This window comes from Telopea speciosissima, chromosome 11, assembly GCF_018873765.1.
Source record: "Telopea speciosissima isolate NSW1024214 ecotype Mountain lineage chromosome 11, Tspe_v1, whole genome shotgun sequence".
NCBI classification, from domain to species: domain Eukaryota; kingdom Viridiplantae; phylum Streptophyta; class Magnoliopsida; order Proteales; family Proteaceae; genus Telopea; species Telopea speciosissima.
Window position 1 is genome coordinate 3,887,661 of NC_057926.1, and position 72,089 is coordinate 3,959,749.

General features: G+C 39.3%; 1 protein-coding gene and 1 long non-coding RNA gene across 2 annotated transcripts; one reads left to right on the forward strand and one right to left on the reverse strand.

Moving 5' to 3' along the window:
• The first annotated feature begins 8,358 nt into the window (after nucleotides 1-8,358).
• On the forward strand, nucleotides 8,359-25,858 carry LOC122646304. The gene is made up of 5 exons (XR_006330589.1): nucleotides 8,359-8,542; nucleotides 12,728-12,733; nucleotides 13,671-13,678; nucleotides 14,675-14,681; nucleotides 25,846-25,858. It is a non-coding gene; the product is annotated as an uncharacterized LOC122646304 (long non-coding RNA).
• Nucleotides 25,859-29,256: 3,398 nt separating this feature from the next.
• Nucleotides 29,257-52,657, reverse strand: LOC122646302 (tetraspanin-8-like). Its single transcript, XM_043839833.1, has 4 exons — nucleotides 52,650-52,657; nucleotides 48,710-48,721; nucleotides 30,415-30,928; nucleotides 29,257-29,682 (listed from the first exon to the last, which is right to left on the reverse strand). The coding sequence occupies exons 3-4, from the start codon at nucleotides 30,919-30,921 to the stop codon at nucleotides 29,368-29,370; spliced, it is 822 nt and encodes a 273-aa protein (XP_043695768.1). The 5' UTR covers nucleotides 30,922-30,928; nucleotides 48,710-48,721; nucleotides 52,650-52,657; the 3' UTR covers nucleotides 29,257-29,367.
• Nucleotides 52,658-72,089: the final 19,432 nt, after the last annotated feature.

The window sequence follows — 72,089 nt, forward strand, 5'->3', positions numbered from 1 at the left end:
AGTCACATTTGGAAGGAGAGGAATATTAGGAAATGGACCTCCAAATCGCGTACCTTTCAGCAGATATGGGATTCCATTTCCTTTGAAATCTCCTCAAAGCTGCTGTCTGCCCCTCCCTCTTTCTGTAAGGACACCCCAAGGAACAGGTTTATTGTTGTCTCCTGGGGTCTCTCTAATGTTTCTCTTCTAGCTCCTGTTAGCTAATGCTCTCCTAGCCTTGGGCTCTTGTATTCCCCCTTTGGGGGCCTTTCCTTTTTCTTTAGTAATTATATTCTTTATTCACCCAAAAAAAAAAACATGTGATCAGTAGCTTTGACCATCCCCAAACAGAATTTTGGTGAAGCAAGAACATCAGGAATATAGTCTTCAAGGCATGGAGCTTTCTCTTCAAAGAACCATGGTGGCATAACAAACTCTATATGCTCTACCTCTGAATTAGCACCAACTATGAATGCCCTATCCATAGAGTCTTCAGTGTTAGCAACCTTCTCATCTAATACTTGAGATACAAGCTTCACCTCTTCAAGAATAGCATCTTGAATATCATTGATCTCTTGTGGAATATTCTCAGCCATGATCTCAACTACTGGTGCAGCTTGGTCTACTTGAATTTCTTTAGCTATAGGTTCTTGAATCTCTTCAACACAAACTGCGTTAGTAAAATCTTTTGTTGGTACATCCGCCATTGGTGAAGCTTCATACACAATTGATGTCACTTGCGTTTGAGTGGACATGTTCGGCAGTCCTTGTGGTTGTACAGTCGATGTGGTCACCTTTGGTTGTAACCCTTTTAGAGTAAACAAATGGTATAGACGCTGTCGATCAGGTAGGATACACGAGTTGTTTTCAGGTTCAATCCAACCTTGTCGCTCGTCCAACCAATTGCAACCTATTACAATAAAGCTCCTTGGAGATGGTACCAGCTTACACCAAGCACCATCATGGTATGAAGAACACCCAAATTCAACACAGACTTTACCTGTAGGCTCGATGCAAATCTCTCCTGATTGGGATAACATATCCACCACGAATTGTGAAATAATATTATTACGTCTCCTCTCATCAATAACTAAGATGGTTGTGCTCCCATTGGGTAGACGAACTTGGGTCTTGAAAACGAAGGGAGGTGGGTCTTTCGAGGCTTGGTTGGAGCTTCCTTCTACCATAGCTCTGATACCACTTAATGAAGTCCTAGATAGGTAGGAGGCCTACTAGGAGCCAAACAACAAGATCAAACAACAAAAGGGGCTACTGGTTCGAATGGACAGCACTAGGATTTAGGTCAATTCCTAGGGTTTGGGTTGGATATTGGGAAAGGGGTTTATAGGGTATTAATGGGCAGGTCTAGGGGGTCAATATGGTATTAAAATAATATGATTTGGGAAGGTTTTAAAATTCTGCAATTCTGGACAAAATTGAGTTGCAGATTTTAGGTTTAATGGAGTGGGGGAATGAAGGGGTTGTAGTGGAGACTAAGGGTTGTGTTTAAGGTCGAGTGTAGGGAGAGGTGTGGAGACTATAGGCTGGAAGTACGGTTCCAAATTGATGGCCAGATCTGTAGTTATGAGGGAGTCCTAGTTGAGGTAGGAGTTGCAGGTTTAATGGAAATTAGGGTTTGATGGATGGAGGGGGGTGTGGATTAGGTTAGAGGATGAAGAGGGGAAGGATATATGTAAAAAACTAAGATTACTTACTAGTTTGATCTCCTTCAAAGGCAGCAGCAGCAGCTTGAAGAAGCTCGATTGAATAAGAAGAAAGACCTCCCGATCTACAAGATGCAAGGAGTCGATCGGAGTCCACCAATCCCTTCAACCTTGATATTACTCACAAGGCACACTCACGATGGAACAAAGGCAACAACAAAGGCAGCAAGCATAAAGCTAATTTTTATTAATCAAATTCGTATGTAATGCTGGCCTCCCTTACAAACTTATATAGAAGACTCAAAAACAGACATAGACACTAAAAAAGAATGGCCTAACCTTATCCCTAACCTATTAGCTAACTTAAACTGACTAGGAAACTGAAATAGACTCAAAATAGAGTCCTAATGACTTAAAAACAACTTAAACTACTTAAAATAAAAGAAGATTCCCTACTAGCCAATAGGATATAAGAACCTCTTAGCCAATAGGATCACTTCACTTAAATTAGACCAATTGAACCAATTGGATGCAACCAATTTAAACCGGTTCAATTAAAAACACAAAAATAAGACTAAGTATTGGGCTAATCCCATATGCAACCTATATACCCCTAGTTTAGGCTCATTAAAGTGGCCTATTACATAGAAAACCCTTGGGATCAAAGGCCCAACATGTATGTAACCCAACCCTAGACTTATTCCCAATGAAACAAGCCCTATTTGATGATGAATCTGCATCAAGCAGTCTTTTGCATCTTGTGATATTTGAAGTTTGCTCTAGGAAAAGGGATACTTTTATCTCCCAGTGGTCATCTTAAAGTTTAAGCTTATACTAATGCCGACTGGGCTGGCTTTACTGACAGAAAATCCATTTCTGGATATTGTTCCTTTGTGGGTGGCAATCTTGTCACGTGGCATAGCAAGAAGCAGAATGTTGTGGCAAGGTCCAGTGTTGAAGCAGAGTTCCATGCCATGGCACAAGGAATTTGTGAACTCTTGTGGCTTAGAGGATTTTTGCAAGATATTGGTGTTGTTGTCCATCTTCCCATGATGCTATACTAGGATAATAAAGCAGCCCTTAGCATCGCTCATAATCCTGTCCAGCATGATCGTACTAAGCATGTGAGGTTGATCGACATTTCATCAAGGAGAAGCTCGAAGCTGGACTCATCTATGTTCCATTTGTGAAGTCTGCTGACCAGTTAGCCGATGTGTTCACTAAGGCTCTGTATGGTAACGTTCTTTTTAAGCGTTTTTAGTGTTATTTTGCTTTTTTGGAATAGAAACACGCTAAAATTTGTATGGTATGTCCGGTTTGATTTTTTATTTTTTTGAAACGAACCGAACACTTGGCACACTTTTAGCACACATTTGAGAAACACCAAATGTGACAAATGCTTCTATCAAAATGTCGAAGAAACATAGCGTTAACTTAAGTGAGTGAGGGCATTTTTTGTCATTTGGCAGTCAAACATAAAAAAACGTCTATCTTGAACTATCGATTCTCTATTATCCAGAGAACGAAGGTGAGAAGACAGAAGAGTCGTTGTCCTCTGCAATCTATACGAAGAGTAGGAGGATGACTGTTGCAAATCTCGATAGCCGCTGCAACTCTCAACGGTGATTGCAACTCTCGACGGCAATTGCAACTCTCGAATTCGCTCAATTTATGCCCTAATTTGGTTCTAACCTGTCATCTGCTTCGATCATCGGAGACTTGAGCAACTTTGGCTTCGAGAGGTCTCGATCTAGTTCGCGTTGAAACCAAAGAAAAGGAGGGTTTTGTTTTTTTTATTTTTTATCGTTCCATCAGACAAAAAATCGTTGGAAACCTGCTCAAATTTTTGGATGTCTGGCGCCCAAGCTCCAATTGGCTCCGCGCAGTCGTCGAGGTAGAAACAACAGCAACACCAACCTTTGAAGCGCCACCTTCCCTTCTCGTCCATGAAGCCGCCATTCGTACCTCCAAATGATTACCATCGGTTCTCTAAGAGGGTTCCTGACGAGGAAGCTGAAGCTATAATTGTTAAATCTACAGTGAGTTTTATTTGGATAAGTGTTTCTGTTTGGGTTCTTTCATTGTGGTTTTTTTCATTGCTATTTGAGGGGAGTTTTACGATGCCGGCTTCTTTCAATGCTTCTGGTTGTTCTCTATTATTTGGCTTTTCTAGAACTGGGGGGCTTTGTTTTTCTAATCTTTTTTTTTCCTGCCTGGGTTCAATGTTCCATTTTTGGGAATTTAATAATTCATTTGTTCATTGCTTTGTGCTTGAATGGAATGGGGTAGCTTGGTAGAGAAATCCTTTAGTATTGAGTGGCTTAAGGGTTTAGTTTACACAGGGTTCATGATTTTTCCAGAGCGTTTCCGGGAGAGCCTTCAATTTCTTGTGGTATTACTTTCGTCTTTGCCCCTCAATGAAGGCACACCTTGATTGCAAAAACCTTTTTTGGTACATGTAGCTGAAAACAAATGAAGAGCGTATAGAAATGGGCTCTGTTCTGTTAAATCTTGAATGCGATTTAAGAATCATATGGACTCTGTTCTGGACTTTTGTTAAATCTTTTGTCTTCTCACTATCATTAGTAAATTAATAATTACTTTTGTCATGATACAGGTTTGAGGATCAAGTTCTATTCCAAGGTCTAACCAATCACCATTTCTCATCCTTGCCAACCTCCTGTCTCTATCTCTCTGCGAGTAATTTCAACAAACACCTTTGTGGGTTATAGTATAAATAGAGCAGAGAGCAGTCACAAGAAGAAAAAAAAAGATGCTCACAACAAACCCACCGACAATCTCCTCTTTTCCTTGCATCTCCAAAACCCTCAAAATGCCAAACCCTAAAACTCTTCCCTTCCAATCAGCTTTCCTCACCCCAACAAAAATTGTACATAAGTATAAAAGCCAGGGTGTAGGTGGCAATCACGTAATTTTTGGTAAACAACAGAAACAATTCTGTTAAGTGCGACCCATACAGATTTTTGTTTCTTCTAAACTTCAGAAACGTTTTTTTTTTAAGGTTACCATATAGCATTTCAGGACCCAGAAATGCTCAAAAAACACAGAAACACATAAAAGTGTGCCGGATCCAAAAACACTAAAAAAAACAGTAAGTGTTACCATACAGAGCCTAAGGGACTGAGTAGCAAAGTGTTTCATCCTATTTTAGTCAAGTTGGGCATGTATGACATATATGCATCAACTTGAAGGGGAGTGTTGGATTGTATGGGCCAGAATACCGTGGGGAGTATCCTGGACTTTTTATTATGTTTTATTTATGTACAGCCATGTCGACTCTATTAGGGGCATTTGTCCATGTAATTTTGATCTCTTTATTATAAATAAAGGCTTGGGGTCTGTCTAAGATCATTCAAGCATTATTCCCCAAACTGTTTTGTTAACAAGAGGTTAGGATGAAACTGAGGAACATGAAGAACAGAGTCAAGGGAGATAGAAAAAGTGACATGAACACTACCTTTACCAGAAATAGAGGAAAGGGATCCATCAACAACTCTAACCTTGTCCTTACCAGAACAGATAGAGTAGGAGTCATAACACTGAGAAGTGCCGGTCATATGGTCAGTGGCTCCAGAGTCAATAATCCATGTAGATCCCATAGGTGCAACTACAGTCATCACGGAGCATGCTTTGGCGCCCCCTCTTCTACTGCCGTGCATACCAGGTGGACAGCCATAAAGTATCCAACATCTCTCTCTCATGTGTCCAGACTTCCCACAATGGTCACAGCGGAACCTATCTCTGTCATTTCCTTGGGGTGGACCCTGGCCTCTTCCTCCAAGAGTTGACATAATGTAGGAATACTCAGAAAAAGGAAATGATACTCAAATCCAATGGGGAGTACACACTCTACCCAAACAGAGACAGTTCTTCAAACAACCGTTGTCGATTCACTTCTCCAAAGAACACACTTACAAGATGGGAGTAATACCCAAATGGCCAAATTCAAATGGTAAGTATATTCTCAACCCAAAAAGAACACAATTCAGCAGCCAAACAAGGTGAACAGCTCAAAGAAATTCAACACCACAATTGGTAGACATGGTACCAAAAGTACCCAACAAATCAGAATGGTGTCTTGCACAAATGGGGAGTAAACTCTACCCCAAGCACAAGCAAGATACCCCACAAACAAAGAGCGATACACTGCCCCAAGTAGTCACAGCAGTAAAAAGGAGGATAAATCCGTAAGAAACATTAAATCGAACACCATGCAGCCTAACTGCAGTCACAGCAGCCATACACCACATAACAGTCCAAAAAACTTCAAAGAACCTCAGTTCATAACCATCCAACACCCAATGAGTGCAACTACAGGCAGACCTTCCAATCTCAGCAACCAATAACCATCCAATGCATTGGTTTCCAAAAAAAACAAAATCAAATATGGAGCAGAAACAGGGCTGGCGGTACCTTTGGAGCAGCAAAGAGTTGAAGTATGCGCCTCAAACTGCTTCTCTCATCAATTGAGTGTTGGGGGTTCGAAAGGAGACCCCTGGGCGATTCTAATGGTGCTGGTCCCACTCCAAATGGTGATGGGATGAGGGAGAGACAAGCTGGACAAAGCAGGGCTGGCGGTAAAAGTAACAGAATTCTGTGCAGCAGTAAAAAACAGCACCACTCTCTAACCTTCTCCCTTCAAGAACCAAGCCCTTAGGGCTGTAAAAACACTACTCTAGGCGACTCAAATGTGCCTAGCTTCAAGACAAAACAGCCTGCCAAGAGGCAGAATCGAAACTAAGACAAGAATGGCTGGCGGAAATTCTGGGTTCTTCTCCAAGTGTTCAATGCAGTTTTCCAGCCAAGCGACCTCCTCCATTCATCATTGCTTTGAAGATCTAACCACAATAGATCATTCTATGTGAAGTTCTTTACATAGTATGGTCTCAATGGAACCCTTTTACATTTCTAGGGTTCCAAAGAGAGTTGAGAGTCAAGGAGAGGTAAGTCAACTCTCAAAACCTGTTCTGATACCAAGTTAGAAATGAGTCAGGATTGATTCAAGACAAGAAATGATGCAGAAGCCGAAACCATGATTAATTTGGCTGTTCTTTGATTTTTCATTGGAGCCTTTTTATTTGTTTGTTCTTTTAGCCTAGGGTTAAAACAGTCTTTTTCATGGTTTATCTTCTTAGTTCCCCTCCACCATTTTAGAGGGATTAGTATTTTATTTTATTTGTTTTAGTTGTTTACACTTATACTCCTATTTAGAGTATAAGTCTATTCTATGTTTTATAATTAGGCTTCAGATTAGGAATCCCAACTCCTAATCTGATTAGGATTGCTTTAGATTGATTATTTGTACGGCCTTTTGGCCCCCCTTTATTATTATAAATAGTAGAATCGTGGGAGGCTCCCCCACCTATTATGTTTGAAATTTTGTTTCTTCTTGCTGCTGCCGCCATGACTGCTGCTGCTTCTCTGTCTTGTGTGTCATATCAAGACCCCTTATGAGTTATATCAAGGGCTAGGGTTGGAGAAATCCAGCGACTCCTTGCATCTCGCAGATCGGGAGGTTCTTCTTCTTCTTCAATCAAGCTCTTCGAGTTGCTGCCATTGAAGTTCTTCTATTACAAGTAAGCTGTTACAGAATTCTGCAATTAATTAGTTCCTTCTTATTCCCTAACCCAGCCCTACATCCTCTATCAATTTCCATAACCCTAATATTCTGAATTTCTATTTCTTATTTAAACCTAGTTAGATCCTATACTAATAGACTCCTAAAAACCTACAGACCATTATCCAATAAACCCTAACTCAATCTCCCATTCCTAACCCTAACTTCTGCCCTAGTAACCCTAATCTGTCCATTCGGCCAGCCCTCAGACAGAACCTGGTCCTAAGTGAGATTTATTTCACCTAGGCTACATTAAGAAGTAAGAAGGTAAAGGCTGAGAAGAGGAGGAGAAGAGGAGAAGAAGAGAGAAGGGAAGGAGAAGAGAAATGAACACAACCGTATGGGAGAGAGAATCGATTTCTCTCCCCTATATTCTTCATTAATCAACTGTTGGAATTACAAACAGCTCCCTAAGGAGGTAAAAGGAAAAAAGAAGAAACAAGACAAAATACAACTTAAGGCACAATACAATAACCAGTTACAGAAATACCCCTAAAACATAAACTCTAACAAAAACTTCATGTTCTGTTTCCCATACAATTGTTCTTGGCCCATATTGTTAGCTTTGTCTAAGGCCCTTTAAGTGCCTTCTAATGTTTTGCTTTTTTGGGCTGTTATTCGCCTTTAGGCATTGTATTATATTTTTCTTTATTAATTTATTTTTTAATCATCCAAAAACATACAAAAGGATAACTCCTCTAGTCATTGGCTGACTTGGAGTATCCTAATCTATCTTAACAACTTAATCGATAAAGCAAAAAAACTAACCCAACTTATAGTGACCTAATCAAGCACCACTATTACAATAAAAATAACCGTTGTTATAAACTACCCCACGACCTAAAGTGATAAGACTCCAGAAATCCTAAAATTCTAGAAACCATAGTTGTCAAGGTTTGGTCGCCACAACCTAGGTGGGCGCTTTATAAACTACCCCACAACCTACGCGGGCACCTTGGTCGCCTTGTTGGTTTAGCCTTTCGTCTAGGCCCTCTCCAACGCCTTGGGTCCGCCTAGACGCTATGAAAACTATGCTAGAAACTGCAAACCCTTTTAGAAGTCTTCAAATTGGTTCCCACAACTTGGATAAACCTAATCTAAGTAAACTACTAACAAATAAAATAATACCTCCTCTATATGTCTAACCATTGGGCCCACAAAAAAATTCAAACCTAATCTATTTCTAATTTAAAAATTATCCTACAGTTTGGGTCCATGGTATTATAATGCTCCTAATTAACAAATACAGATCCAAAACCCTGTATTCTTCTACCCTTGTTAAAAATAACTTGCCCTAAAGTTCTGTAGAATAGGAAGATATTGAACGCACAATTAATAACCTTCTTCCTTGACTCAATGAATCAACAATTAGACCATAATCCAACAGTAAAAATCAACAACAAGAGGTAGGTTGCTAAAGTTGCACTTGGGAGCATAAATTCAACTGGTTCAATAAAAAAATCAACTAGTTTATGCTCCTTCATAGCTAACTTTTCAACCATAACTGGTTCCACTTCATTCGCCATTATCGGTGGCTTGCCTTTCTGCCCTTCCACCCACTCTTCAATAACTTTTTTTTAGATGATTAAAAAATAACACAATTCCAAAAGGTGGATAATAGCCGAAAAAAGCAAAACATCAGAAGGTACCTCAAGGGCCTTAGACAAAGCTAACAATATAGGCCAAGAACGATCTTGTGGGATACAAAACATCAAGTTTTCCATTCTGCTGAACGAAACAGTATGGGGAGAACCCAATGCAATGACTGTCTCGTTGTAAAAACATTATTTCCCTCTAAGACACGACCTCATTAGAAACAGTCGCACCAACCTTGGTGAGGAAGGCTGCCACTCAGTATTATGGAAAAAGGAAAATTCCTTACCTGGATCCACAATAGCTTCATGAGGCAAAGTTTCCAAGAGCTCATCCAAAGAGGCAATAGAGGACCTGTCAACCTTGAAGGATGCATTGCATGAAGGTGCTGAAGGAAGGCTTCTTCTTTTTCTTTTTTTCTTAGCTTCAATCTCCTCATTTAAAGGAAGATCATCCAGTATATCTCCTTGATATGATGGAAAATTCAAATCAGCAACATACCACCTTGTAATGACCTCCCATTCACAACCAATTCCTCCAAAATATAATGTAATTCTAGATTGATAGGAGACCAAGTAGAACCAATAACCAGGGTCTACTATGGATTGGTGAAAATCGATTAGTTCAAATTATGTGAAATTGTGAAATTAGGGTTAGGGTTTGATCGGACCTAGGATTCAATGGTAGGGTTAGGTTAGGTTGGTGTGGGGAAATCTTCCAGTGAAAGTCCTGAGATGTTTTGTTGAGGTTGAGTGTGTAAACTAGAATGAACAGTAAATCGGGTTAGGGTTTCTGGGTTTTAGGAAAGTGGAAGAAGAGGAAATCTAGGGTTGAGGATTGGAGTTTAGGGCAGGGGCTCGGATCAAGTTTCCCTAAGGGTGTAAGGGGTATTCGGTCCAAGTTTGGGTGGATTCTGATGGATGGTTTGATCTGGGCAGAATTTAGGGTATCGGGAATGATATTCAGAAATGGGGGAAAGCTAGGGTTTGGTTTAGAGGATTAGAAGAAGAAGGGTTTGGGGTTAGGGTGTTGCACTTGTTGACTGAGTTCTCTTGAACTGTGCAGCAGAATTCCAGCAATTGACTGCGAGTCTTCGAGAGTTCGGCCTGGACAGAATTGAAGCTGGAGTGATGCTTGAATGGAGATCGATGGAGAGGGAAAGAGAAGGCTATCTCAGCCTAAGTATCTCACCCTCACAGCCTATCTCAGGACAATGTTATCTTTATTCATAAAATCGTGGGGGTTCAATTGGAGCTCTTATATATTTATAGCCTTGTGGCTGAAAAGAAAAAACAGACTCCAGCTATGACTCAAAAGTCAAAACAGAACTAGGACTACTAACTATGACTACTAAGTACTAACTAGGATTTAAACTTGGACTAGGAATCCTAATTAGAATTACAACTCAATAAAAGACTAATTAAAAAAAACAAATAAAAATCTAATTAAACCCTAACTTCAGCCCTTGATTAATGCTGGTGTAGGGAATCCCTACACCTACCCGAGGACTACTCTAATGCTGGTGTAGGGAAGAATCCCTACATCTGCGGCTGGTTTTAGACAGCCAATTTACATCAAAATAGGCTCCCTTCCATCGACCTCCACTAAATAGGTTTTCTCATCATTGTTATTGACTCCTTCCAAAAAAATCGCACCCAAGTAAAGACTCAACCCAACTTCAACGACCTTAACATTTGAGAAGTTGCCAAAATATGCCATCACCACATCATCAACCTTATCTTCAGTAATCTTCTCATACAATCGAATGCTAGCTTGATCAATGCAATCACTAATTATCTCTCCTTCCTCAATCAAATCTTCCTCAATTGTTCATAATCTAGATCATCAATTTTTATGGATGCATAAATAATTCATTACCAAAAGCCCCAAAGCGGGGGGGGGGGGGGGGGGGGGGGGGGGGAGAGGCTGAATCAAAGACTCAGGTAAACCCAAAGAGACAACAATGAGCATGTTCTTTGGGGTATCAAGAACATTACAATGAGGTAAAACAGAAAGCTTGGAGCTAACGTCGAAGTAGATGACTTTCCAAATCTTGTCAAAGGAACGAGAATTGGAGGTCCATCTGCGAATTGCTCTCCATCCATATGTGAGAAATAGCATCACTAAAAGCAAGCTTTCCTGCAATGTCACAAATCGAAGGTCATGTCGACCCAAAGCCATTCCCTAGAAAAGGGTAAGATTCTTCTGCGATGGGTCAGCACTTGCCTAAAACCTTTTGCCAAATGGAGGTCGAGAAGGGGCAGGAAAAAAATAGGTGGTCTATGTCTTCAAGGCCGCTCCAGCAGAGGACACAAGAGGAGGGCACGGGAATATTTCTATGGATGAGGAAGGCTTGGGTTGGGAGGCAAAGGGAGAGGGTTCTCCAAACCGTAAAGCTATGGAGGGGGATGTGGCCTTTGAACCAAATAAGCTTGCACTAAGGGACGGTTGGGGCTCTAGGTCTCAGGAAGTTCCAAGTGGAGTAGGCATTAAAGAGGCCGTTTGGAGAGGGGAGCCAGGTAACCGAGTCAAAGGGGAAGGGGGACCCGACCAAGAAGGGGGAGGGCAGACCAGATAGGAGAAAGGGTGGGGGGCAGGCAGGGGAGGGGGGGAACAGGCACCTTAGGAAATGATAGAGGACATAGTGGAGCATTTTGGGATGCCAGGGGAGTAGATAGTTCTGGCACCCAAAACAGAAAGATGAACACCCATCGGATGCCAGTTATCAAGCCAAAGGGAGGTGGAAGCCCCATAATGTAGTCCTAGAATAGGAGATAATCCTACTAGGAACCAGATAAAAGCAAGGTCTGGACAAGTCTGCTGTTTGGGGCTAATTAGGGGCTGTTTTAGGGCAAAATTAGGGTTTAGGATGGGAATTTGGAAATGGGGTTTATAGGGTATTAATGGGCAAGTCTAGGGGGTCAATATGGTATAAAAAGGTTAGGGTTTGGATGAGTTTTGAAATTCTGCAATTCTGGACAGAATTGAGTTGCAGGTTTTGGGCTTTAATGGAGTTAGGGTTTATGGGATTCAAACCAAAAATAAAGGGGATCAATTGGGGGAAAGGATTAGAGGGTTAGAAGAAGAAATTGGGTGTCAAACTTACTGGAGATTCCACTGGCAGCAGCTTGAACAGATGTGAAAGATAGAACCACCTTCGAATTGAAGAAGATCCTCCCAGCCGTCACGGCGTAAGGAGTCAACCGGATTCCACCAGTCCCTTTCCACCTTGATAGAACCACAAGGATGCACACTCAACAGAGCAACACTCAACAGAGCAGGGCAGCAGCTATGGCAGCAAACAAAAAGCTTTTTCATTAATCAAATTCGTGTTTAAGGCTTTGCCCCCTTACAACCTTATATAAAAGACTCAAAAATAGACTTCTACTCTAAAAAGGAAAGGCCTAACCTATTAGATAACTTAAACTGACTAGGAAACTAAAATAGACTCAAAATAGAGTCCTAATGACTTAAAAACAACTTAAACTACTTAAAATAAAGAAGATTCCCTACTAGCCAATAGGATATAAGAACCTCTTAGCCAATAGGATCACTTCACTTAAATTAGACCAATTGAACCAATTGGATGTAACCAATTTAAACCGGTTCAATTAAAAACATAAAAATAGACTAAATATTGGGCTAATCCCGTATGCAACCTATGTACCCTTCTTTTAGGCCCAGAAAAGTGGACTATTACATAGAAAACCCATGGGGTCAAAGGCCCAACATACATATAACCCAACCCTAGACTTATTTCTAAAGAAATAAGCCCATTTCGGTGACGAATCTACATCACCCCATCTCAAATTTTGGAGAAGATTGCCCTTAGGGCACTGGGTCTGAGAGAGAGGATTTTGTGCCACCCCCAAGAAGCATCAGAGGCTAGGGAGACGGATCAAAGGGAGTCATGCTTAAGGGGACCCGAGTAGATCCAATTAACCCAAATATTGTCTTGCTTAGGCACAATTTTCCAGATAAGCTTAAGAATGCCCACAAAATTTGAATCTTTCATTCGCCTCAAATCAAGGCCTCCCTCCGTAGGAAGACAAATGGAAGCCCAACTAAGGGGGTAGAGGAATCTAGAGGTGTCTGATCCTTTCCAGAGAAAAACACACATGAGAGATTTTAAGGCCTTGATGGTATAGTTGGGAAGACCAAAGACATCACACCAGTAAATATAAGATGATTAGAGGACTGATTTGATCAATTCGAGACGGCTAGCATAGGAGAGGAGCTTACCCATCCAAAGATGGAATCTTTTGCAAATCGAGTCGAGCATAAGGGTAAAATGGTGACTCGACAATCTGGCAGGGATCAAAGGAGCCCCAAATATCTAACAGAAAATTGGCAAAGGGAGAAGCCAAGTTAGCTTCATGAGGGAAGCTTTAACTGAGTGTGAGACTCCCGCAAGGAAAAGATGGGACTTGAGGAGGCCAGAGAGGCTTTCAAAGAGCTGTAAGGAAGATATGATGGACGAGATGGAGAAGGGGTCAAGTTTAGAGAAGATCATGAGATCATCAACAAAAGCAAGGTGGGTGAGCCTTAGGGCTTTGCATTTAGGGAGGGGGAGATGAGGAACTGATCAGTTTTGGATTGGATGCTACAGGAGAGTAGCTCTAAGGCGAGGGAGAAAAGAGAGGGGGAAAGGGGGCAACCCTGGCGGATACCCACAGAGGGGAAGTAACCGCCCGTGCTCTGCCATTAACAATGATTGAGAAACAAGGAGAGGAGAAGCAAGAATGGATCCAGTGGACAAAGGCGGGGGGAAGGACATTTTCAGTAGGATCTTGGAGGAGATGAAGTCCCATTTGATGGAATCAAAAACTCTGTGAATATTAACTTTAAGAAGGGCGGCTAGGGTGGGATTTACGATCAAAACCACAGACAATTTCAGAACAGAGAACGATGTTGTCCGCAATACTCCTACCAGAGATAAATGTTTCCATTTAGTCAGTGACCAAATGGAGACGATTGGCAAGAATCTTGACGCTAAATTTGTAAAGAAGGTTGCACAAAGAAATTGGCCTGAAGTCAGACTTGGAAGAGGCACCTTCCTTCTTCGGGAAAAGGCAAAGGAAGGTGTGGTTAATCCCACAGATTTGACTGGGACAGAAGAAAAAGTTTTTGATAGCCTTGAATAGGCAAGTTTTGATAATGTCCTCACAAAAGAAGAAGAATCCCATACTGAACCCGTCAGGGCCAGGAGCTTTATTTGGTTTATGAGAAAGAACAGCAGATTGGGTTTCCTCATCGGAGGGGATAACTTGGAGAGTTGAGGAGGTAAGGGGACGAACTTATTTATGAGGTCGTCAAGAAAGGGGAGGGGGGATGGAAGAGATTGGAGAAATAGGAGACAGCTTCAGCTTTGATTTCTTGAGGGGAGAGGAGGATAGAGCCATCTCCAGCAATTAGGCAGGGAATGGAGTTGACATTTGCTCGGGCTTTCATGTATAAGAGGAAGTAGGTCGAATTAGGTCTAACCACTTTATTCTCAATTTTTGCCAAAGAAAGTTTTCTTCTAGGGAGACAAAGGAGGAGAGCTCTTGAGAGACCGATTTCTCTTCCATCGTGAGGAGGGGATTAAGGAGGTCAGATTGGAGGGAGAATTGGACAGCTGAAAGCTTGTTTCTATAGGAGGGGACCTGCAGGGAAACATTGCTGAAGAAAGAAAAGTTCCAGAGCTTGAGGGAGTCGTCGATATTGCGGAGATTTGTAGCAAAGCTAAGAGGGGGGAGGGATGAGTGGACTGGCTTGGCCCAAGCATCACAAACAGAGGAGAGAAATTGGGAATGGGAAGACCACATGTTGAATAATTTAAAGGACTTGAAACCAAAGGAGATATAAGGTTAGACAAGGAAGAGGCACGGGTTGTGGTCAGAAAAGCCAGGGAGAGAGAAAGAAGCAGGAGACGCAAGGAAGGAGGAGAGCCAAGCTTCATTTACGAGGGTGTGGTCAAGCTTACAGGCTATACGGTCATGGCCGACTCTCCTGTTATGCCAAGTAAGCTTAGAGCCAGACCGTCTCAGGCCATTTATACCAATTTCCTCAAAGCAATCATTGAAAGCATTTACTGAGGTGGAATCTATTGGACTACCGCCAATTTGTCATGCTCATAGCGGACGACAATGACATTGAAGTTTCCTCCCAAGTCCCAAGCCCCAGGGAAGGGAGCCCAATTGATGGGCAAGGAGGGAGAGATTAGTCTAAAGGGAGGAATGGTTGGAGGCTCGGTTAAGAGCATAGATGGCTGAGGAGGAGGAAGTAGAGTTACGAAGATATGGAGATGGAGGAACTGGAGGGAGGAGGAGGAGATAGCGATGGAAATTTTGGAGGGATCCCATAAGACCCAGAGGCGGCCGTTTGGGCATTGGTGGTAGTTGGAGTAAAAGAACAAGGAGGGAGCTATGGAGGAAACAATGTGGGGGGACATTTCCTGGAGGACCCTAATTTCTAGCAAACAACAAAAGTCGGCGTGGTGGGAGGCAATAAGGGCGCGGATATAAGCATGTTTTGCCAAAGAGTTGAGGCCCACGACATTCCAGATGACTCTATTAACAATGGGAGGGGGAGGGTGCGGCAAGGACCAAAGATGGTCGAGAGACAAGGGAGAGTAACAGGCAAGGGAAGATTGACTTTGTACCTACGACGGTAGGCACGGAGGGGGGGCAAAGGGGTCTAAAAAAGAAGAGGTGGAGCCTCTCGGGTCGGGACCAGGGAGAAGGGGTTTAGAGAAAAGGTTAGCTAACGGGGGATGGGGAATTGAGGGTGAATGGTTTATGGGGGGTTGGGTTAGATGAAGGATGAACCAAGTTAAAGGAAGTGGATCGAGCAGGGTGGTGTTTAAAGGGATCGGATGACTTGATTAGGAATCATTTTGCCTAGTATATTGCCGTAAGTATCCTCTTTGGACGAGTTCTTCAATTTCCTTCTTCAGCATTTTGCATTCCTCCATCATAATATTCTCTATGGAAACTGCAATACTTGAATTGATCTCTACTCACCATGGTGGGAGGCATCCTTGGGGGCCCTTTCAGGATGCCCTAATCCTGGATTTGCATTAACATATTGGTACGAGTATGGGTCAAGGGAGTGTACCTGGCTTCTGTTCTAAGGAGACTCCTGGGCCGACCATAGATCTGGTCATAATGCTGATTCTTCTCATGACAATTGACTCTCACTTCATGCTCTTGCCAGGGCTTCCTTTTCTCCGATATTGCTCCATCATAATTCTTCTGGGCTTCCATCATCTCAGCTAGGTTGATGAATTTCTCAAAGCGCAATACTAGCTCCGTGAGAACTTTTGGTTCCTCCAACGGTACAGACTTTACTAGCTCAATATCTCAGATTCTTGCAAGAAGGGCGGCAAAGGAGATATGGAAACCTAAATTTTTCACCAACACACTCTCTTGGGTGAAGCGTCTTAAGGTAATCCCGAAGTGATTCGTCGGATCGCTGCCGAATTGTCATTAAACTGACCGAAGATCGGCGACGAGTCTTGCTACTTATAAAATGGTGAGGTAAAGCTTCACCCAACTCGTGAAAATTGCCGACTGTCTTCTTAGGCAAGACACGTGAACTAGATTAGCGCAGAGGCTTCTAGGGTAGTAGTGAATTTTTTGGCTAAAATGGCGTCACCAGCACCTGTGAGAGCCATCACAGCTTCAAATCTGTCCAAATGTTCCTGTGGATCCGTTAAAACATTGTATGGCTTAATAAGAGGCATCCTAAAGTTAGCTGGGAGAGGAACAGCTACAACCGCATCTGTGAAGGCCGTCTTGTGGTGGGCCGCTCCTGTTGTGCCCATAGTCATCTTTGTTCCTTTTTGCTTTCCTTAGTCGCTCCTCCTAGCTACAGGGATGAAGGTTTCTCCATGACCCTATTGGATGACTTTGTGATACAGATTCATCATCGAAATGGGCTTATTTCTTTAGAAATAAGTCTTAGGGTTGGGATATATATGTTGGGCATTTGATCCCAAGGGTTTTCTATGTAATAGGCCATTTTTATGGGCCTAAAATATGGGTACATGAGTTGCATACGGGATTAGCCCTATACTTAGTTTATTTTCATGTTTTTTATGTTTTAAATTGAACCGGTCCAAAGCTGGTTTGAACCAGTGGTTCAATTTAAGTGATTTTATTAGTTTTTCTTTTAGTTGTTTAGTTGGGCTGGATTAGGACTCTATTTTGAGTCTATTTCAGTTTCCTAGTCAGTTTAAGTTAGCTAATAGGTTAAAGATTGGGTTAGGCCTTTCCTTTTTAGCGTAGAAGTCTAAATTTGAGTCTTTTATAAAAGGTTGTATGGGGGGCAAACATTGAACACGAATTTGATTAATAAAAATAACTTTTGCTTGCTGCCTTGCTCTATTTAATGTTGCCTTGTGAGTAATATCAAGGTGAAGGAACTGGTGGATCTCCAGTTAACTCCTTGCGTCTTGTAGACTGGGAGGATCTATTATAAGGGACTGGTGGATCTCCAGTTGACTCCTTGCATCTTGTAGATCGGGAGGACCTATTTCTAATCTTCAAGCTGCTGCCATTGAAGACCTGCGACTCCAAGTAAGTGGTTAAGTTTATTAGCCATTACCCCCTTCTTCTAATCCTCTAAACCTAGCCCCATCGACCCCCCTTGTCATCCACCATTAAAACCCATCGTTCCCCACTGCCAACACTCAAACCATAGATCCATTAGAACCCTAAAACCTTCAAGTATTCTTCTTCCCTTCTAGAAGGTCACATGCAAGGTGATTTTCGCGAGAATTCTGTCCAGCCAAATTTGACCTAAAACCTCAATTCTCTCCTATCTCTACTAGGAAACCTCCATAACTCCAGATTTAACCATCTGATTTAGCTGTAACTTTCAGCATATATTCCCCTCCACCCTACCCACACTACCTAAATATTAAGCCCATTCAACCACCTGATTTCCTACCCTAGATTCCATCATCTTCCACCTTTCAAAACCCTAACCCTAGTTGCTGCCCAAATCCATCTAACCTATTTCTACCCATCCAAACATAAAACCTAGTTCATTAAACTCCCCTACACCTGCCTAGCTTTACCATGTAAGACACATCCCTATTATCTTAACCCTAACCCTAAATTTGACCTAAAACCTCAATTCTACCCCCATTGAACCAGCAGCTCAACAGGTCCTGGATGTCTGGCTTCTAGTAGGTCTCCTACCTATCTAGGACTACATTACTTTGGCTGGTTTTGCTTTCGTCGCCACCTTCCCGGGGGGGTCAAGCAACGGTTGCATGACTTCCTCAAGCTCATGCTTGTGGTCTTGAAGCGGTTTTTATGTGCTCACCATGGAGATCTGAATTCATGCGGGGTACAGTGGTCTGGGCCAAACCACACAAAACCTATGAAATGTTGTGGAGGCGTTGGTCGTTTTGGTTAAACTCTGTATGGGTTACCAGAGTTTCAAGATCAAGAACGGAATGGACTGGAAACGTCTCTATAGCATGGTTATTGTTTGCTTGAATTTCAGCAGTGTCTTGGACTCTTGGGTAACAGGGTTAGGATCTCTCCCAGTTTGACTGTTGTTAGTTTGTCAGGAGGTTGCAAGTTGCCCCCTATTATGAGCCATCTTTTTCCTCACTCGAGTCCCTAAAAGATTAAAGAAGGTGGTTATGGGGATTGGGGCCCCACAACAACAACAAACTCAACCTTATCCCGACTTAATGGGGTCGGCTACATGGATCAAACAAAACAGAGTAGGGAAAAGATGGGAAATAGTTAAAAAAGAACAAAAGGGAGAGACATGAAGAAAAAAAAGAACACCAGTGGGATTGGGGCTCCACGGTGGGCCCAAAACTGATGTGGGTGAAAACTAGAGGGAGGCGTAGGCCGTTAGATGCGCCTCTGCACATAAGAAAAAGAACACCAGAGGGTGACCGGAGAGAACTCTGGTATGCTCCTCCGATGCCTAAGTTAGTTTTCAAGGCAACCAGTCAAGAGTGGAAAAATTTTAGGACGGGTAAATGAGGATGGATCCTTTCTTGAGATGTCTCGACCGTAGTCGAGCTTTTGTCTCAATTTGGATCTTTTGTTCTATCTTTGGGGGGGGGGGTTCCCAATCCAATGTTCCTTCTTCTTTAACTGTGGTTTAAGCTTCATGTTTATAGACAATTAGGAGGGCGCACCTTGATCTGACATGATATCACTGCTGTCACTTGCGATCCGAGGTAGATCAGCTTAAGTGAGCAAATATTAAGTGCATTGTGGGTCTGTCAGGAGACAATAACCCTTTCGGTGGATATTGGATCACTATCAGCATGTCTGCATTAAATGTTGCTGCTTTATATCATGACCCGATATGTTGAGAAGGGATGTATCCGGGACGTGGATGATGCCTGTCCATTCCCCTTTTTCAATGGTGAATGATTGATGTCTGTACCATCTAGATATTTGTGTCAGACGTAGGCTTTATGCCCTACTGGCTAGTGGGCTAGTGGACCTTGGTTCCAAAGATTTCCATGAACCAGCCTAGAACTCCAGCCCTTACGAACCAACTTCAAACCCCGTCACGTGTCAATCATCCAAACACTGACTTTTTGTGGTATATCATTGACATTGGTTGTATATCATTATCTATCACTTATTTATGGTGCCAATGCTTAAAAACACATGTTTTGCATGTTCATAAGCATATCCATGGCTATCAAGTGTCTTCAAGCATCTTTCCAATACATTCCTGAGACGTCTCTTAAAACTCGATTTCTGGTATGATGCCCAATTCTGAGACTTAAAACCTTGGTCGTACATCCAAGGAATAGAACAATTACAATTTGTGAATTATGGGAGTTTAAGCACGACTGTTGGAGGTCCTAATTGTTATTTTTGGTTTCCTAACAGAGGTACGACTAGTTAAAGAATCAATATATAACAGTTCTGGTCTTGGTGTCCAACTAACCATTTTGGGATTTTGGATCAATGGGCTGGCCATGGGACAGAGAGAGATTAGACAATATTTCACTTCCCTCCTCCAAAAACATCCATACATTCTGGCACGTCCTTTTTCTAATGATGAAATCTGGAATTACCAAAGAACCACTAAAAGAGGAAGAGAAAAAATAAATAAAAAAGGAACGCAAACCATAATAGAAAATATATACTTTAAAGAATCAATATATAACAAGTTCTGGTCTTGGTGTCTTTCTTTTTTTTCGTTTTCTTTTTTTGGGTGGGGGTGGCGAGGTTTATAACTTGCATCTTTTCACATTCTTACTTTGACCTTTTTCGGCCTTTTTTCTTTCGCCTTTTAAATGGAAGTAGAGAAGAAATTTTTTCACTTTCTAAGAATTTGAGTTATACCTTTGATCTTGTTATGACAGAATTTTGTGGGTTCACCCCCCCCCCCTCTTTTGAGAATGAAAAGTAGAATTAAAATCCAAATATGAAGGCCTTTACCTATTCTACTTAATCCTATGTTATTATGGAAGAAAAGGAACCAGCAATTAAGAATTTGCAATCATTAAGTGGGAAATGTAGGATGAAGGAGACTATAAGTTTGCAAAGCCAAATTTGTCACCATGACCAGTTCATCAGACTAACTCTTTCAGTCCTGATGATTAACAAGAAGTGGGATAGAAACGAAGATGAAAACTAGTCCTAACCAATAGTTAACATGTCAACAAGAACAACCAAAACCATCATACAATCAATAAGAACTAAGGACCACCCTAATGCACTGCAGGAAACTTTTTTCACTTTAAGCAATATTTCTTGTACAGTTCACTGTTCCTAACTCCCAAGAAGTTTATATTTCATTGATTATGTAACTCTCTTGTTTTCCCACCTCCCCCTCCCTCAGACAATATCGTGGATATCCAATTTAACCTATCCATTAGTGATTGTTAAAGTGCTTCGTATCCATAACTTTACCGCTCACACTGATTCACAAAATGTGATTGATATTCCAGCCAACCCCTTGCAAAGGAATTTTGGATCTTGAAAAGCTACTACTTCTAAATCAGAACCAGTTAAACCCACAAGTCCCCTGTTCTATTAACTGATTAACACTGCAATCAAATACTTCCGTTAACAGTTAAGGCATGCCAGAGTCTGCCTAAACCCAACCTTACCCACCAAACAAAAGGAAACCAATACAAGTCAAAATTCATACCCTCTTGTAACTGCCCAGACAAGCCCTAGATTACTAAGACCCTAAAGAGGCTAAAATCCTAAAACAAAAACAGGAAACAGTTATTCGACAATGAGTTTCATAGAACAAACAAAGAGGGCAAATTGATAACAAGAACAGAAACAAGGGTTTAAAAGACGGAAGAAGGGAAAGGTACCTGCAGAAGGAGAAGTGATTATCTTTGGAGCTGTTGAAACTGGTGGCAGATTCAGATTAGAAAGCAGAGGTGCATACATATAAGAATCTGATGTGAGATAATCCACAACCTTCTTCAAGAACCTCTTCTTGCTCTGCTTGATGGCCGCCTTCTTCTCCTTCTGCACCCCTAACAACACTCTCTTCCCCATTACTTCTCTACTAAACAATTCAAGCAAGATTCAATTAACAGAACATGGACCCAAGGCAATCTCTATTCTCTACTAGTCTGACTCTTATTTCTCTCTCATGTGGGAAATCCAAAAAAAAAAAAAAAAAACCGTTTCTTCGATTCAGTTCGTTATGGAAAAGTGTCATTCAGATGGAGTGCCATGTGTTGCACTTTATATCACATCTATGCTTAGAGGGACAAGTGTTGTGAATTATGATTGTCTGTGCTACAGCCCGAATTGGCTGCCCATTTGGGTTTTAGTAAGGCCGATATCGGTCCGGATCAGGGTTTTAGTAATCGGTATTGTGATCCCGATTCGGATCGGCACTGTTTTCATAAAAATTTTAGTTTTTTTTCCATTTACCCTTGTCTGTACCGATCCATCGATACGGATCGGTCATGGATTGATATCGGTCTCCATTGATATCGATACGAATCAGTTGAATCGGATAGATTTACCCTTGTTTCCTTTGAAAAATTAAAGTTTTTTTACATGTTTACCTGCCATTAACGATCCACCAATACTGATACAAATCAGCCGATATGGCTGATCCGATACCGATTCCACAAACCATACTGATCAATGGTGCAAAAGAATTTAAAATAAAGGGTCAGAGTCCCCCATGCTGCTAGTGTGGGGAAGAATCTGCACACCACATCAATGGTTGACTTGAAATCTGTGTCATTCATATAGGATCTATATTTTCAAAATAAATGAGAAAAATAAGGATAAAGTTCTCTGCACATGGGGCACAGGGTATGCCCTGACACATGGGGGTGGGGGAAATGACTAGCACACCCCCCCCCCAGTGAGCCAAACCTCGCCCTTGTCCCTCCCCATGTGTCTGGGTGCAAGTTGTGCCCAGATGCGCTCTCAGACAGAGAACGTGCCTTCAGAAAAATAATAAAAACTCATGTGAGAGGGAAACTGCACACTAGCAACTTGACAATCTTTTTTTCTAAAATCGAAAATGCGTTTTCTGTGTGGAAGTATGATCCCTATGCAAGCGTGGGGGCAAGATGCACGAAGGCCTCAATAGAGATGGGATTTTTGCCTTTCATAAGGGGCGAGGGGGTCATTTTAATCCCATCTTGTGTATGAGATCTTAGACCCATGGATTCAACGAATCCGGATCTGCTACCCAAAGGGGGATGGGTGGGGACAGATCTGACCCCTTCATGGGGCATGGGTCCCACCCCCTAAAGACGGGTTCCACACTCCCATGGAGGGTTCAGATCTATCCCCACCCGTCCCCATGTGGATAGCAGATCTGAACTCGGATTCAACTTGGGTCATATTTGTATTGACTAATTTGCACAAGGATTACCTGGATTTGAGTTGACTAGGCAATCCTCCATAAGAACACCCTATTGCGCCTAAAATTGACTGATCCAGGTAAAACTTAGCTGAGTTGACTCAGGATTGGATCGGAAGTGAACCCAATGGGATCTGGGATCATATTGGCTGTATTGATTAATTTGTACCAGGATCAGCTAGATCCGAGTGTAACCTCTTTTGTTCTTGGCTGAGTTGACTAAGGATCAGATCGAAATCGATGGTGCATGATCAAGTCCTACGGTTTCCCAGCCACTTTGTATTCTACGGTCCTATAAGTCGGTTAACCTTTTGGGATTGATGTATGGTTTGTGTGATTATACTTTCATCAAAAAAAAAGAGAAAAGAAGGGATGTGTGGGTTTAGTCTCACATCGGGTGTGTGAATGTGATGTATATCCACCATTCCACGGTCTTAAAGGTCAGTTAACCATTTGGGATTGGTGTATGATTTGTGTGATTACACTTTCATCAAAAAAACCACTTTGTATTGCATATATCAATCCATACGTCTAGTTCTTCAAATCCATGCTCTAAAGCTCCTTGTATTCCTTGCACAAAGCCTTCTACGCCAATATTTTCCTTTTTATTCTCGATGGTCCAAAATTGTTTTAAAATGTGTTTTCTACTCATCGTTTTACTTTGTTTTATTTTGAAACTTGGTATATTTAGATTAAACTCAAACTTGATATATAAATATGAGAGACTAGAACCTACTTTTCAAAAAGTTATTGACTAGTAATGGTGGAGCATACATCTTGTTGCACCTCTACCAAATCTTAAGATGTTTCAACAGTAACTGTTTTTGGTTCCTAATTGATCCGAGTTCTTATTTGGTCTAAAGACCAATATAAAACTCAATTAACTCCATCGAAAGTAATTCTTTGACATCAATCATGGTGAATAACGATATCAATTCGATATAGAATCCCTGATATAAAAATCAGAGAAAAAAAAAGACCAACTCCTCAAATAAGAGGTCATGAATTCAAACTACCTTGGGGCCTATCCTCATCCCTCCCCCTTCCCCTATTAAAGTTCTTAAATTCCAAAAAATCAGGGAGGAAAAGTAATTTTAAAATAGAGGAAAGTTTTCATACACGGCTGTGGCCTGTGTAAGCCGTGTATGTGAGTGGGTCTCTCACAAAAAATTGAAAAAGTCATAAATCCCTGCCCATTAATTAATGCTTTGAAATTCCCATCCTTTCACATACATTGCTTACACAATCGTGTATGAAAATTTTCTCCTTTAAAATAAATCATATCGCAATCAAAATAAAAACGTTCAATCCTCATTTTTAAATAAATATCGACGATGATCAATACCGGCATCAATAGCGTGAACTAAATCCTTCCGTGCTACCATTTCCTGAGAGCAAGTCTTCTACTTAGGTCACATGAGGGAGGGATGCTTTAAGTGGGTGGCACACCTATTTTTATAATGAAAAGTGAGGTGAGAAGCAAAGAGTAGCTAACCAACTGAAAAGTATATTTGCTCAAGAAAATAAGAAATTGGGAAAAGGAACCAACCTTTTCTATTTGGGAAAATGATTCCCTGCCAGATCTTCTGCCCTATTTGAGGAAAAGGAGCCTCACTTTAAAGTGAAGCCTGCCCGAATGTCAACCTAAGTACCTAATCTTAGCTTCCAGTCCAGAAAGTAGTTTTATATGGTAAGGGATAGTGAGCCTCTACCAAAAAAAAAAATTTCATGGACACCCTTAAAAGTATCCAATATCTCAGCATCTTATCATACTTAGTCAAAATATCATAGACACCCCTTATTTTTATGAATTTATTTCAATTTAGTCCACTCCGTTAGTCTCTGCAGTTAAGTGTCTGTTAACTCTTTTTAAATGGCAAAATTACCCTTACCACAATGAAATCCCTATAATACCCTTAATGATGAATTAATGATGTTAGGAGTTAGTTTTTTAAAATGACAATTTTACCCTTATTTTTATTCAATACTTTTTTTTTATTCCTTTTTTCTCCCCTTCTTCTCCTCTCCTTCCGCTATTTCTTCCGTTGTCGCCACCACCACCACCCCCACCACCCCCTCTAGCCCTCCTTCTCTTGCTCCCTTGCAACCCAGCCAACACCCTCTCCAGTCTCCTCCGCCTTTTCATCTCTTCGTTTACTGTTTTTCACTTGCTCGCTTGCTAGCAGACATTTCTCTTTCCATACTCTTCCCCCTCCATTCGTCTTTCTTCCACGATTTTAGCTTTTACAGTCTCCATGAATCCTCACTTCTTCCCTTCCTCCTCGTCCTCCTCGTCCTCCTCCTCCTCTTCTTCTTCTTCTTCTTCTTATACAGTTATACGGTTTGTGTCTGCCTCGATCGAACCACCTATGGACAGTTAAGAGTCAACTATTTAACCCCAAATGCTTGATTTTCATCCCACTTTATTTCAGGAATTTAAGGACCGGTAACTACATCATCTGACAAATTCTTTTTCGGGTTTATGTTTGCTTGTGTTGTGCTTCTGATTTGATAACTAAATTTTGAATCTTGCTTTCTTTTAGGCCCTTTTCTTGTTTTGCGTTGTGCCGTTTTGGTTTGCTGCTTACTCTGGGAAAGTGTAAGTGTTTAACTCTGTATTTCTAGAAATTGGTTTCTGGGACAGCCCTCGATTCTTTGGCTAGTGGGTCTTTCTTCTTTCCCTTAATCTTGGGTTTTAGGTGTTGGCTAAACAACGGTCCAGGGATCAAACCATGGTTCCCTAGGGAGACCAAGATATTTATCTTTAGGGTTTTGCACGCCCTGGGTTAGCCCATGGTGTCCCATGGGTACCCCATTTTAATTTTAGGGTTTCCCATGGTCGCCTATGGGAACCCTGGTGCATCCCTATTAGGGTTTCTCCTTCCCTATTTCATTCCATAAAATTAATTATCACAATAGGGACGGAGAAACTCGTCTCTAGTCCATCACATGGCAAGAGGGATCCATCCCATACTCCAATGCGCAGCGAAAAATAATCGATTCAAGTTTCTTTCGCATCCCATAAATATTAATAATCAATGAACAGAAGGAATTAATAAAAAACTGCTAACCTGGTGAGCCTCAAGTGTTGCTCCTCCAATAGACAGTGGTTCTTCCTCCAATGAGCGCTCCAAGCAAACAGATCTGAACCTCCAATGGTGCTACCAAGGTTCTACACGCCAATCCCAGATGCCCTCAAACTCCTCAGCACAGATCTAGGGTTTCACAAACCCTAACTCTCAAACACAGGTGAGAGAAGCAAGAAGAAGAAGAGAGATCACAAGAGGGAGAGAGAGAAACCAAAAACGTAGGAGAGAGAGTGTCTGCTCCAAAAACGTGGAGAGCTCCTCTTCTGCGTATTTTTGGTCCCCTATTTATAATAATAGGGTTTAATTAAATCCTAGATAGATTTAATAGAGCCCTAGTGAGAGTCGACTCTCTCTCTCTCGATCTGCGATTCTGTTTAAACTCAAAGTGCTCACAAGTGAAGAAGCAGAATCTAATAGGGAAAGTATTAATTAGATTCTTTATTTAATTATTAATGGATAATTACAATTAGCACCAAATCCATTAATTAAATAAAGAGCCAATTAAATTAGCAAATTCCAAATAACTCCCTATATGATAACAATTTATCATATACAACCCCCCCACTATATCAACACCATCATTATGGAATCTAGGGCATGTACACATGTCTTGCCAAACCCCAATCCATAGTACATGTCCATATAAGAGCGTCGTGCATCCGATCGGGTCCCGCAAAACTCGATAAAACACTTTATTTGAAATAACTATAAATAATGTATCATTTTATGTAAAATAAATTTTGCAAAACCATTTCCAAAACGGTACTAGATCCAGTTACGATCCGACCATGCACAGCAGTCTCTATCTTGGTGTTCCCCAATCGGGCGTGGTGCCGTGTTGGATAACTCCTTCACTCACAAAGTGTTCACGCATTCCCAGAACACCGGCTTTGACTCGCTTGAGTCTCAGTCATTGATGAACCAAAGAATGCGATCACACTTTGCATTGACAGGGTTCCCTCAGGTAAAGGGTGTCGGTGACACATGTCTATCCCTTCCTACATCTGGCAGTAATACATGAGGGAATCGACAAAGTAGATTCTTCGCCAATGCACACATCAAACATGTGAGCACTCGCATTCGTACCCTGACATCACATGTCTAGGCATACCCAATGCGACGACCATATGATAAGGCTGCCCAGCCCAAACCCTAGTCGTGACTACCATTTTAAGAATAACTTACGGACACATAATGCTCAAAAAGTTTATATCGCATGTGACAATATTAAACTAAAATGTATAAATGTTCAATACAAAGGTGAACCGGGTTGAACCGGACCGAACCTGGTTTGATGGACACACACTTGTCCAACATTAGGGGCCTCGAATAACTCTCTATCTCTCTCATGGTTTCTTCTTAGTTTTCAAACCAGATGTTTCTTCGAAGCTAGAGATTCAACAGCAGATCAAGATGAGCTCCGAACCCTAAATCTCAGACCCTTTTTCTGGAATCACTCTCTATCTTCTACTCTCTTGATGAAAGCGAGAAACAGAAAGAGGAGGAGGAGAGAGGTAGAACTTAGAAGAGGGAGGGAGAAACCACTTGTAAGCTAAGGAGAACATCGGAGTTGCAGAGGAAGCAGGGTGAGGTTTCACAGAGCTGACATCAGCTGTGGAGGGAGCGTCGCCGGAACTGAAGCCATAGAGGGAAGAAGTTGAAATGACAGTATTGTCCTTTTATTTAAATAACTAAGGGGTAAAATGGATATTTAGGGAAGAAGATGAAATGACAATTTTATCCTTTTATTTAAATAACTAAGGGGTAAAATGGATATTTCACCTTTGGATACTAACTGTGCTTAACGTTTGGGGTGTCTGTGACATTTTGACCAAGTATGATAAATTTTTGAGATATTGGATACTTTTAGGGGGTATCCGTAAAATTTTCCTGAAAAAAAAGGGAAGAGTAAAAACCCTAAATTTTTTATTTTTATTTTTTTGGATGAAAAGAGAGCCCTAAAAATTTGGAACGCGTAAGCAACTTAAAATACAGGTAAAGTAGGAACCAGAATATATGTTTACGGGTTGACCTAAATGTGCAAAATTGCAGCTCTTTACGCTTTCAAACTGTTCATTTGAAAACTCACTCTCTCTCTCTCCCTTGGCTCATGCGCGACAATTAAGGATGTTAATTGATGGGGGTGGCAGACATCCTTGTTACTCAAGGAACCTGAGGCTTTTTCCAATATTCCTTCTCATGTGTGATTTGGGACGTTCAGTCCTAGGTTTCGTTTCCATTATTAATTCATGTTTGTTTGTTTTTGGGATTTAATTTTCTCGCAATGTTGAAGGTGGGAACTGAGATCTCTGATTTCTTGCCTGGATGGTATATTCAATCCTTGGTCATTTCTATCTTTCTAGGGGGTGTAGTCATTAGGCGTGTTCCTGTGTCTGGGCATAGGGGCAGCATGCACTGTACGATTGAGTGGGGAACTCTTCGTCCGTATAATTTATTACCAATCTGATCCAATTGTTAAAATGTTGCATGTGTTGTATTTCGTGGACTAGGTTTCATGTTCTCTCCCAAGGACCGTTAAAAACCCGTAGAACTTGAGGGTTAGAGGGTATCAACCCTCGAGAAGGGATGTTGTTAGGTTTAGTGAGAACTCTTTGTATACAAAAAGAGACGAAAGGAAATGTTTCGTGCATTTAGAGATGAGACTAAAAAAAGTTGAGTGATACGTGGACAAAGTAGTTATGTATTGCTTAAATTTAAATATGTATTTTGAAATTACATATAAGTGAGATAGTCGTGTCATTGGATTATGTGAGTAGTTGTAGTACGTAGGATTAGTGTGTAGTAGTTACATAACAGGAAGAAAAGAGGCTGAATACTACCTCCCAATAAGTCATACGTCCTTCGGCTTTCGTTCATAAAGCCCCAAAACCTATCTTATTTTCTCTCTCCCTATATCTCTCTCTTTTCCCTTTTTTTTCAGATTATATTTGCGTGTAACAGGAAGACAACTCGTAACTCTTTCTTCATTGCTAGTGAAATTATCAACTCTCCGTGAACATAGGCACCTAGCCAAACCACATATATCATTGCTTTGTGAAATTGTTTGTTTGCTCTTCCCATCCCTTTTCTACATTGTGTCTAAGATTTCGTTTTTACACCGGTATGCAGAACCCAAAACAAAAACAAAAACAAAAACAAAACTAGCAACAATGGAGGTTGCCTATCTGTCCCACAGAATGGGACCAATCCCCTCAACCAAGAGCAACCCAATGCACGAGGCTCCTGCCATTGCAGGGTCTGTGAGGGGCAAATATATGCAGCCTTACCCCGCCCCCTATCGCAAAAGAGACTGTTTCCAAGATTTGAACCCGCAACCAACAGGTATCCCCTTAACCACTAACTCAAACCATAAGAACAGTTGTGTACACCAGGCAGATAGGTATAACTCGGGTAATATATGATGATATACCAACAGATAGAGCTATACAAAAAAAAATATCCATGTATCTATCTACTAAGAATCAAATGAAAACAGAGTAAAACAAATCAGCAAAATATGCTATCTGCATCTCCCTCTATAGCAATGTAACCAAATCGGATTAAGATTCTATGGGTAACCCTTATATCTGGGATAAGAATTATCCATCCTATTGTTCCTGAAAGCACAGCAACCAATGGTGTAGACAATGACAAGGAAGATGAGGAAGATGATGTTGACAATGGCAACCTTCTTCCACTGACTCTTTATATTTTGGAGTACTCCACCCTTACAAGACTGGCAGTTGTAGCAGAGATCATTCTCATTGTTGTTCCAAGCTGTGCAGTCAGAATCAGTGAAGGAGGTTGTGTTGCTTGGGTTGGTCCATTCGATTGGAGTCACATAGGTGAAGTTACATGAAGTTGGAGGCTTACAGCAACCAGACTGCACCACCAAAAGAACACCAAGTAACACATTACAATTTCAAATTGAGAATTTCGAATTTCAAAATGTCACACCTAAAGTTACTGAATCACAGAGAGAGAGAGAGAGAACTAGAAGCCTAATTCCAGTGCAAACAAATCTAAAGCCCCAAAGTTTCGAAATTGATGAAGATTTCATGATACCCACATGTTCAAAATCTAGCAAAAACACATACAACCCTTTTAAAAATTTCTACCAAAACTCTCAGAAAATTCAAAGTCCTATAATTCAATGAAGGGTGTGATTCGAATAGAAAAGAGTATGCTACACAAAAAACCTCCAAAGAACAATAAAACCCAAAGTACAGTTATTTAACAGAGGTTTCTAGTGGTTACTAGATCTAAAATTCTGAACAGATCCAGATCAGAATATCAGAATCACCAAGTAGTCAACTACCCATTTGCTTCAAGAGAAAATCCTAAGAAGATTAAGAGAAAATCAAAACCCAGAAGCAAAATCAAGCAGCTGAACACCCTTCTTTTGCAAATCTATTTCATGTTTCAAAGACAAACGATTGATGAAAGAAAGATCAAGAACTCAAAAATAAAACCCCAAAAGAGTATTACTCAAAATAAGAGCAAATCTAGCATATATTATAAGAAGAAGAAAGTCAAGAAAGAGGGAACATTACTGAAAACAAAAACCCTAAGCATTCAAGAATGAGAAATATAGGGATAAGTCACTACTTCATACCTGAATCGGAGACAAGTTATTGCTATAGAACTGGTGTACGTTCTCGTTCACGTTCTGATCAGCGAGACTCTTGCAAACCTTGCTATCAATCAAGCAACTCTTGATATTGTTCCAGTTCTTGGTATTACTAACCCTCTTCTGCAACCAATTAGAATAATCCCCCAACTTATACTCCTTATAACCTCTCTGAGAAACAACCTCTCCAGCACCCTTGTTAGTTACAACGAAAGCGAAAATGGTGAAACAGAATAGAAGAACTATGAGAAGGAACATCACAAGAAGATAAAGCCAGAGAAGCAATGAAACACGGCAACAAGCACCGATGAGTCCCGCAAGAGAAACCACCATTAGGAAAACTCCCAAAGCGATAACGGGCTTTTCCAAAAACTTCTCACAGACCGTATCGGCCTTTGAACTTAGCCATATCCCTGCTCCCAAGATCGGAACAGAAAGAAGGAATGTTACGAAGTTTAAGATCCCTAACAGATTGTTACTCGCTCGAAACATCTTCACTCTAGTAAACCCTTAACCGATTTAATCACAGAGAAATGAAGAACGAACCCAATGGAGAGATAAAGAAGAACACCTTTGAGTATTTATATATGAATTCTTGTGAGATTTTTCTGGGACAGGTTTCAGAGTCTGGAAGAGCGGTTTCAGAGAAGGTTCTTTCGAGTGTTTTTCTTCTGCTCTGGTTATTTAAGTTTCTTTTATTAAGGGGCTGTTGGTTTCCAAAGTCTTTCTCGACGGTTTCCAAATTTGAAATGACAGAAGAAGAGGTTGGTGGGTCAGTGTGTGGACCGTCTGATTGTCTTTATCTTATGGCAGTTCACAGCGTGTGTACGTGTCAGAAATCCGTGGCATCAAAGCTACAATCATGATGATCTTTGGGTTTTGAACTTGATTATCAAGACTACGTGGACTAGGTGGGGACCACTAGGGTTGGATCCACATGTCATGTCGCATATTTTGAAAATAAAACCAAATTTATCAATAAATAAATAAATAAAAAGGAAATTAGGAAAAAACGCGGTTGCAGTTGCAGGGTTACATCGCCACGTGTGTAGGACTCTGGAGTCTGGACTACTTTTCGGTGATTTAGGTAAGTTGATCATTGTGGGTAGCGTGGTTCCTCCGCACACTCAGGGTCAATGAGTATGGTTTTAGTGTATGGTATCGTATTTGGTATGGGTCATTTTCAAAACCGAGATACTGATATAGTATCGGCACGGATTGGCTGTGTTGAACAAGTTTACCTTTAATTTTCCTTAAAAATGATTTTTTTACTATTTTACCTTTTGCTTATACCGTTTCATTGATACATTATCGACCATTTATCGATATCGATCACCTTCAAAATTGTGCAGTATCGATCAATCTAATACCGATACCTCAAACCATGTCAATGAGAGTGTGCATTGACATCGTGAAAGTGGGATTTTCATCTTTCATAGGGATAAGGGGGTCATTTGACACCTCTGTGTCTAGACATGGATGGTACACTCTCCCACAAAGAACTTTCTTCCATAATATAAACTTTTTCTTTAGATGATTAGAGAGTAAAAAATTATAGAGATAGTTTAGTCGTTGTTGACCGTTGGATTGATCAATGTTTTGACCCATGAACCTTCCTCGTCAATTTCGTTCATATTGTTTAGATATTTTGCCTTATTTTCTCCATTGGAATTGGGTGGGTGACACTAAATTGAAACTTTTCTACTTCCATATGGATTATAGTAATGATGCCATTAGTAGGTTGCCCATTTCTTTCTCGATTCCATTTAATGCTGTAACGTCTGAGGATGAACTTTCAAATTCCTTTGTTAGGGAAAAACTATCATAAACCATTAAGTATGGTAGTTGAGTAGCTGAGCCCATAAAGATAACCCAAAAAATCAAGGGAATTGTTGGATAATTGGTTTATATGGATCTGTCCGGCAGAGATCAGAAATAAAAATAAGATTGCTAGAAATTAACAAGGTAATTAATGGTTTTAGCTAAGGGTGTCAAAACCATAGCCTAAACCGATAAGACCGATCAAAACCGATTGAGAAAACCTAGATCGAACTGGACCTTATTGGATTGGTTTCGAATTAGGGTATAATGGGACCAGATGAAAACTGGACCTCATCGAACCAATTGATATCTTAATTAAAAATCGAACCAAATGAAATTGATTAGTAATCGGGAACCTTCTATCAACAGGATAAAGGAGTGAACCATTCCTTACGCCTAATTAGGAAAATAAAAGAATTTCACGCTCCCTTCTTACATATTTCTTACGTATATATATACAATACAAAGATAGTTATAGGACTGCAACAGCGTTGGGTTGGGCCGGGATTTATAGAACCCTAACCCAACCCTAAGTCCCCTTAGCTGGGCCCAAGCCCGACCCGACCCTGACTCAGGGCCAGAAAAATCCAATCCTGACCCACCCTCAAGGTCGGGTCGGACTGACCTGATTGGCCCTGATCATGGGGAGGGGGAAAGAAATGTATGGGCTGGAATGGGCTAGGGGGAACATTGTAAATTTTACATAAAATAACACTATACTAAATTGTATTATATCACTTATTGTCTTTATATATAATATATTATATAAAAAAATGTGGGTGACGTTTAAAGTTTATAATGTATATATTATATCAACATATATTTTATAGTATAACTTAAATCAAGGTCGGGCCGGGAAAAGCTTAGCCCGAGGCCTCAACTCTAACCCGACCCGATCCTGACTCATGACCAAAAATTTTCAGCCCTCAGGGCCAAATTTCTCAGCCCAGGTCTTGTTCAGGTTCAGGGCAGGTTCGGGGCGACAGGGCCAAACTTGCACCCCTAGATAGTAATACAAAAATAGAAAATATAGAATAAATATAGGATAAAGAAGGATATAAAATAGGTTAATTGATTTCAATTTACTGAAAAAATTTCTGGTTGTAAGGGGAATTGTTACCAATCAAAGATTATGAGATTACCAATAAGAAAATTGATTTGTAACAATGTTTCCATTGATATCCTTGTTCACTATACAAAATTACTTGGATGGTCAAATGAATGATTTGATAGCAGGTTCATTTTGTGATTTCAATATTAGTTATCTTCTCATTAATTAGTTATTCATTGGTTACTTGTTTGACTTGTGGAAAATGAATTAAAGTGTTTTTATCGGTTAGTCAAATGGATTCCATCTTCACAGAATTTTAAGGTGAAGTATCCGAAACCAGAAGGGTGCCCTATTAATGCTGTTTCAGATCTCATTGACTCTAGATCTCGGCATTGGAAGGTTAGCTTGCTTCAGTCTTTCTTTCATCCTTCAGATGTGGAGGCTATTGTTCAAATTCCTCTTAGTATTTTCCCTAGTGAGGACAAGAGGATTTGGGGAGCTTCGAGAGATGCCGTTTCTCGGTTAAGTTGGCTTATCGTCTCCTTGCTCGCAGAGAAGAGCAGGAAAGTTTGGCCAAAGCTTCGTCTTCTAGAAGTAGACATTGGGAGCATATCTCGAATCAGGTGTGGAATAGGATTTGGGCTATTCATACTTTACCTAAGATCAGAAGTTTCCTACGGAGATCTTGCAATGAAGCGCTGGCCACGGGTTCTGGTCTGATGGCTCGACAGATTCGTAGTGACCACAGTTGCTCGAGGTGTGGTGATCCCTTTGAATCTGGTGACCATGTGTTGCTCGATTGCTCTTTCGTACGGAGTGTTTGGTTTGGCTGCCCTCTTCAGTTTTCACCCCCTTTAAATCATAAGATTGCTGATTGGATTCAAGGTTGGGATGTTTGGTTCCATCAAGACAAGAAGAAAGCTCGTTCTGATCTTTCTATGGCGCGCTCGTAATGACATGGTGTTCAACGGAAAGGTCTGGACTCCGTCTGAGGTTATTGAAGTTGCTGATAAGGCTTTTTGGGAATTCACTTCGGCAAATATGGTGATGGGTGATCAGCCTACTGTGAATGTCGAGTTCCATCCAGTGTCTCTGCAGAGATGGGAACCTCCTCCGGTGGGTATTGTTAAAATTAATTGTGATGCTGCCCTTCCAAAAGGATGAACAAATGGGGGTTTGGGCCTGATCTTCTGTGACCATCCATGTGCTATTTGTAAGGCGCGTTCCATTCCTCATAATTTTGGATCCATCATTCAAGGGGAGCTCCTCGCAATTCGGTATGCTATGACGGCTACTTAGGAGTGGGGTTTTGAGAAAATTTATATGAATCTGATAGCAGGGAAGCGGTGCTTCTTATCGAAGGAAGATCTTCTCCTTGGATGGAAGTGGAAGACTTGGTTGCTGATATAGTCAGGTTGGCTCCCTCTTTCTTTTCAGTGGTTTTTTCTTTTGTTCCAAGGGCTATGAATATTGTCTCAGATGCCCTGGCTAGGACGACTCTGTCCATGGTGTGTGTGACAGATTGGCCGGATTCCATTCGGTGGCTTCAAGATCTTTGTGTGAATGATGCCACTGCCTCAGCACTTTCCCCTCAATAAATTTCCCATTTACCAAAAAAAAACAATGTAAGATATCATTGTGTTTCAAACTCGAAATTCATCCGATATAAACCCATATTGAAAAATGGAAATAAACTGAAACCAAAATCGATCAAAAACCGAAGTTTTTAACGGTTTGGTTTTTATCTCACTCATTTCGAGACCTAAACCGGTTCAACTCAACTGAAACCATGCCGAACCAACCATTTGACACCCCTAGTTTTAGTGCACGATATCAGAATGGGTATCAGTCAACTCAAAAATCGATTCGATATCGACATGGATTGGCCGTATTGGACAAACTTGCCCCTAATTTCCTATAAAAATGGGTTTTTTGACCATTTTACCCCTTGTCTATACCGTTTCATATATATGGTATCGACAAAGTTTCGGGATCGATCACTTGTAAAACCGATATGTATACGATACCAATACCTCAAACCCTGGAGCCCAATAGAAAAGGATTGACCAACCAAAAAGGAGTTGTTAGTGGTTTTAGGTCATATTTAAACCATTATGTACTAGAGCTAGTGGTAATTGATTAGTTGAGCCCACTAGAGAAGGATTGACACATGTAATCAACCAACCAAACAAGAGCTGTTAGTGCTGTTTTGTTTTTTAAAGTTTTGTACTGGTTTTAGGTCAAAATATCGAAATTTAAGTGTTTAATTTTTGAAGGGAAAATTACACTGTCATTCCCTGAGGTTTATACTAAATACAGTGCAACTCCTTATATTTTCAAGATATACACCCTAACCCCCTAAGTTTAGATTACTTGTCACACTCAGTCCCACTCCATTAGCATTGCCGTTAGTTGATGACGTATTGGCCATTGATACCTTAAAATGACAAATGTACCCTTAATGGGGTGTGAGTTTACCATTTTACCCACGGGATAACCCAAACTTCACACCCCCTTCCTCAGGCCATCTTCAAGCCCATCACCGACGTTGGGTGAGGTAAATTTCTTGACGTTCTTCCTATCTATTCCGATTTTGGCGGGAGGAATATGACTAAGCAACAAAACCAACACCACCGACTATTTAAGGTTCTTGCAGTGGCCTCTCATCATCATCGGCGTCTCCATCATGGTTGTGTCACTCGCTGGTTTCGCCAGAGCTTGCTACCGCAACAGCATACTTCTCTGGTTTTACCTCTTCACCATGTTCTTCATCATCGCCGCCCTCATCGGTTTCATCATCTTTGCCTACGGCGTAACCATGAAAGGCTCTGGCAGATCCATTTCGCAACGCTCCTACCTCGACTACTACCTCTCCGACTACTCTGGTTGGCTCAAAGACCGGGTTGAGCAGAACACCTACTGGTCCAAGATCAGCTCCTGTGCTAGAGACTCCCATGTCTGCTCCAACATGGGCTTGCATATTAATGGGGTGACCGAGATTGCTGACATGTTCATCTTCCGAAGCTCAACTTCATAAGGGCTTCATAACCACTTTCTCAGAGAGAACAATCATAAGTCACTGTAATTAATTAAAGACACTTTTACAAAAGCTGCCAATATATGAAATCCACCAATTAATTACTGCAACTCCCATAGGAAAGAGGGATACAAGAAGCAAGCAAAAGTAACTATTCTTCCAATAAATGTTCTCCATTAATCTTCCTTTCTTCCCAGTTTCATTTTCATCCTTAATTTTCAGTTGGGTTTCTTGCTTTTAATGTGAAGTAGCATTTTAACTTCTAGGAGATCAGAGATAAAATGGGGTTTTCCAAGATTTGGGTAAATTCATCTTTGAAAGCAAACCATATTAAGAACCCAGAAGAATATGAGAAGCTAAAATTAAATGAGGAAAACACTCTTATCGTTATATGTTATAGAGATTGACTCATTCTCAGCTCTCCCCAATTTTGCAATTTCCCCCTTTCTGAACCCATACAAGATATCTATGTCTTGATATCTCCCTCAGGTTCACTCTTGTCTTTGCCTCATACTTGGGTGAATGGTAGGACCCGTTTCCACTAACATAAACAGAGCACTGCTTGTAAGCTAAAATTTCTTCAAATTCAGCTACACCCAGGAAAATCCTAGCGGGGCGAGTCTGCAAAGCACCATCCTTTCTCTTCTAGTGCACACACAGATTGATTAATGGTCAAGGTAAGTTTACTGATGGATAAAAGATTGAAGTGAAAATTAGGAGCACAAAGAACATGATCTAAAACAAGTTCAGGAGACAAAGAAACACGACCTGTATGTGTGACTGGGATACACGAACCATCAGGCAAAGTAATGGGAGGGGTGGTAACATTAGTCATAACAGAAAAAAGAGAGGGGTCATGGATAATATGGTTGGTTGCACCTGAATCCAATATCCAAGTGGAAACCGAAGAGAGACAAAGGGGTGTACCTGCTAGATTTATCAAGGGATGATTACCAGAGGGCAGAAGAGTAAGCAGCTGCTGAATCTGATCGGCTGTTAAAGAAGGGACAGAAGAAGTCCCAGAATCCATGGTAGTAGCAGCAGCAGCAGCAAGAGGCTTATACCTGGGTTGGCGAGAAATAGCGGCAGTAGGGGCAGCATCGGAACCAACCTTCTTAGAACCTGAACGGTTGGTCCACCATTATTGATAGCGGAAATATGGAGAGGATACCGGAGTTGCAGCAGCTGATGAGGAAGAAGAATCAACGTTCACCATGGTGAAGAAACCAAGATCAAACTCTTAGTCTGATACCATATTAAACGAGATATGGGAAGATGCAATTGCATCGTCTGAATCTTTTATTGAGCTTCTAATGTATATAAATACACACTATGATTACATTATAATTGGTATGTACAAGAATGGAAAATATATAGAAGGAAGAAACGATCAATAGGATTAAATCAAATCCCATTGTTTATGGCTGAACTGGAGATTAATTGCATGCTAAGACATGTACTTGGAGTGAGCCTCTGAACCATTTTCAAGAAGTGGAATGAAGGTTGAAGTGGTGGTGGAAGAAAAGAAGAAGAAGAAGAAGAAGAAGAAGAAGAAATAGTGGTGGGTCTCACTTTTTTATATTAGAAAAATAAAAAATTAGAAAAGGGTTATTTTAATTGAAGGGTAAAATTGGCATTTAAATTTTATATTAACTTTTTTTTTTTTTTTTTTTGGTAAGAAAATTTTATACTTAACACTGTCCACTTAAGGGGGTTAAGGTGTACATTTTGAAAACACAGGGGTCGTACTGTGTTTAATACAAACCTTAGAGGATGCCAGTGTAATTTTTCTTTTTTTAAATTCTTATTTGTCATGGCAGGAGAAATCAGGGGTACCAGTGAGAGTTCACGAGACATGCTCAACTCCTGTAGACTTCTGGATCTTAGTTCTCATAGCCCTAAATTTACATAGAACAATAAAAGAGCAGGTGATGTCAATATCCACAACTTGATCGGGCGTTCTCAACTGTGGAGTAGAGACAAAATATGAGAATGTGTATTGGATCTGATCATTGCCCAATTCGATCTGGTGGATACTGAAGGAGTTCTTCTAGAGGTTGACAACCATTTCGCTTTGAAGCAATTTGGCTATGCCACAACAACTGTAAAAATACAGCCTTTACAGGATGGGATACTCGACCCCATGGTTCAATAGCACATGTTTCACACCAAAAGCTCCTCCATTGTAAATCCACTTTTCCAAAAGTGGAATACTAATTTTTTTGATAAGCTGCGGATGAGAATATAAGGAAGTTAAAGCAATATTTGTAGGGGAGGGAGGGAGGGAGGGAGGGAGGGAGGGGTGGGTGGCAGTCGATGGTGAATGTGGTGCGTGGTAGGTTTACAGGGAGAAGGGTGGGGCAGGGTGCAAGGGAGGGGGAGGGCGAGGGGGAGGGGGAGGGGGGAGGGGGGAATGGTTCCAGGGATGTTCTTCATCGGAGGAGGAAGAATAAGGAGAAGAAAGGAGGAGAGAAAGAAGGATATTGGGGGTATTCTAGGTTATTCTTTTAGCTTTTTCTATTTATTTTACTTATACAGGGATTTGGTAAATATTTCAAAGTGCCTTGTGATTGTAATTACTATCTACCAGTTTTGTAAATCTTTGTTATCTAAATAGATGTAGATAATTTTCCCCTTTTTTGGGTTAAATCTTGGGCATATCAATTAGGGTTAGGCAACCTAGAGGCCAAGGTCTAGTAGGATAATGTTGAACACACAGTGCAGATGGCAGTAACTGTGTGTTGGTTGTCATTGTTGTCAATACAGTGCATGTGTGTTGTTGTGGTCAACACAATGCATCTTGGTGCAGATACAGCTCATAGGGGCATTTTGGTCATTTGACAGTGTTGTGACAAGTTGGCAATGATGTTGGAGCATCCAGGAATTATGTGGCAGCATAAGATTGTTCATTGCAGTGTTTGGAAACTTTAAATAGCCTTGGGTGAAGGCTAGGTGCATTAAGAATATTTATTTCATAGGTTTCTGCACTGGCAGCTTGTTCGTCCGCATTTTTGGAGGCTATTATGACAGAACTGGGTGGAGCATTCTACATGAATATTTTAGTTTGTCGAGTCCTCTTCGAAATGCAACTGGAATAATGCAATTCTGAGTTCGGACGGCGAAGTTACATTAATTCCTGTTTGGTCACTTAAAATGAAAGGCATTTTAATTAATCGGAATTGTTTTTGGGTTCCTTGAGAAAATCAGTAAGTATTTTGCTGATGTGGCTAATTTTGATTGGTAGTGCTCATCGTCACGGACACGTGGCTGCAAACGGCACTCAAATCGGAGCTAAAACGAGGAAGTTATGGCCTAGATCCCATTTCGAGCTCTCTGGTAGGTTGGTGTGCATAAGATTCTAATCGATAAGACAAGGTTCAACGGGACTTTTTGAAATTTGAATGTGCGGTCCAGATTAATTCAGATCTGTACATCCTGTGGTCCCTGATTGAGTGTAGCGCCTACATATAAAGCTCCCAAGAAAGATTCTGTTTCAAAGGATCTCATAAGCCCCTTCATTTCAAGATGAAATGGATGACTATCCGATGGCTGAGAAGTATTCTCGCCTTCACCGACAGATCTGACGGTTATCAGGCCGCCGTACATGACAGCCAATAGGAGCGCGAAACATCGCCTGCCACTGCCGGGTTTTGACATTGACTCCATCACGTGATGCTGATCTGACGGATGAGATCTTGAGCGATCTGACGTATGAAAAACATGCATATTTCAAAGTCAAGATCTGACGGACGTTGATAAATGTGATGATGCACTGGCGCTACATGGAATCAAGAGCCGATATGATGCTTGCGCACACATGTACACAGCCCTCGAGATTCCATTTTAAGCTCTACGAATGGGCCAACTTCTAAACCCGATATCTCACTCATCCAATGGACAAATGAGGTGAACTTTTTTTGATTTTGGGTAATTTTTCGAGATCTATCCATTGGTGTGCTGAGAGAACAGAGAAGAGAAGCAGAGGTCGCCGGAAAAGGGTTACAACCCTATATAAGTGATGTGTGTAGTAATGGCTTGAATCACCTTCTCCATCTCATGTGTTCAGCCTCCCTAGAAGCCATTGATAGTCTGAAATCATAGTTTCAGCACCTCCCTTTGTGGTTGTACTCAAGGAAGAAAGGGGAAAAGAGAAAGGAAAAAAGAAAGAAGGAAGGAAGGAAGGAAAGAAGAAAGAAGAAGGGGAAAAGAAGAAGAAGGAAAGGGGAATGAGATGAAGCAAAAAGGTTGAAGCTCATCTCACATTCCGTGAAAGTTTAGTGCAAAAAGAAAGAAAGGAAGAAGAAAGAAAGAAAAAGAAAAGGAAAGGAAAAGAAGATAAAAGAAAAGAAAGGAAAGGAAAGGAAAAAAGAGAAAAGAAAAAAAAGGAAAGGAAATAGAAGGAAAAGAAAGAAAAGGAAGAAGACAATGATTTTCCACACTGTCAGGAACCACTCCAGGACTCCAGTGACAGAGCACACTTGAAGATTCTAGTTCTCCATCAAATTGGAAGAAATTGAAGATTTCAGTGAGCCACCAGAGTTGCCAACCTCCATCACCGGACATCAGTGATCAGAGACAGTGCATGATTGTGAGATTTTCTACACTTTATTGTCTGTTGTGTTTGATATACTGTATTTCCATTGCATATGCTAGCTAGGTTATACTGCCATAGACCTATGCTATGTGGATTTCATTGTAGGGCATTTGTATAAGCCAAATTGTTTTTATTGAGTTGTCCAGTTGCATCTGGACATTGTGCTGGTTACCAGTGGATGCTGGGAAAACCATTGGGGATAACACCCTTGTCTCTGTACTTAGGGATAGAAGCATGTCAGATGTCCTGAGTCATAGGTGTGACTAAAACATCATCTGCCGTGGGTGCGGCCTCTCAGTTTTATGCTGAGAAAATTAGTGATGAGTAGATGCTGAGGTCCAAGTGACCATTACTCCGTGCACGTAGGCAAACTGCCGAAGCACGTATTTCTTTTTGTTGTGGATGATTGCTTACCTTTGTTAGAAGTGCTTTTCTGCAGGATGGGTGTACACACCTGGTAGAGCCTTTGACAGTCAGGCTGGGGTGTGTATGTGTATATGTATGCCATCAGTGAGGTCCTCCAGTTGTGATTGAGTCAGTATGCTTGAGTGAGGGATCTCCAACAGTTGACATAGCAGCTCTTGGCAGCACTTTGTTTAGCAGCTCTTGGCAGTAGTATCAGTGACTGTGGTTGTATGAGACTGAGTCAGGATTGCTATTAGAGTGTGCTTGTGTGCCTGTGTGTCTTTTGAGAAGACTGTGTGTGTAGTTGTGGTGAGAGTGTTAAAGATCTCAACAGGTGAACTGGGAGTGAAACTGTTGAGGGAAAAGATTTTTAAAGTCCACTGATTCACCCCCCCTCTCAGTGGCCATCACTGTTCAACAGATAATACCACAAATTGTTTACCTAAGCCTATCTATGTGTCATGCCATATCAGTTAAGTTATCAATTTTGGAAATAATAACTAAATCACGCATATCATCAAAATAAAATTTTATTTTGCAAAGTAGAAGACTCACCCATCTACCCCAGAGAGGCCCAGATGTTGTTGCAGAGACGTTTGACGATGTCCCTCAAAGTGGGGCCTTGGTACCAAGTAGCCCATAAGAAATCCTCTGGACCATGGTTTTAGTAATTGGGAAGTGGATCGATATCTATCTCAGTCAATACCATTTTGATACTGATCCAGATCACCCTGAATTGGGCTAGATCAGATGAATTTACCCCTACTTTTTAATAAAATTTGATTTGTATTACATGTTTTACGCTTAGTCGTATCAGTGAATCGATATTATATCAATTAAGAATTAGGATCGTCCTCGGCCAATACTGATCTGATTCAAGCAATTCCATTGACCGAGACTAGTTTACTGAACCATGGCGGGGTGTCAAAACCTAACTCGAGCTAGTAAAACCAATCGAAAAACCCAAACCGAATGCTTAACATGTGAGATTCGGCCTTTGGGCATAAGTATGAAGTTTTTCTTGGTTTCATTTTTTAACTTAGGGAGAATGTGCTTTGTGCCGCATCGCAGGCTGTGTCTAGACACATGGGCCTGCTACTCAGGGGGTAGGGTGGTCATCGTGCCCACCCCTTGTGTCTAGGCGCAGGGTGCGCTGCGGCACAGAGAAGAGCGCCCCTTTTAACTTATTACTCTTTCCCTGAATCCCTACTGCGGCTACCACTAACGGCTAACCCTAAACCGCGACGGACGGGCGGAGGCTCTGTGGCTACCGCTAATGGCTACAAGATTCAAGAACCACAAGTGGTTTTCCTTGTCTGGTTCTTTTCCTCCTATACGTTGGTACTTTTGTGAGTATCTTTGTTCTGCATCAGTTATGGCTATAGGGAATCTCAATTCTCAACCTTCTTAATGTACTGTATGTCATTTATCAACAAGGAAGCTCAAAAAGAAAGAATTAATTCAAAAATATTAAGAAACATTCATAATTAAAATGAAATAGAAAAAGATTAAGAAATTATGTTTTAAGTTTCTTTGAGATTTAATGTTACTTCTGAATGTGTTTCTCCTAACATGGTGTTCTTTTCTTATATATCAGCATTCAAACTAGGAGAAGAGCTTGATCAATGGCTCAGAGCAAGTGGTCTAGCTAAATCTCCATATGCAAGAGGTGTAATTGCCCTGTAAGTTTATCTCAATCATTTGCTTACATTACACTTTAGGGTAATCTGATTGTTCTTTCTCATGGTTTTTGGAATGCCTTACTCTAATCTTGTTCCTCCTACTTTGTTTATTTTATCTACTGTAATACTTTTCACTTATTACATACATTGAACTGAAGATCCTAGTGTAAATGTGTAATATGAGTTTCTATGTTGTTTGATTATTTGTCTTTAAACCTTTTGATCCTTTGTATGCCCATTCAAAGCATCAATACCATTTTGGTTGGGGGGGGGGAATTTGCTCTATTTTGGAGCTAGTCAAAATGAGCTTTGGTAGAAATCCATGACATAGTTATCAAGGCGGCAAGGGGACCAAGGCATTGGAGAGGGGCTGAAATCAAGGAACGCCAACAAGGTGGCAAGGCGTCTGCGTAAGCATCTAAGCCAACCAAGGAGCCTGGACGCCAAGGCGACGCCTAGATAACTATGATCCATGGGTATCTGACTGTTTTTATGGGGATAAGCCAATAGCTACTCAGAATCTTGTTTGATAAAGCCATATTTCTTAATAGCTTTTTTTTTTTTTTGGGTCTGTATTTTGTTTGGGCACTTGGGTTTTTTATAGTCATATGTTAGGGTTTATTCTTGTTTATTTCTTACCTTAACACGAAGGTTTAGCTTTTAAAATAGATTAAAATGCTGGTCGTGTCCCTTCTCAAGTTCACTATAATTAATACAACAGTTCTCCAAATAGAATTTTTTTTTGGCATCAAATTATAATAGATGTGTATTAGCCTTACATATTATAACCAATGACTATGAGCAGTGCACTATATAATCCATGAAGGCATGCAAGTCAATGCATATAGATCCATCAACTTTTTTAACAGCCAATGTATTGCCAGTTGAGAGATTAACTTCTGGTCTTTGAGAATTTCAGTGGGTCAGGTTCCCTTGTGTTTGTGTGATACAACTGAGAAATAGGAAATCACAATTAAAAAAAAAATTCACAACAAACTTCCAATCATGGAACAAAAACTCGACCGAAACCTATCGAAACCACCGAGTTAACTCGATTTCCCAGGTTTTCGAGACGAGTTGAAGGGGGATTTTATAAAATCCCTGGATTCGATCGAGTTTCGACTGGCTTCGACCATATTTCGGTGGTTTCAACACATATGCCCATCGAAACTAGGGGAAACTTGGCTCGAAACTACAATAGACAGGTATTTATGCCAGAAACAAGGCTAGAAACCAGGACAGACACTTCACTTAGTTACGTCTAATATCATTTAAGTAAATATTTTTGTATTTGTATTTCATTTACTTAAGATATTATTCATAAATAAGCAAACACCCCCTATTTGGATCCAATAAAAATAGTTAAAAAATCAAATTCCAAGATGAAAAAAAGTCAGCCCCCCAGTTCAAGAACAAAAACTGGATTTTCGACGACTTTCTAATGCTGGGATTTTTCTCAAATCTAAAAATTTCATAAATCTTAATATTGTAAAACATTTCTACAAACCAAAAGTGCGGTAAAATATTCATTTGTTTTGTTGTCCAAAAAAAAAAAATTCATTCAGTGCAATTTTGACAGCATTTGCGCACATCGACTTAAGTTTGACCAGTACATAACTCCTTCAATATAAATCAGATTTAAGCAATCTTGTTACTTATTGGAAAGCTATCAAAACAAAGTTTTCTAACAAATCCAAGATTGCTTAAATCTCATTTATATTGAAGGAGTTATATTCCGATCAAACCTTATTTGATACCATGTCCAAGAACAATATACAGTATCAAACTTGGATCAAAACCACAAGTAATATTTTTAGTGTTCTCTACGTGAAACTAATGCATGTATTGATTTTAAAATGTAAAAAATAGACAGCAAAACAAGAATCAGGAAAAAAAAAACAACTTCTGGGCCTCGAAACCAAGGTTTGAGTTAGCCTGGAGAAAGTCCCAAGTTTCGACCGAGATATGGTCGAAATCGAGACGAACTCGTTTTCTGGCTGGTTGAAACCTAGTTGAAACCCGAGTTTTAAAACCTTGCTTCCAACACAACCCCTGTTGAGATATATTACCAATGCATCTGAATACTAGATGTGAATGCAACCGGTAGACTACCATCCAATACTAACATTGAACCCCTTTATACCTCTTGTTTCTTTAGGACTGAGAAGGTATCATCATAGTTGTCACGGCGGTTAGGTGATCCATGGTGCTCGAGAGGGTAAAAAATCAAGGCAACACCACATAGGCGACCAAGGTGTCCAAGACGCCCAAGTCGACCAAACCGCCTAGACGCCGCTTAGGCGGCGCCTTGACAACTATGGGTAGCATCCAAAGTTTGTTATGACTTTAAGATTAGAAACAATACAAAAATATTCACAGACTTTTCTAACTGTGTTACATCTAAGTAGGGAAATGAACAATAGAGGAGACTTTTTCATTGGTTGCATATAAGTTAGAAAGAAAATATTGTCATTTTTAAAAACTTGTCTCCTATGAGACTCAGTTGAGCTTAAAAAATAATGCCATTTAGAACTAACGTGGACAACTATTTCAACAATTTGGGTTATAACAAACATAACCAATTCCATTGACTTAAAAAATATGATGTTGGGTGGTAAATTGAAAAAGAGAGTCCTGTATCACTTTGAAAACTATAAAAAAATATGATATTGAATGAGGAAAATTGTTTTTGTTTTGTTTTGTTTTTATGCTAGCCAATTCTATAGTTTTTTATTTCTTTGGGTTATTTTCGAAGTTCTTTATTAGAAATATCTTTCTTCTATAGTTTCTCATTTCTTTGGGTTATTTCATATGATAATATGCTTAGGTGACTATGTTATAAGTAACATCTACTTTGGTTTATTGTTGTTATTTCTTTGTTTGGTGATGTGATTTAGAATACTAGATTCCGTTGTGATTTTAAATATGATATATTTTCCTATTAACAGTAGTTAGCTTTAGAAATGTCCAAACAATCTATCTTTGTAGAAGATATGGAGGAGAAGCCTTGTCTTGGTCCCAATGCTGATGATGAGTCCGATGATGGATTTGGATTACCTGGAGAAGCATCAACTGCTACTGTAACTATTGTAAGTGCAATAAATTCAAATAACAAGAGGAGAAAAAGAACTTGTGCGTGGGATGAATTTAAACCACTTGATGAAAAAGATTATGATGATGGGAGGGATAGAGAAGAATGCAAGAAATGTGGGCAAGTCTATAAGGTAGATAGTAGCATTAATGGAATTCATAGCCTAAGTAGACATCTTTTGATTTGCCCAAACATCTTTTGATTTGCCCAAAAAAGAAAAACAAAGATGTGAGACAAATGATTATTGCTTCTAATGAAGGAAAAATGATATTTAGAGATAAGAAGTTTGATGTTCGTGACGAAGTCACTTGGCTTATTATCAGACATGAGTTACCTTTGATTTTTGTTGAATATGAGGAGTTTAGGGAGTTAATCACCTTTCTTTTTCTTGAATACTCTCATATTAACCAGAACACACAAATATCTGAAATTTTGAAGTCCTACCATATGGAGAGTAACAAAATCAAGGATTTGCTTAAATCCTTGAATGAGAAGATATCTCTAACTAATGATTTGTAGACATCCATCACCAATGATGGATATATTTCTTCGACAGATAATTATATTAATAAGGATTGGGTTTTACATAAAAATTGTTGTGATTTTGTATATTGTTGTCTCCATATTCGGGCATATGTATCTTTGAAATGGTTTTAAAAATTCTATCTGAAATGGAGATTGATTAAAAAAAATTTTCAATTATTTGGACAATGCTAGTACAAATATTTCTTTTGTTGAATTATTGAAGCACATATGATTTTGAAGAGATCTCTTTTGTGTAATGGTGTTTATTTTCATAACCGTTGTTGTGCACATATCTTAAACCTTATTGTTCAAGATGGATTAAAAAATATAGTTGATTCTTTATTATTGGTTCGTGCTATTGTTGGTCATGTGAAAGCATCTCAAATTAAAAAGGTGACATTCTTGGAGGTTTGTAAACAAGTGAGAATAGTAAGTAGTAAGGGTTTGTATGTTGATGTCTGTACAAGGTGGAACTCAACATGTCACATGCTTGAGCTTGCCTTGTTTTATATGAGAGGATTTGAGCACCTTCGGTTAGCCGACCCTTATTATAAAACTTTTCTTGATTCTTTACAATGGTTTCAGATTGAAAAGTTGATTAATTTTTTGCAACCATTTAATGAAATTACTGTTTTGCTTTCTAGTTCTAAGTATCCAACTGCAAATATTTATTTTCACAATGTGTGAGAGATACATCAAAGTTTGTTGGAAGAGTCATCAAATGAGCTGAGTTTTATGAGGGAAATGACTATGAAAATGAAGAAAAAATTGGTAAGTATTGGAGTCAGTATAGTCTGATTATATGAGGGAAATGGCTCGGGATGAATTATCTTTTTTGTTTAATAACCTACCCACCTTGGAAACGGCTCAGCTGAAAGTAGGGGTGCTGTAAATGAATAGCCGAAATCCATTTCTGTATCAGTGTCCGTATACGTTTAGCACTATCCAAATCCATCTGAAAGCTAAACGGATGTGGATACGGATAGGCTATAGCTATCCGAAAAGCTATATTTACATGTAAACGGATAAAATATCCGATCCATATCCGTGTCCGTATCCGTTTAGCACTATCCGAATCCGTCCGATAGCTAATCGGATGGGGATGCGGATATAGCACTATCCGAGCCGAATCCAATCCGTTTACAACCCTAGCTGAAGGTAGGGTCCAACAGTTGGAAGAGTGCCGCACTTAGCGTGGTGTCTAGTACGCCCCTGAAGATCGTTGAAAGTCCTAATAATCGAGTACCAACCACACTAGTTGTACTCATAACCGCATCAGGTCTCCAAGGTAAACAACCTCTGGTCGATGGAACAATGTAGGCAAGGGAAGTCAGCAAAATGGATCCGTAAAGTCGGGAAAAGGATTGGCTCCAAGGGTTGGGCACGAGGTCCCAATCCTAAATACGTCAACTGTCGGTGGACTACTTGAGCTGCTTTGGCAATGCTAGTAGGTCGCTGTGGGCTAACTGGGGATGGAGTGGGAACGCCCCCTTCGAGAGCCTTCCTTGGCTGTCGAACAGTCTACTCAGAATTGGTACGGACAAGGGGAATCCAACTATTTAATTAAAACAAAGCATTGCGATGGTCTCTGCAGATGCTCATGCAATGTGATTTTTGCTCAGTGCTCTAATTGTCATGATGAAAATTCAACCAAACACAGGTAAATGGCGGGAGTATGACTCTCTTTTCTGTCATGCCTCTATTGTGCATGGCAATGCGGACATGCCCTGACACTTTCAAGGGAAGCATCATTGAATGGGATCTTTGGTTCATCTAAATACACATGTAGTTGTGTTAGATCCACTTTCAACTTCATGAATCTCAGATGCTGTAAATTCCTATGGAAATGAAACATATATAAATAATTAGTTTAATTAGTTAGTACTTAGACATCATGATTATAGAAACTTGCAACTAAAAAAGTAATAAGGTTGTAAAATGTTAAATATATTTACCGTTATATTTCGACGAGATCTAGAAGTCCCAGTTCAATTCAGTAACGCCAACGAGTACCTAGCACCATTCCATCCACAGTCTTGTACTTGTTAAAGAGACCATACAATTCACTTTTCACTTATTTATCAAACTCGGATGTGTTTGGGTCCAAGTGGGAACTTTTAGAAAATGCCCAATTCACAAAGCCACGTTTGTCGAGAGGGTCAAACACCAAAGAAATGGGTAAAATCAGACTATACTGACTCCAATACTTATAAAAAAAAATTCTTCATTTTCACAACCATTTTCCTCATAAAACTTAGTTCATTTGATCCCTCTTCCAACAAACTTTGGTGTATATCTCACATATTGTGAAAATAAAGATTTGTAGTTGGATACTTAGAACTAGAAAGCAAAACAGTATTTTCATTGAATGGTTGCAAAAAACTCATCAAGTTTTCAATTTGAAACCATTGTAAAGAATCGGGAAAAGTCTTATAATGAGGTTCGGCTAACCGAAGGTGCCCAAATCCTTTCCTATAAAATAAGGCAGACTTAAGCATGTGATATGTTGAGTTCCACCTTGTATAGACATCAACATGCAAACCCTTACTACTTACTATTCCCACTTGTATACAAATCTCTAAGAATGTCACCTTTCTAATATGAGATGCTATCACATAACCAACAATAGCATGGACCAATAATACATAATCATCTATGTTTTTCAGTCCATCTTGAACAATAAGGTTTAAAATATGTGCACAACAACGATTATGAAAATAAACACCATTACACAAGAGATCTCTTCAAAATCATATTTTGCTTCAATAATTCAACAAAAGAAATATTTATACTAGCATTGTCCAAAGTAATTGAAAAAAGCTTTAAATCAATCCCATTCAGACAGAATTTTTTAAACCATTTCAGAGATACATATGCCTGAATGTGGACGCAACAATATACAAAATCACAACGATTTTTTATGTAAAAACCAATCCTTATTAATATAATTATCTAGCAAAGAAATATATTCATCATTGGTGATGGATGCCCACAAATCATTAGTTAGAGATATCTTCTCATTTAAGAATTTAAGCAAATCTTTGATTCTGTTACTCTCCATATGGTAGGACTTCAAAATTTCAGATATTTGTGTGTTTCTATTAATATGAGAGTATTCAAGAAAAAGAAAGATGGTCAACTCCCTAAACTCCTCATATTCAACAAAAATCAAAGGTAACTCATGTTTGATGATAAGCCGAGTGACTTTGTCACGAACATTAAGCTTTTTATTTCTAAATATCATTTTTCCTTTATTAGAAACAATAATCATTTGTCTCACATCTTTGTTTTCCTTTTTTGGGCAAATCAAAAGATGTCTCCTAAGACTCTATCGGTTCCATTAATGCTACTATGTGCAATTCATCTCACACACAACTTCTTTTTCTCCTCTTGTTATTTGAATTTATTGTACTTACAGTAATTATAGTAGCAACTGATCTTCTCGAGGTAATCCAAGTCCATCATCGGACTCGTCATCAGCATTGGGACCAAGACAAGGCTCCTCGATATCTTCTAAAAAGATAGGTCGTTTGGACATTTCTGAAGCTAACTACTGTCAATAAGAAAATATACCATAGTCAAAACTACATCGGAATCTAGTATTCTAAATCATATGAGCAAACAAAGAAGTAACAACAATAAAACAAAGTAGATGTTACTTATAACATGGTTACTTAAGCATATTATTCTATGAAATAATCCAAAGAAATGAGAAACTATAAAAGAAAGATATTTCTAATAAAGAACTTAGAAAATAACCTAAAGAAATCAGAAACAAATTGAAATTTAGAAAATAACCAAAAGAAATCCGAAACTATAGAATTGGCTAGCATGATAACAAACCAAAAATAATTGTCCTCGTTCAACATCATATTTTTTTATAGTTTTTTATAAAAATGCAAGACTCTCTTTTTTAATCTACCACCCAACATCATATTTTTTAAGTCAATGGAATTGGTTATGTTTGTTATAACCCAAATTGTTGAAATAGTTGTCCACATTAGTTCTAAATGTCATTATTTTTTAAGCTCAGCTAAGTATCATAGGTGACAAGTCTTTAAAAATGAAAATATTTTCTTTCCAACTCATATGCACCCTGTATTGCCCCAATCCGGGTAAGATTTGGGTATAGGCCCTCGCAGGCCACCATTAAACAATGGTGAAAGTTTTATTTATTTATTTATTTTTTCATTTTTCTTTTCTTTTCCAAAATATTTTCATCAGCATGTCCCCTGTAACCATGCAATTACATTAACATCCATAACCTGTAAATCACATTTTAATAATGATATCCAACCATAACTTGTAGATATGTATCCATTTTAATTATCCTTCTATCTTGTGCATTCTAAAACTAGAATCCATGAAATTTTACCAACAAAATTGTCCAAAACAAGTGTTCATCAACATCTCGTAGATAAGTTCTAAAATCTGTTCAACCTATTGTTCAGAATAACTGATCAACATAACTATCCAAAATGACTGTTCATCAACGTTTACTTAGGGAGTACTATCAACCTGTATTTAAGAATTGACATCACAATATCTATCCTTTTTAATTGCATAACAAAATATCTATGTACACGAAATGATAATTCTGTGACTATCTCTCCACATCATCTACTGGGAAGGCTGGACGAACACCTTTCCCTCAAGCTTTCCGAATGTAATCAGCATAGTGGCACTCCACGTGTGTGTTCTGTAAAAACATTGTAGCTATGGGGTGTACAGCTAACTCAATGAAAAGGAATACCATTCTTATCATGCTCATACAAATAGGAAATCGTGTTATGCTATGAGAGGTTCCCAAGCTTCAATTTCAATTACCAAACCAAAGCCCCAAGTGTAGAGCTCACTTCTTCCTTCTTCTCTAAGGCTCCCAAGGCTGAATCGTTTTCTCTCTAAGTCTTTAGAGTTGTGACTAGTGATTTTTAAGAATGGGTTTTATATATATAGTGGACTATTTAAGGGCTGTTTGTTTAGTTAAGTTAAAAAAATCAGATTCTAAAATAGATTTTTAAAACAGATCTTAATTAGAATTTCGTACCTATAATCTTGTTCTAATTATATAATGATGTCATGACATCAGGGGAATTCTGAATACGGGTAACTACTGGGATTTGGATTCCCCCTGGAGATGTAGGTCCCACAGAGGTAAATTACTAAACTACCCCTATAATCTCTAATTGGGTAATACATTACATTATATAATTCAAATAAGTAATACTTACAATAAGATTAGGAGATGGAAAGATCCTGTAGCCTGTCCAGCCAGCAGATACGGCAAATAACTCTGGTGCAGAGTTCCACTAGGGTCCTCTGACTCTAGAAGAGTAAGTTATGAAGAAGATTCCCTGGAATCCTCCATAGGTGTGTCTAGGGAATGATCTACAGCCTCGACAGATACAACCCATAGCATCGAAGCAACCATGAACACGGAGCTGGAACCTGAAATCACCCAAGTTTCAAAGTTTAAATTTATTGCGGTTTTCACACTCCACCCTCCTTATTAGAATTTCATCCTCGAAATTGACATACCTGGGAGATTGAAGAGATAGGGTTCTTTCTCTTTCATCAAGTCTTCTCTTTCCCAAGACGCTTCTGCTACAGAGTGGTTACTCCATTTTACTTTAACAAAAGAGATGGTTCTATTCCTCAGATTTATTTCCTTTCTATCAACAATCTCTTCAGGCACCTCATTATAAGTTAAATCAGCTATAAGTTTAGCTGGTTGCTGAGGCAGCAGATGTGTCGAATCAGGGATGTGCTGTCTCAACATAGAGATATGGAATACATCATGGACACCGGCAAGTGATGGGGGCAGTGCAAGCTGATAGGCCACTGCACCAACTCTAGCTATAATTTCAAATGGGCCGATGTATCTGGGATTCAGCTTCCCTCTCTTTCCAAATCTCACAACACCTTTAATTGGAGACACCTTCAGGAATGCTTTCTCTCCAACCTTGAACTGTATGTGCTGTCTTCTTCTATCTGCACAACTCTTTTGCCTGAACTGTGCAGCCTTGATCTTCTCTCTTATCAGGTCTACTTTCTCACAAGTCTTTTGGATCAGTTCAGGGCCCAATATACGCCGCTCTTCAACTTCATCCCAGTACAGAGGAGTACGACATGTCTTACCATACAGAGCTTTGAATGGAGTCATCTCGATAGATGCATGGTAGCTGTTATTATAGGCAAATTCTATCAAGGATAGATGTTCATCCCAACTACCACTCTTCTCAAGCACACATGCCTTGAGCATGTCTTCCAAAGTTTGGATTGTTCTTTTTGACTGTCCATCCGTCTCAGGATGATGTGCTGAACTATGACTCAACTCAGCACCCATAGCCTGTTGTAGACTCTTCTAGAACCTAGAAGTAAACCTGGGGTCTCTGTCAGATACAATGTTCACTGGTACTCCATGTAGTCTGATAATGTTATCCGCATACAATTTAGCCAGTTGATCCATGGAGTAAGTAATCTTCATTGGAATAAAATGGGCTGTCTTGGTCAGTCTGTCTACAACTACCTAAATTGTATCCATTCCCTTCCTAGTATGAGGAAGGTCAGTGATAAAGTCCATGGTTATATTCTCCCATTTCCACTCTGGAATGGCTAAGGGTTGCAGAAGTCCCTGTGGACGATGTCTGACAGCCTTAACTTGTTGACAAGTAGAGCATTTAGAAACAAATGTTGCTACATCATATTTCATACCACCCCACCAGAAGTACTGCTTCAAATCTCGATACATTTTTGTACCACCTGGATGTATAGAGAATTGAGAATGATGGGCCTCTTATAAAATCAAACTCTTCAAGTGACTATCATTAGGTACACATAGTTTGTCCCTAAACATAAGGATCCCATTAGCTGTCACAGTGAAATCTGTATCCTTTTGTGTTCCAGCACGAATACCATTCACAATGTTCTGGAATTCTTCATCAGAAGACTGGGCTGATATGATTTGGGCTCTTAGTGATGGTTGCACTGTCAAGAATGAAACTAACTTATTAGTTTTCCCAAATATAAACTCCACTTCCAATGCGTGTAAATCCTTCATAATTTCATCATTAATCACCATTAGGCCTTCTGCCCAATCAGAGGACTTTCTGCTGAGTGCATCAGCCACAACATTGGCTTTCCCAGGATGGTATTGAATGTCAAACTCATAATCATTAATGAGTTTCAACCATCTTCTTTGTCTCATGTTCAACTCCTTCTGAGTGAAGAAGTATTTCAAACTCTTATGGTCTGTGAAGATTTTAATCTTTTCACCATACAGGTAGTGTCTCCACAACTTCAATGCAAACACAATAGCTGCCAGTTCATGGTCATGTGTAGAATAATTCTTCTCATGGTCCTTTAACTGTCGGGAACCATAGGCTATTACTTTTCCATTCTGCATCAACACACATCCTAACCCTAACATGGAAGCATCTGTGTACACTACCATCCCCTCAGTTCCATCAGGAAGAACAAGAACTGGGGCTGTCACCAATCTCTTCTTCAACTCTTGAAAACTATTTTCACAATCTTCATTCCATTCAAACTTGGCACCCTTTTTAGTAAGTTGTGGCGGGGGCATAACTATCTTCGAGAAGTTCTCTATGAACCTTCTGTAGTATCCAGCTAATCCCAGAAAGCTTCTTATCTCTGTTACAGTTTTGGGGCTTTCCCAATTCACCACAGCTTCAACCTTCCCTGGGATTACTTCAATCCCTCTGGCTGAAATCACATGGCCTAAGAACCCAACTTGAGGCAACCAAAATTCACATTTGCTGAATTTTGCATATAGTTGCTTCTCTCTCAATCTTTGCAGGACAAATCTCAAATGCTGGACATGCTCCTCTTCACTCTTAGAGTAAATTAAGATGTCATCGATAAAGACTATCACAAATTTATCTAAGACATCGTGGAAGACCCTGTTCATCAAGGCCATGAAGGCTGCTGGAGCATTAGTAAGGCCAAAAGACATGACTAAGAACTCATAGTGTCCATACCGAGTCCTGAATGCTGTCTTACTAATATCGGCTTCCTTGATTTGAAGCTGATGGTACCCTGATCTGAGATCAATCTTCGAAAAGACTTGGGCACCCTGAAGCCGATCAAAGAGATCATCAATCCTTGGTAGAGGATATTTATTCTTGATTGTCAACTTGTTCAGCTCTTTGTAATCAATACACATCCGTATAGAGCAGTCCTTCTTTACAAACAATACTAGAGCGCCCCAAGGTGAGATACTCGGTCTTATAAACCCTTTCTTCAACAAGTCTTGAAGCTGAGCTTGTAATTTTTTTAATTTTATCGGAGCCATTCTGTTAGGTGCTTTAGATACCAGCGCCGCTCCAGGTATTAGATCAATCATAAACTCATTCTCCCTAAGTGGAGGTGGACTTGTCAAGTCTTCAAGAAACACATCAGGAAATTCCCCAACAATAGGGATCTCTGACATAGGCCTAACCTGTGCCCTGGTATCCATAATCGACACAAGGTATCCCTGGCATCCCTTGTTTAACAACTTCTTCATTCTTAAGGCTAAAATCACCATCTTTCTGGGTTTCTTTTTCTTATCACCTACAAAGATGAATCCCTTCTTGCCGCTAGGTTGGAATACAATTTTCCTTTCAGCACATAACACATTAGCCTTATATGCTGCCAACCAATCCATCCCCAATATGACATCAAAGTCAATCATATCTAGCTGAATCAGATGAGCATTCATGTCTCTGCCAGCAATTCTCACTACACATGGCTCATACAATGTGTTCAAATCTATCTTTGACCCCGTAGGTGTACTGACTGCTTAGCCTTCTGATAGACTTGTAGGTAATACACCAGTCCTCTTAGCAAAAGACGGAGACACAAAGGAATGCGTCGCTCCCGTATCAAACAATGTGTATGCTGGATGATCACAGATGAGAATGGTACCTATATGCCATGACTTGATGATTATGTATGCATGATATCAATCATTTAAAACACAATTAAGTTTTAGGTTAGAATGATATCAGTAACCACAGCTTGGTTAGCTTCAGCTTCGCTAGCGGTCACAGAATAGACCTGGCCTTGAGGCTTACTGACTGATTGGCGAGCAGGATGTACAGGTCTCTTGTGGAAGCATGTCCTGGTAGTATGACCTATCTGACCACAGGTGAAACATTTAAACTCTGCAGTGCTTACTGGTGCAATTGCATCTGTCGCCTTGGTACTAGGGTTAGCATACACGGGCCTGGACACTGATGACTCAGACTCGCTTCTCTGTGGCAGGGCTGGAGTTACACTAGGACCAGAAGATTTGCTAAACTTGCTGAATCCTCTATCAAAGAAAGGTGTTGTTCTCTTACCGGGCGTCTAACTGACATGGTAAGCATCCCTCTGCTTATCTTCAATCTTCTTGGCTAACTGAACTATTTCAGAATATCCTTGATTTCCTCTGGTTGACATGATGGAGGCGATCTGAGGCCTCAAATCATCTTTAAACTTTTGTGCTTTTGATTCATCATCATTAAGATGCGGGGGAGCAAAGAAGAATTGCTCCTCAAACTTCTGCTGATATTCTAGAACTGACTTCGGCCCTTGAGTTAACTAGGCCAATTCAACTTCTTTCTTCTTTCTCACACTAGTAGGGAAATAATTCCCAAAGAAGGCTTGTTTGAATATCTCCCATGTAAGAACTGGGTGGGCAGCCTCTAAGATAGGCTTAGTTGTCTCCCACCATGCCTCCGCTTCGTACTGGAGCTTATAGCCAGCACATGTGAGCTTCTGTTCTTCTGAACAACCAAGAAACTTAAAAGCCTTTTCCATTTCTTTAATCCACCTTACAGGCTGTAAGGTATCCTTGTTGATTCCAGTGGCAGTTGACCAGTGTAACAAGATGAGAGGAGAAGCACTGACATAGGACAGAATCCCTATATCCCACAGCCCCCAACCCGACCACGAGTACATTCCCTAGATATCATTTTTGAGCAAGATCCATCTATTTTTAGGCAATAAGATGCCACCAGCCAACCATCTCGCAAGTGTTTGATGGTAAACAAAAGGAAGCACAGAATGCCTTTAACAAGTTCATGTTCTACAATGGCATTCTAGATCTTAAGAAACCTCTCCATCATGCGTCCCTCTGCATCATTATTCTGCGCAGGAGGAGCAGGGACAGCAGGGGCTGTCGGGGTTGCTTGCGGAGTCTGTAAATTCCTAATGACTGTTGGAACTGGTCTCCCATAGTAGTCATCATCTGTTGCATTTGCTGTTGTTGTCTTTCCATGATGGTGTCTACAAGACCAGCTACATCATGCATAGGCATGTCTCGAGGGTTTTCCTGTGCACCCTCAGCTGTCGGATCATTATGGGCAGGGTTAGAGGATGAGGCTACATTATGCCTCCTATAAGTATTAGGATGCTATTCGTATATAATGATCAGCTGAAATAAGAAAGCAAGACATCAAACTATGAGCATATGCATTAGTTTGATATTATGTAGTGCACAACAATAATAACACAACAAAGAATAACAAAGTATGCTTCACCATACTTCACAGGATTCAAGGAAGGCCTTGAAGTTTGTTCGCCCATCCGTGGAAAATAGATTCGATGCGTGTGGTATGAAATTGAAGGTATTCCACCCTTCGATTGATAATGTAGAAATCCCTGGTCCACAAGGACTTGCCGTCATTCCACATGATAGACTGTAGATACAATCGATCACTAGTAATTAGCTCGAGCTTTCGATTCAACTCGTCGATGTTCTCGGGATCGTAATTATACTCCTCAATTGGCTTTAACACATAACTCATCTTGAGTCGTTGTTACGTATTAAGCCAATGCTTCAGATACCTAAAAGAAACAAAAAAACAATATTATATAATATATAGTATATACATATATATGTACAATTATAATAAATACACAATTAATTCTTACAATTATATTATAAAATAAAATTATATAAAGTACTTACACAATACTTAGCACATAATATATAAGATACATTTACTATTAACATATATATATATATTATATACTATATGTATACAATTACATGTATATATATATATATATATATATATATATATTATATACTATATGTATACAATTACATGTATTTTCTATATATATATATATATATATTAACAGTATATTATAACTATATTATATCTTAGTACTTATAGTATTCAAGTATAAGTATACTATATATATTCTTAGCATACACATATAACTTATATATATATATATATACTCATACACTTTGTTTTAAAACCTATTAACATACCTATTATATATAACTTATATGTATAATAAGTTATAATATATATCTATATTTTATTTTAAATTTTTTGTAATTATTTAGGTCAGCTGGATGCAGACCCAAAAAGTGTCGGAAACACAGGTAAAATAGGACCAGACGCCCGCCCACCGAAACAGTAGCTGGCTAAAAATTTTAGGCCAGCTGGATTCAGCCTCGAAGCTAGCCGGACGTCCGCCCGGCACTAGAAAACATTTCGGGTCCCACTCTAAAAGGACCCATTCCACTCCTTTTTGCTTCTAAGTCTTTCCTAAACCTCTTCTAAGGCTATTCTAGGGTTCCAACACCCAAATTTGAGCTTTGATCTTTGGATTTACTCTTCAAATCAACAAGTAAGTGTTTAAACTATGAAATCTTCACTCTTTCTTATTTCTTACTCAAATGTAGGTTTACTTCCATTCTTTTTCCTAAGTTTCTAAGACTTTTAGGTTGCTTTATTTCTATTTTGGTGAACTTTACAAATCTTTACTTAGGTTATGTTATTAAACCATTTTCTCTTCCTCTTATTGCACTAAATCCTGTCTATGTTAGCAGTCCTAAGCCATTTGCTAAAATTCTTCTTAAACCCTATTCGTGTTTGTTCCAAAACTGATTTTTGGCTTTTCTTTTAGTCTAAACTTACTGTTTTATACATATTTCTACTAGTATAGCTCTATGTTTACCAATATTTTACCTAAAATATTTGTATAACGTTAGTAAGTTAAATATCTTAACATCTTACCCATAGTTTACTGATTCCCTTAATTGTATGTTGTTCTACCCCTTTCTAAATATCTTTATTTGCTAAATATTTGCAGCACATAGGAAATGGCTACAGCCCGAGGCCATGGGGGAAGGGAAAGAGGTAGAGGAGGAAGGGGAAGAGGTAGAGCTGTTGCTCCGCCTGAATTCAATCCAAGATACTTTCGAAGTATGGAGGAAGAAGAATACTACTGTGAGTGGTTTATGGAAAGAAAAGTGGAAGAGGAAAGGGATGTTGTATTAGCTAACCTTATTGTATTCAAGGTCCAGGAGAGGTTCGAGAGGTTAGGATGGTTATCTATGCTACAGCCAGCAAGGCACTGCTATCCTAGGTTGGTTCGGTTGTTCCTAAGTAATCTCTCCTACCGGTACGAAGGAGATGAGTTCTATATCAGTTCTTATGTGAAGGAAATGCCTATCTCCTTCAACACAGCCCAATTAGCTAACATTCTGGAGATTTCTAATGAGGGGGAATGGAGATACTGTACTCCAGGTGTAGATGCTTCTAAGTTCCTAGCTGATGAAGAGCAGGAACGGTTATACTCCGTCCTCACCAATGGAAGGTTCTTGGAGAGAATGAAGTCTGAGTTGGATCTGCTTCCATCAGCTCGTGTGCTATCTAGGATCTGTGGACATAATGTAGTCCAAAAGAGTGGACATTGGACAAAGTTATCCACCATGCAGATATTAGCCACCTACTCTCTCTACACAGGGTACTAGATTTGCCTGCCATATGCCATTATGCGCACTATGGCACATTTGCATGACAACCCTGGGCAAGGTAATCTGTTGTTCGGAAGACTTCTCACCAAGATCTTTCCTAGGTTTGGGGTTAGCCTAAGGAATGAGGAGATTTCAGTAGGAAACACAGTGAGCATCAGTCATGTTTCTCTAATGAAGATGAGTATAGTACTTCCACCATTTTCTCCTGAGCTTGGGCTTCCAGATTGTACCGACATGGGACAGACTACTGATGTTGAGGACACTACAGACAGAGGACATGCAGGGGCACACAGAGATCCACCTCCCAGGCATACTCCACATGGTCATGCGGTTGCTTCCTCCTTAACATCAGCTATTCCTACAGATGGTACTCCCTAGGAACAGCTCTTTAGCCGGTTTGATGGATTGGAGAGGTCCGTGGCACAGGATTTTGATGGCATGAGGAAGGACTTCCCTCGTGTTAGTGGTCGTGTCCAGGCAGTAGAGACTGAGCTAGTTCAGTGGAGATCTTTCTTCTCCGGTCAGGGACCACCACCACCACCATCATCACAGCAGTAGAGATGCTTTGTTTTTAGTTTAGTTTTTTTTTTTTTTTTTTTTTAACTTTACTTTGTAGTTTTCAGTTGTCGTTGTAGTACTTGTACTTGAACTTCCTTCAAAGTATGAAGAAAAGTTGTAACTAGTCCAGCCTTAGATGCTAAAGTTTTTGTAATTTACAACTCGAATATATATATAATAAAAGCATTTTATCTTTATATCTACAGTCTACAATCAAGCTCTCTTTTACTTGGTAGCTTTTAGTTGAGGTTTTTAATTAATCCTAAATTGAACTCACCTTCAGGTCAATGAGTCTAAGAGCTGCCGTACCATGAACTTGATTGTAAATAGAAATAGAGCATGGTTTGCTCTGATACCACTTAAATGTCACACCCCGACCCGGTTTATAAGGGCCAAGTGTGACTGGATGTGTCTCACATCCAACCAACCCACCAGGATCGCAAGTGCTATACTCTATTCATAATTTCATTCACAAATATAGAATTTAAATGCAGCGGAAGCAATTAAATAAGGCAATAAGACAGTAATAAAGAAGAACTAATGATAACAGTTATATACATATATGAACATTTAAGTACAACTGGGTTACAATGGTTGTTCACAAAAGATGTAACTCAAAACTCAAAAAAACTATATACAATAATTACTACAAAAGTGTTATAACAAAAGAGGAAGAAGTAGCCTGATCAGTCTGGTAGATCAGGAGAACTCGCAGTCATCGTAGGAGCACGAAGTATTGTGCTCAACCAGGAGAGGAGTATCAACTCCATGAGCAGAAGGAGAGTCCTGAGTAGAAGGAGTCCCCACAAAAATACCAGCAACACCGAGAGTAGTCTCATCTGAAAAATAAGGTATACCACAGGGGTGAGCTCTCAACTGAGCCCAGTGGAACTGCATGCAAAACACAACATAGTAATTCATGATGAATATCCTAATCTAGCATGCTCCTCACATGGAATCTAAGTCATATGAGGTATAAGTACTACTGTAGTAGATGCTAACTTCGGTCTCGAAAACACATAACCAGACGTCAGTCACCCGAGCGAAACCATTCTACTATGGTGAGGACCCGCCAGTTCAGGCATCATACATCTGACCCTAGCAGACCCCCAATGACCAACCCTATTGTTGTTCCCACAGCGGAGTACACACACTAACATGGGACAGTGAATGGTATCCCGACATACCCTTCGGCTATACCATGGGTTGTCTAATACCTCTTCCCCTGTTGGTAAGGGGCGTAGTACTAGGTGATGATGTATATAACCTAACCCAGTGCAATCTAATTATGATGGTATATGTATGATCAGCTGAACTATAAAGTAAACAGTACTTTATTATTATCAATTGTACCGTAAGAATAAATATCAATGCAATGCAGGATGCCAATGCAGCCTAAATCACATGCAGATTCTAGTGCAATAAATACAAAGCTAATAAACTATATACACTGTATAGTATTGATGATGCATGGCATGGCAATTAGAACAATAGCAAATTAAGGTCATAAACACACCGAAAATAAATCAAATTCCCTTACCTGTACAGTAGTCTAGTCCTAGCCAATATTTTCCAAAAGATCGCAACAAGACAGAGAAGAACAAGAACAAACAGTCCTAAATCACATGCAAACATCATCCATTAGGTTCAAGAAGAGAGTAAGGGCAAACCCCAAGGTACCAGGGCAGTAGGGGCACAAAAAGGAGCAGCTGGATTCAGGGGAATACAGGGCCGGACGACCGGCCCTAGGCCTGCAATTGCATTCGGCCCTGAGGCCGAATTGGGGGTTTTGGCTCTAGTGCATGGATCCTTGCATGCAAGGCTCCATTTTTAGGTTTTAAGCTATAAATAAGGTGGGTCACCTAATTTCACAGTCTTATTCCAAAAACCATAAATAATTTAGGGGTTTTGGCTAATTAATTATTATTACCCAATTAGGGTGCAATAAACTGAACATTTCAGCAGGAATTTGGGTTCCTAAAGTAGTAACTCAGGCCACAAACATGTTTGAACCAGAACTGGTTCAAAATAGTGATTATATACTGTAGATGGTCATTTAAACTTATCTATTTTAAGTTTTAATGGCTGACAAGGGACTAGGAGGCATTAGGGATGAAGAATAGAGAAGTCAAAAGTGGGAATTGCAGAACTTCATGGCTTACCTTGGTACAGCAGTGAGCAAAGATGAAGACAGCCCAAGACTTGTGCAATAAAGTCTCCTATAGAGGTTCCCAAGCTTCAATTTCAATTACCAAACCAAAGGCCCAAGTGTAGAGCTCACTGTAGAGCTCACTTCTTCCTTCTTCTCCTTCTCTTTTCTTCTTGTCTAAGGCTCCCAAGGCTGAATCGTTTTCTCTCTAAGTCTTTAGAGTTGTGAATAGTGATTTTTAAGAATGGGTTTTATATATATAGTGGACTATTTAAGGGCTGTTTGTTTAGTTAAGTTAAAAAAATAAGATTTTAAAATAGATTTTTAAAATAGATCTTAATTAGAATTTCGTACCTATAATCTTGTTCTAATTATATAATGATGTCATATGACATCAGGGGAATTCCGAATATGGGTAACTACTGGGATTTGGATTCCCCACTGGGTATATAGGTCCCACAGAGGTAAATTACTAAACTACCCATATAATCTCTAATTGGGTAATACAGTACATTAAATAATTCAAGTAAGTAATACTTACAATAAGATTAGGAGATGGAAAGATCCTGCAGCCTGTCCAGCCAGCAGATATGACACAAATAACTCTGGTGTGGAGTTCCACTAGGGTCCTTTGACTCCATAAGAGCAAGTTGAGAAGAAGATTCCCTGAAATCCTCCATAAGTGTGTCTAGGGAATGATCTACGGCCTCGACAGATACAGCCCATAGCATCGAAGCAACCATGAACACGGAGCTGGAACCTGAAATCACACAAGTTTCAAAGTTTAAATTTATTGCGGTTTTCACAACAAGGGTATTAAGTTGAAGACATAAGGGGAGAATGATCCACAACCAAGCATCCTTGAGAAGTTTAGGAACAAATTCGAGCAAGACTTTGTTGGAGACCCGAATTTCCGTCAAATGTAGATCCATTGTTGTTGCTTGCTCAATACCTTTGATAATAGCGGTCACCTCTAACTCTAAAATATGGTGTGTTGTCATATATAGGGTAATAACTCTAAAACCCAGGCGGAAGAGTCTACGGCTGATTCAAAGATTCCTACACATAATAATATAGGGTAATGAGTATGAGGTAAATTGTTAACCTCAAATTGAGATCGAATCATATACCCAGAACATAGATTAGAATCCTGAGATGTTACAATTGGTGATATTCTAAGATCAGAAATCCAATGGTTAATTAAAAACATAGTTTTCAAAGGATTAGCCTTAGCTTTTCCGAATAAAACCTTGTTTTGAGTATCGCAAATAAAATAACAAGAAATGTTAAACACAGAGAAGAACCAAATTAGACATTGCTTACTAAGAGTATTGTGACTTGGGAAATTTGTGCAAAAATTATCCAGAGATGGAGAGGAGAGAAACTCAGTTCGCAAGCCCAAAGGGCCAGCAACCTAGATATGTTTGGCCCAAGTACAAGAGAGTAAAATATGACAGATAGATTCCATTGAAGATCCACAGATGACACAATCTGGATTAACTGGAATCCATTTCGAAAGAGTTCCTCTGATTGGGAGTCTTGCATTTAAGACACGTCAAAAAATATTTTAAATTTAGGATGAATCGAAAGTTTCCAAAAGAAATTCCATCATTTGGTACTATAAGTTTGCAAATGAAAATAGTCGAGAGTAATAAAATTAGCAGTACATTTAGAAGAGAATTTGTCATTTTGGTAAGGGTACACCACCAACGATCCTCATCATTATATAAAGGAATATTACAGATTTCATGAACAAAATTATTTGGAAGACAAGAGGACAATAAAGAGAAGTCCCAATAAATTGAAGAGCAGAAATGACTTAAGGCCCGCTTGGTACTGCCCCCGAGAATGATTTTCCCGTTCTTTATTCCATTTGGGATCAGAAAAAAAGAATAAAACGTTTGGCAAATTCGGGTCAGATTTCTGTGCCTAAAAACGATCCAGGTCCCAAAAATCATTTGAGGATGACTTTGAAACAAACATGGGGACCCATGTTTCTCACTCCCAAAACCTGATGAATTTTACCTTCTCACAGTAAAACATCAGACAAGCAAAGGTTACGCCGCACTCTCCACTGGGATACTTGGCTGCAAGCTTCTCAGGTATTTCCTTCTTCTACTTCTACTTCTTCTTCGTTTTCTTTCTGCACTTCTCTTCCTCCCCCCTTCTCTTTTACCATCTTACCCGGCGAGGAGCAATCTCGATTAAACAGAAACCAAGCAAATGCGACCTTCTCCCTCTTTTTTCTTCTTCTTCTTCTCGTTTTTCTTGTTTATCATCTTCTTATGTGCCATAAATTCTTCTTCCCATCTCGCTCGCTCTATTGCTCAATCGCTTCTTCAGTGTTGTTTGATCCTCCCTCTGTTCCCAGTCTTCAATTCCACACAAGGATTTTTTTGAAATTTTGTTCCATTTGGATTACTTCGTTGCGTTTTCAATCTGTTTTTTGCAGGTTTTTTTTTATGGGTAATCCCGTTTTCCTGTAGTTCCAACTGAATCAGGTGAGTATATTTTCATATTAGGTGTATTTTTTTTTTTTTTTTGTAGTTGAATATCTGTAGATATTTAAGACAGCAATGCTGATGATTGTTTTAAGTTTGAAACTACAGAATGCTTCTTTTTGCTGACTTGAATTTGAGAGGTATCTAGGAGGTTGGTTGTTAAATAGACGTGTAGAGTCTTGTAACCTTTGAACTTAAAATTAGGACAGAATCATCACTTTTTTTTGCAGGATTATTGTGAGTGAAGGAACGAGATGGTTGAAATTAACACCATATTTTGACTCATTGGGTGCCTACAGTTTTGTTGAGTGGTTTTCATCTGGGCATACTTTAAAATATGATACAATAAAAACACTGCACTTTATTCTGGGAGCAAATTACTCTTTGATAACCCTCTTTTCCAACTGCTGCTTATTTTAACTAAGCAATTGTTTTGATGCTCCCATGATTTTATTTGATATTGACTGCATTTTGTCCAGCAGATCTTGGGTCATAGCTGTATTATGACTTATTATGCCGAACGGTTTGCTCGTATGGGTTTAATTGTATTTACTCCTAGACTCCCCCTTGCTGTCCTTGTCCAAAAGTCTGGTGATTGGATACTTTATCCTATTTACCACATTCTGATGCAGTCAAACATGTTGTATTGTTGAAATCACTTAATTTGATTGGCTTGTCACGGAATCCTGTTGCCTTTTGTAATGCTGTTCTGCTGAACTTGAGCAGGGTCAGTTTTCATAATTGAACATCAGCATGGTTTCATTTTCATATGCTTATATGTTTATTGATAGTAACTAATTAATTAATGATCCCCCCCCCCGGCCCCCCCCCCCCCCCAAAAAAAAAAAAAAGAAGTTTTGTAATAACTAAGGATTCTACAAGTCTCCCTTTTCCGTTTTCAGTTGCTCAAAAATTTCCATGGTACTTGGAAGCATGGTTCAAAATCTTGTTTTGGTAGGCCATTTCGGTCAAATCAAAATGAGCAATTATGAGTTGCATATTCTCAGGATGAATAGCACAATTATCTGAAAGTGTTTCACAAGGACAGCTTCTTCCTGTGGTAAGGATTAAGCATGCCAGAGTATCTTCTATACATACAAAGATGCATGAATGAGTTGCATATCTTGAAAGCTTGTAGTTCTTAAGTTGCATATTCATGGTTGGATGAATTTCTTTTCTGCTAATTAATTGTGTTGGTCAATCAATTTCTCTCTTCTTTTCACATACTTCAGATAATGGAGGTTTTATTCCTTTTTGTTTCTATATATTGTCACTATTTTCTCTTAAACTTTTAGTTATTGATGGGTTTAGTGGCTTATATGAATGGAAATGAGAATGCCATCAAATAGAACAAATTGACATATTAATAAGAGATGCAAAATGTAGTTTTCATTACTGGAATTTCATTAAATTATTACATCTCTTGTTTATGTATCTTTGTTAATTTCTATGAAATTTTAAGACTATAGATGCTTTTCTTCCTATAGCTGTTTATATGTTGGAAGATCAATTTAATTTTCTACATTTGATTTACTTTTCCTCTAAAATATTTCAAACTTTACTTGTTGGGTCTTTAGCTCAAATTGGTAGAGCACTTGGAACATGAAAATGTCTTAAGCATGTTCTAAGGGGATGGTGGTTCGAATCCACCAAGACCCTTTTCATTCAACTGTTCATAGTATAGTCAGTTAAGACAATCACGAGCATCATACAGTGTTTGCTTCTCTGTGTTTTTTTTTTCTTTCTTTTCTGTTGATAGTTTGAATGAATTCTGTTGCATGTAGAGATGTGGTTAAAGGATTAATTTTGATTTCTGCAGAGTTTGCACCTACTCTTCTCTTCATTAGTGTTCATCCTCTCATGCAACATATTTCTCTGTGGATACTTAAATGGCAAGGCCTTCAGAAGAAAGTGACATTCGTTACAGTCATTACAAACCTTAATATTTGTCATCCCACTTGTCAACTACCCAAACTTTAATGCCACTAATCTACATAATGACTTATTTAATATTGACAATAATATTAAATTTATGTTCCAGACCATGTTTTACCAAACACCATTTGGTTCAGGAACGATCCCGAGAATAGTTTCAGAACAGGTTTTCCAAACACCCAGCAGTAGGTAAAAAACGATCTTTCAATGAAGAAACAGTAGAAGATCATTTTGTCGAAGAACAACGTTCCTAGAACGGAATCGTTACCAAACGCAACCTTACCTTATCCTACCGCAAATTTAAAATGAGAGAGTGGGGAATTAAAAAATCTTTAATGGATGGAATCCAAGGATCATCCCAAAACGCAGAATTCTTACCATTGCCTATTATTCTGAAGGTGATACGCTTAACAGATGGGATGCAGTTGGCTATACTGTTCGAAGCCCAGGATCCACGTTTAGTCAAAATCTTAGGATTGAAGATAGAATTGTGAGGGAAGTATTTAGCCTTGAGACCTTTACCCAGAGAGCCGAAGATTGAGTGATTAAACACCATCCCAGTTTGAGGATCAAAGCCAAATTGTTAACAGAAGCTTTACGAATACCCAGTCCCCCAACAGAAGAAGGTGTGCAAATTTTATCCCAAGCAATGAGAGACATTTTCTTGAAAGATGAATTTCCATTCCAAAATTTAAGACAAATAGAGTCTAGGGAACGACAAATCTTGAGAGGGAAGGAGAAACAGAACATAATGTAAGACGGGATTGAAGAAAGAACCGATTGAATCATCACACGACGACCTACATAAGATAATTAGTCTTCTAAGAAGCAAGTTTGTTGTTAAATCGGTTCACAATATAAGTGAGATCCTTAACTTTTGATCTGGAGAGGAAAAGGTTAGTAGTACCCAGATGAAGAGGTCTTAGGCATTTCCTTAATACCAATAGCAAAACATAAATTATGTTTATCAAAAGAAGACACATTTCTACTGAACCACATACCACTTTTATCAAGGTTAACTTCTTGATTGGAAAGGTCAGAGAAGAGATCCAAAATGGCTTTAATAGTAGTGAGATTAGAGATGTAAACGGATCGAATTCGAATCGGATTGGGTACTATCCAAATTCGAATTTGTTTACAATTCCGCTATCCGAATTCGATCCGAATATCCGTCGAATATAATAACACAATATCAAATTCGAATTCGACTTGTTAAACAGATTCCGGATATTATCCGGTTCGATTCGTTTAGCGGATACCAAATATCCGAATGTTTCTATCCGATTACCATCCGATTGTCCGCTTACTGTTTTTTATTTATTGAGCTTTATTTCTTCTTAGAAATGACTTCATTACACTCCATTTTTCAAACCGATTTGAAATCCTGTATCACATAATACATAAAATGCAAGGAATATAATAAAGCAGAAAAGCCTGATCTAAAACCCAACCAAACCTACAGTATCCGAATATGGAACAACCCAACAAATATAAACAATAGGTGATACTATAGATAAGACTAATAACAAATCCAACATACAACAACCAGATTCATACAGTTAAAAAAAAAAAAACAGAATTTGAAAGATAGAAACTCATGTAAATCTGTTGCCGACAAGCTTGAGATCGACAACTTGAACAATGAGTTCTGGGACTTCAGAGGACGATCCAAGAGATGGATTCGCTAGAAATTATAATGGTAGAAATAGCATCAAGGGTAATGCTATAAAGAAGAAAACGATGCATATGAAACGAGAGAGAGAGAGAGAGAGACTTACCTCTGACATTTGTTACTGGTGATTGCGCATGCAGAACGACGTCTCTTGTAACAACGAAGATGTGCGCCTGAAGGCATGAAGCGATATGTATATGAAACCAAAGAGAGAGGGATTGTAGATTTGTAGTCACAACGAATGGAAGGCAAAGAGAACATTGAGCTTTAGGGTTATACTTGAGAGTCTTGAAAGTTGAGAGTTGAGAGACCGAGAAGATTTCAGTTTTCAAAGAGGTTTTTGGCTTTCCAAGTTTCCATCGAGACTTTTGGCTTTCCTATCTTTTTTTTGTCTTATTTATATTTTTACTTGTGGCTTTCCATCGAGACTTTTGGCTTTCCATCTAGACTTTTGGCTTTTCTAATTCTTTTTTTTTTTGTCTTATTTACATTTTTTTATGTATTTCTACTTTTTGTTTTGTTTTTATATGTTTTTTTAATAGGTATATGATAACATCTATCATAGTCAAATAGTAATATATATAAAACAATCATATTTTCTAACTTACTAGCTACTAAGTTATAATTATAAATAAAATACAAAATCCAAGAAGGCAACTTAAACGGATAGACGGATACGAATATTTTATTTTGGATATTTTAATACCGTCGGATAGCTAAACGAATCGGATAATTATCGGTCGAAAACATGGATTACCATATTTGTATTTGATTAGTTTCGGACGAATTCGGATAGTTTCCGGATAGTGAATTTCCGAATACGAATCCTCATAAACGAATACGAACCCAGATCGAATACCGATTTTTGACTATCCGTTTACATCTCTAAGTGAGATCCTCTACCGTAGCCCGGCAAAATATAAAGGTGTCACTTGCAAAGAGTAAATGAGAAATTTTAGGGGGCATTCTGCAATCTTAATTCCATGAAACATTCCAAGATCCCTGTAAGTGGCAAGCAATCGAGATAAGACTTCCATTGTAGAAATAAACAAGTAGGGGCTAAGAGGACAATCTTGGCGAATACCCCTAGAAGCCTTAAAAAAATCAAAAGGGCTTCCATCTATTTTAATGGAAAAAGAGGTGGAGGAGATTAGCTTAAGAATTAAATCACCTCAGCAATCACCAAAACCCAAAAACCCAATGATTGATTGAATAAATCTCCATTCTAACCTATCACAGGCTTTAGACATGTCTAGTTTAATAGTAACAACAAAACCATCTTTACCCTTTTTATGATTTGAATAGTGAAAATTTTCATTAGCAATAATGATATTGTCGGAAATTTGTCGCCCAGGTAAGAAAGCGGCTTGGAATGGCAGAAATAAACGAAGTAAGATGCAATTTCAGTCGATTAGCAAGAATTTTGGCCAAGATTTTATAAGAGACATTACACAAACTAATTGGTCTGAAATCAGAAACCTTATAAGCATTGTCCGATTTAGGAATCCCATTAGGCAGAACTCCATTAGAAAAGAAACTATCCACAAAAGAAAGAATATCAGTAGCAACAATATTCCAAAACTTTTGAAAGAAATAAGCTTGAAGCCCATCCATACTTGGCGCTTTCCAAGGGCCAAAGGAGAAAACCACGTTTTTTACCTCATTCAAAGATGGTAAGGCACACAGATTTGCTTGAGCTTCTTCAGGAATAATTGGTGAAAATAAGCATTCCACAAAAGAAGGATTAAGAGGGTTAATGATGGTAAAAATCTATTTAAGATGACTTGCAAAGGCATGGGCAATTCCTTTAGGATCTTCAATTTTTGATCCATCATCCCCAATCAGAAAATCAATTGTTCTCCTGGGTAAATTGGATTTAGAAATTGCATGGTAAAATTTTGTATTTCTGTCATCATTATGAAGGTAAAGATGACAGGACTTCTGAAGCCAAAAAGCCTCCTCAACATCAAAGATCCAATTTAATTGGTTGGAAATATGAGCTAATTCAGATGGGGGGGGGGGGGTGGGCTTTTTCCTCCAAAGCAGCAAAGGAATTGAACAAATTATTTTTGAGGATATCAATATGATCAACCACATTCCGATTCTGGGCTTTAAGTGTTAGGGTTTAGGGTTTAAGCACAAGGTTGCTTAAAACATTACACCCTGATTATCTAGTTTGGAATACCCAGATTGCTGCCTCCAGCTAGTATATATAGGAAAACTAGGGTTTAGGTCAGATGGGTTAATTACTAGATTGCCCCTCATAGCCTGGGCATTAATACAAGTAGGATTATATTAGAATATATGAAGGGATATTACATAAATACCTTTACAATCTCCTCCTATGTTCTACATATATCCACCACACATGTATAGAAACCATTGTTCAATCAGTAATTGAATCAATATAAATTGAATATCAATAATCCAATAAATCAAATAATTAATAGTAAACTTTAAGAAATAAAACTAAGGTTTTAGATCAAAACTAAACCCAACAATAAATCCGAAGTTCCACATCCAGGTGACTAAACCAAAAGAAATAATCAAAAGGAAAAGTCATTGCAATCTATGTGACTTTACTCATCAAGTAAGTCATCCTCATTGAGATCCAGGTTCAACCGTTCTCCTCCATCTTTGCCATTCTCTGTAATTTGTCAAATATGAATTTCATAAGATAATATGAATTTAATCATTTGTACAACAGTATCTAGTTCAACAATAAGAACTTAATACATTCCATATATGGCTGAAGATTAATAAAAAACAATAAGTATCATCATCAAGTTTCTTTACAAGAACACGATTCTGTATAGTCTCTATCATAAGGACCATACCATATTTTCATTTGGAATACTGTGTTCATCATATCAGCCATAGATTTATGTTGTACCATCAAATTTGGAATGGTACACCATACTATGAAAGACATGTCATCAAATTTGGAATGACATAATGATTAGCACAATATCATTGAAACATATCAAACATTTTTCATATTCCTTTGTGGAATAACAAAGTAAGGAAACTTCATACGAAGAATTTGCTACACCATCAAATTTGGAATGGTTTCACAAACCCCCATACTTAGTAGCCTAACTAAGTTATCTAAAATATGTAAACTGTCCCGAATACTTACCAAGGCTAGATGAGATTCGAATAATTCAAAATAATACTGGGTTAGGTTAAGACCTTACTAAATGGTCTTTAACCCTATCTCCCCCATAGTTTTGAATGTTCGATTTTTATTCAATCCCTTTGTAAGGGCATCTAGCGTATTATCCTTCGATCTCACATCAATCAAAGTGATAATACCTTGTTCTGTTCGATAATTCAATATGGCCTGTTTCAGCCTGATGTGTCTCCTCTTACCATTAAATAGTGAGTTATTCACTATCGTCTTTGTTGCTTGATTATCACAAAATATTGATATAGAGTTTAACTTAAAACTCCTCAATAGAATATCCATGATCAGATCCTTTATCCACTCTGCTTCATCTCCTACAAAAGCTAGAGCATAAAGTTTCGATTCCATAGATGACAGAGCAATACTAGTCTGTCTCTTGAATTTTCATGCTACAGCTCCTCCTCCTAGTGTAAATACATAACCACTAGTGGATCTGCTGTCTCCCAAATCTGAGCACCAAGATGCATCAGAATATCCTTCCAAAGTTGGAGGATGTCCACTATAATATAAAGCATAACCGAGAGTACCTTAAGGTATCTCATCAGCCTTGTCAGGGCATCCCAATGCTCTTTTCCAGGATTACTAATGAAACAACTCAGCATGCTTACCGTAAAGGCTATGCCTGGCCTAGTGCAACTCATTGCATACATGAGACTACCAATCAATTTAGAATATTCTAACTAATT

Excerpts from the sequence above, each read along its gene's own strand:
- LOC122646302 (XM_043839833.1), bottom strand. The coding sequence starts at position 30,921 with ATGTTTCGAGCGAGTAACAATCTGTTAGGGATCTTAAACTTCGTAACA. Across the intron at positions 29,683-30,414 it reads ATAACTTGTCTCCGATTCAG|TCTGGTTGCTGTAAGCCTCC; the intron begins GTATGAAGTAGT and ends TTGGTGGTGCAG.